The sequence below is a fragment of the Manis pentadactyla genome, chromosome 3 (genome assembly GCF_030020395.1).
Source record: "Manis pentadactyla isolate mManPen7 chromosome 3, mManPen7.hap1, whole genome shotgun sequence".
In the NCBI taxonomy this organism is placed as follows: domain Eukaryota; kingdom Metazoa; phylum Chordata; class Mammalia; order Pholidota; family Manidae; genus Manis; species Manis pentadactyla.
In genome coordinates, this window is record NC_080021.1 from 99,338,300 (window position 1) to 99,399,247 (window position 60,948).

A 60,948-nucleotide genomic window follows, 5' to 3' on the forward strand; every position below is an offset into this window, starting at 1 on the left:
CTTCAAAGGGACGAGAGATCTCCTGGTCCACAAGGTCCAAGCCAGGCACAGAAAAAAACAAGCCCCTGCACACAACAGTCCAAGTGCTATAAATAAAGAAACAGAATGGAGGACGCAGAGATGTCTGGGGGACGCTCAGGAAATCTTCATGAAGGAACCACATTTAAGCTTACTTTCAAGGACAAGCATGACCTTTAACTGGATGTGAGCCACCAGACAAAGCAGGGCGAAGGGACAGTTCAGATCAGGCCACAGAAGAAGTGGGAGGGTTGAGTGAAGAGGAAATCTGGGGACCAGACAGGAATGAAGTGAAGAGGCAAGAGCCGAATCTGGTGAGCCACTGAGCGTCTCTGTGCAGGACTCTCCCGCCAGGAGTATTTATCAGGAAGCAGGAACATCTCACAAATTTGAGCTTCATTCTAATTTGGCTGCTAACTAATAACAAAGGAATTGAGTCATTATTACAATTGCAACAGAGCCTCAGTCTTTGATGCCAAGCCTCTTGGTCCTGTTCCATTCATGAAAACCAAAAAAAAGAAAGAAAGGAGATAATTCAACAGCCTCATAATGAGTAACTGACTTCACAGTCTTAATATGAGCAGGGTCAGAGGTCTTCACTCTCGAGTCTCCCACAAGAAAAGCAAGAATGTGTGCCAAGTACACACACCCGGGGAGAAGGACGAGCCATTTTCCTGTCTGGCCCACCTCTGAAGGTCAGGGGCTGCCCGGACAGTACTGGAGGAGCCTAGAGCTCCCCATCCACCCCTCAGCAGCAGTTCCTTCCCAGTTTGACTTCTTAGAGAACTGGGTCATCACTTCACAATCTTGAACTGGCTGCCAAGAAGGCTCTTTCCCTGGAGGACAGTTTCTCTGCTCCTGGAAGGCAGGCCCTGGTGAAATGGAAGGCCTCTGAGATAGCAAACAGTCTCCGCTTGTCAGGGGATATGATCAGACCCCAGAAGAGTGGTCAGCCCACAGCTGGTGCTGAAATGTCACACTGCCTTGGCACATACGGATCCTCCTGTGTCAGTTACTAGATACTTTTTCACTTACTTAAACACATCCAGCCAATGCCACCTTACAGGTATCTCTTCACTGGGCAAAAAAGGACAAAGGCTATATATTTTTCAAATATACTTAAATATCCTCCCCCTCCACTCAATTCAAAGGCTTTTTTCAATTAATTATCTGAAAACTATTTTCCCCCAAATCACAGTGTGTTATCTATTACTGCCTTGTTTTTATACTACACTGCTATTTAGCAATTCTGTCTGGCAGAGATTCCTGGTTCTCCTGGACACACTCAGTTTCTCCTTCTGAAAGTGGGATATATAATGTCACCTCATTAATGAATTGGTGTCTGAAAAATATTTTGAGATAGAGGTGTGAAAACTACTGGAGGTGCAGAGCTAGGGAGTAGCTCATCTCAATCAATAGTAGAATTCTTGTGTGTAACCTGAATATTCTTACTGCACCAAAGGAGCTCACGACTTAAAGTACATTTTAATGAATGTAGTTATGAAATGAAAAGTATTAAAAAGTATTTGACCCTCTTAGACATGTTTCAAACGTTTGGAATTTAACACAATTTTTTTTTAACACAGTGAAAGTTAGAGCGGCTTGTTCTTGATCACATCATCTCACTTATCAAATAAGATGGCTCTTACTTGGTCAATGTATCCCATTTAGCTCTAGAATCAGACCTTAATTGCTTTAACTATTAAATTTATGAAATCTAACCAAGCCTGGTCCTCTTTGAAACAGGCCTTTTTTCCCAGGAGAGGAAGGGCAAGGGAAAGTCAGTGAAAATTAAATGAATTAATTTTTCTGTTTAGTAAACCTGGGAAACGGACTGATGAAAGACAAAGCTCAGACCTCTTCTGGAGTTGTTTACACACTGGTCCCCCTCACGCGCGGGGATACCTCCCCAGACCCCTACGGGTGCCTGAAAGCAGGGGCAGGGCCGACTTTACAGACCCTATGTGTCTCCCTGCGCGCGCACGCGCACACACACACACACCCCTCTGATAAACGTAAAGTATAAATGAGGCACAGGAAGAAATTCACAACAATAATAAGATAGAACAAGTATAACCTTGCACTGTCATTAAAGTGGTGTGAACGTGGCCTCTCTCCTTCTCTATCAAAATACAGTCCTGTGTTGCACTCACCCTTCTTTCTGCGAAGAGGTAAGAAAACAGAATGCCCGCGTGAGGAGAGGGCGTGAAGTGAGTGACGCCAGCGCTGTGACGTAGCGGTAAACGCCTAGTGACCTTCTGACGCTGCGTCAGGAGGAGGAGCTGCTGCTTGCTACTGCAAAGGACTGTGGGAAACCGAAGCCGAGTGAGGCAGAGAAGGGGAAGGTGGCTGTGTACAGTTAGCCCTGCCATCCTCACACAGCTGCTTGGAGGGAGGCATATTTAAATACCCCGTTGAGGACAGTTCTCTCCCACCATAATACACGTCTCACAAGGACAGTCTCTCGGTCCTTCAGGAGAGTAGGGGGGAATTGAACCCTCCTCCTTGAGCCTCCCCTGCATGGCCTGGATTCCCTTTTTGCTCCCCACCAGTCTTGATAAGTGCTTACAAATAAAACTGAAGGAAAACCAGATGTGCAAAACGACGGACTCTGGAGCACGAATCCTGGGGTCTCATCTCCTTGTAGCTTCCCTGGTTTTGCTCGAATGTAGGGCTTCTGTCTGCGCTGGAAGCAGATGGTGCTTCCCCCAAGAATTACTCGGCTTCCCATTTAGCTGACACAGGAAGCACAGAATCTTTGATAAATATATAATAGTACTTTGTATTTGGCAATTCCTCATGGAATACTTAACCGTAACTGTTTTACTGCTTGATGTAGTTCTCGACCTTTCCCTCGGAAACACAGCTTCTATTTTTTGTCACCCCCGTGACCCTCCGAGTATCTCCTCAGCTGGCTCTACTCAGATGAATATTTATTGAAGTGATATTTCCACATTTCTAATGAGATTTCCACAATTCTGTTGTTTATTACTATTCCTAAAACTCTCACAAAGGTCATATTTTTCCCCATACTAATTTCATAACTTTGGAAATAGTCAACAATAGGAGCACAAACCCCTTAATTGAGAAAATGCGAGCACAAACCCCTTAATTGAGAAAATGCATGAAAAAGTTCTGCTGTACCTGATAAACACAGACTAATGAAAGGCAGCTCCCATGAAAAGCAGAAAGCAGTATCTAGAATGACTACTCTTTCACTTACTACATGAGTGAGTTTGAACAAGTCATTGAACTCTTTTGAGCCTCAGTTTCCTTATCTGTAAAATGGGAAGAATAATACCTTCCAAGACTGTTGTGAGAATTAAATGTGTGTGAGTTTTGTAAACTATGAAATGCTATAAAAATCTATGGCATTGCTATTACTTATGCCCCTGCTTAAGACCCTCTCCAAGCCTTCTAAAGAGCTTGATAAAAAAGGTCAGCAGTCTGAGAGAAGATTAAGAGCCTAAAATGGTAGCACCAAACACTACGTAGTGGTAAACACACATAACTGGTCCCAAGAGTGCTCTTAACATACATGGAGAATAGGCACCTGATGTCACAGGTCCCTATGTTTTTTGTGAATATTGTATAATCCAAGAATCTCCATGGTCACACTTAAGTTCGTTTCACTTAGTATCAAAATAAAATGACTTAGTCCTAGAAGCAGAATTCAGATCACTCTCCCCTATTTCTCTAATACTAGGCAGCACAGGGGTTTGCTTTCTGGTCCACACTGTAATCAATTCCTCTGCTGTCCTCTAACCCTAAACCATTACTCTCAGCTATGCTTATTCCATGCTTTCCTGGAAATCATAGGGTGTGACCCTTTCCATTCCCTCAAAGAGCTGCTGGTGTTACAAGGTTTGGTGGAAGCAGAAGGCATTACCACACGATTTGCAAACACTTCAGGTTGAATATCAGACAACATTGTTTTCTTAAAGTCTTGTCAGTTCCCGTAGAGAACATTTGATATCCTGTCCATCCACGGACCCTGATCTTCTATCACATTTCCAGCTAGCCTTCTTCACCCCCCACCCATCTAGACCCTTCCATTTCCTTCTTCAAGATTCCAGTCTGCTTGAGAGGTCAACAGATTACTCTTCCTGTATCATGAAGAATCATTTAACTTTTTTTTTCTTTTGTCAATACCTCTCCCAACTTAAGCATTTTAAGGAGAGGCTTACCTTTGACAACAAAATACAGAGATGGATGGATGGATGAATTTAATAAATGAGATGTCCAGAGAACACTTTAAAACAAGGTTCCCTATTAGAACCCAAAGTAGGCACTCAGCTTGTTAAATGAAACCTATAAAGCCCAGAGGTGGAGATTTTTCAGGCCATCATCGTAAAAGTAATATTTGCGACCAGGCTGATGAACACCTTTGCCCGAGGAAAGCAGAGTGAACGCTGCTGAAGTATTTTGGGAAAAATACTTATATTTAATGGATGATCCAAACTATCAGAGACTGAAAGCCAGGATGGCAACAAAGGAGCTTCAGACCAGAACCCAGACAACAGGGTTTAGGAAAAGACGAGAGAGAGGAAATGGTAAAGGCAATAAATACATTTAGCCAGCTACCTTCTTGTGTGAATCATTTCCAAAGTTAGTAAGCATTTTAAGCAAAAGCTAAGGGGAAAAGCTCTCTTTTATTTATTTCTTTATTCCTGTAACTGGTTTATTCAGATCCTCATTTGTTGAGGGCATAAGCATGAATCACTTTTATTGCTGTCAGTACCGGCCCCCAGATGTTCTGTGGAATTCCCACTTCCGACAGTAGCAGTAAGTACATCAGGGATCAGATTAGCCAGATTTAATAATTTCCCTAACAGTTCTGGTCATTAGACCAGTCTCATTTTTGTGTTTAAGATTCAGTTTGAATTATTAAAAATAACAACAAACAGAAAATAACAAGTGTTGGGGAGGATGTGGAGAAATTGGAACTCTCATACATTTATTGCTGGAGGAAATGTAAAATGGTGCCACCACTATGCAAAACAGTATGGCAGCTCTTCAAAAAGTTAAACATAGAATCACCATATGATTCAACAATTCTGCTTCTGGGCAAATACCCAAAATCACTGAGAGCAGAGGTTCAGGCATGTGTGTATCCATGCTCATACAGCATGAATCATAATAGCCAAAAGGTGGGAACAACCCAAGTGTCTATGGGCAGATGAATGGCTAAGCACAATGTGGTCTATCTGTACAAAGGAATGTTATTCAGCCTCAAAAAGGAAAGGGTGAACTTGAAAGCACTATGCTAAGTTAAAGGACACAAAAACATTGTATGATTCCATTCATATGCAGTACTTAGAGCAGTCAAATGCAAGGGACAAAAAGCAGAATGGTGGGTGCCAGGCAGGGGAGAGGAATGGAGTTCATGTTTAAAGGGGACAGAGTTTTAGTTCGGGAAGATTAAAATGTTCTGGAGAGGGATGGTAGGGATGGTCGTACAACTTTGAAAACATACTTAATGCTACTAAAGTGTACACTTTAAAACGGTCAATTTCATGTTGTGTATATTTTACCACAAGAGAACAATTTTAAAAATGAAAAAATTCAGTCCTAGGCATTTGACAACTTCCATCTCAAAGGCAACTGCCAGGCCCCTGGGCCCCCTCTGCTGCTGGCTCTGCCCTGCAGTTAACTTCTGTGTTCTTCACCCAGGGCCCCACGAACTAAAAGGCCTCCTTCCCTACGCTTGAAGGACTTGGAGACTGGGGGAGGGAGGCCACCCACTTCCTCCCATGCTCACTATGCTAGCAGTCAGCCCTTCCATCCCCGAAGGGGTGGCCCGCTTCTTTGAAATCACCTGCCCGCGAGCCAGCACAAGTCTCCCAAGTCTATCCCCAAACGTCAGCGGGAAGGAAAAAATTGTACCATGCTCCTTGATACTCACTGTGACCCTCCTGTACCACTCAGGTCCTTGTGGCCCAAGGGTAACTGTGGGTCTGCCCCTTAGCAAGAGTCCATGTCCCTGTCTTGTTGAGCTCCCATCCTTATGAGTGGTTGCCCTGGGACTATCCCCTTCCTCGGGTGTGGGCCCTAAAGGAACCCCTTCTCCTATGCAGTGTGGGAATTCTAAGATGGCTCCAATTCCAGATCCCTGGTGTCGCACCTTTGCATATGAGTGGAACCTGTGAATATGATGGTATGTCACCTCTGTGACTGTGTCACATTTTGTAGCAAAAGGGGTTGTACAGATGTAAAGCCCCTATTCTGTTGTCTTGGAGATAATTAGAAGGGAGATTATCCTGGGTGGCTAGAAAAGTAATATAGCCCTCCTCCTCTCCCCAACAGGGAGGTGAATACTAACTGCTCCTCCACAAAGCTCAGTATCTGCAAGTCTCTTCCTAGTTTGGAAATAGGGGTGGTGGGATAGAGAGTGTAGGGCTAGTTCAGATTTGTCATCTGCCTGTCCATGAGTCCTGAGCAGAGTTTCCAAGCACTTCCTGGTAATGTATTGAATTTGGGATGTAAGAGATGGTAACACCTTTGGTTCTCAATTGGAATTTTAAGACAACAGAAAACAAATCCCACAATATTTTCTTACTCACAGTGAATGGTAGCATCTGCTATGATTTCCCTTTTGTCTTCCTATTGTGATTCTCTGTACGAAGGGCTTTTTAAAATCCTATTTAACAACCTAGAAATTGAAATAAAATATTTTAAACACATCAAAGAATTGCCAGTAAGTTTGCCCCATCCCCGCCTCCACCAGTACTGCAAATTGGAAATACAACTGAGACCCAGTGCCTGAGAGCCCGGTGAAATCCAGGTGCCCTGATGGGAATCGAGCGAGTCATTGGGACTGCTAAGCTGGGGGGCACACCTGGACTTTGCTGCCCCACTAAGTGGTCAGCTATCCTACTTGGTGATTTCTTTGCTCTCACTCTCAAACTGCAACACTAGGTAAAGTGCTCACACCAAATTCAGGGAAGTAGCATGCTCAGTTCAGGGTCAGATCAAACAGGAAGTCATGTATTGGGTCACAACAGAATTGCACAGAAAAATGTCAGCCCTCAAATTTAGGAATCTGGTATACTGAAATATTTTTTTAACTGCATTCACAAGAATTCGACTTGGCAGAAAGGTAACACAAACTACACAGCACGGACTCTGCTCACCTCACCATCCAAACGGGGTACCTGCTATGTCTGTAACACAGCAGGATTGGACCTCCTTGCATTCTGTTTTCACGGACACTCACCTGAGGGCAGTTTCAGCCCATACTCACATCTCCCGAAAATAAAGTTCACTCTAAAAGCATTCAGTAGATAGAGGTGTTGCCCAAGTCTGGTGGGAAGATGGAGAAGGTTAAAAGACACTGGCAACAGACACTTCCTACAATTCTCCTTCCAAAGTCTCTCTCCCAGCAGCCATGTTGTCCCCAGTCTCTCCAGACACTGCAGGCTTCCAAGCTGTTTCCAAACCCTATCGGCTTTGCATAGCCCATTTGCAAACAGAAAGCTAAGCCAGAGATGAGCAGAAGCAAAACAAGGTGTCCTCAGCCAAATTTTAACCACAAATCGCTCCTCAGCCTCATCTCTGCGGGAATGTGGCTCATCGTAGTATGTTTTTATTTCCAGAATCACATATATTTTATCTGGGGATTAATAGACTGTTAGTGATTAACCAGCTTGTCAACTGTTCCTTGTCTATCCCCCAAGCCCTGCTGGACTATAGATGCCATGTTGACAGGGAGCTTATCTCTGCTATGCACAGTCATATCTGCTAGACCTTACCCATAGTAACACTTTCTGCATAAGAGACCGCAGATCATTTTTGGGGTGAAGAACAAATGAGCACCATACATTCTCTTTTGAGGAAAAGACCCATCACTTGGCAGATCATAAAGCTCACACAAGCAGCACTTGTTTACTGGGATCTTTTAGAGATCTTGCTTCTCTTATAGAACTCCTATCATTAAATTTAGATATGACTTATTAATCATTTTCCTCTCTATTTGTTTCCCTTCCATGTTTCTCCTTCAAATATTAACCTGGAATATAGACAAGGTAGCAAGTCATCTACGTGCTTTCAGGAAGTATAAAACCATTCCATTATTGTCTTTTTATCTCACCCCAAATCCTCTAGGACATAATTTCTTCATCTGTAGAAGTAGAATAATTGTGCCTTTTTTTTAAATCAGGAAACTTCGCTAGCAAGTCATCCTTGAAATACATCAATCTCCTTCTCTTCCTTCTTTCTGTCACCTATCAAATATTATTGACTGATATAAGCCAGACTCAGTGCTTTGCACATTGGCATTTGTTGTCCTATATAAAAAGATAATATATCTTAGTTTGTATGGGTTTATAAAAATAATACAGTCACAACAGAAAATTTGAAACATACACAATACTATGAATAAGAATCGACATAACCACATCCAGAAAGATCAACTGTCATCCTTTTGATGTATTGCTTTCTAATTTTTTCATATGTACATGTGTTTTTCATAGCTGAAATAACTTACATACAATTTTTTTTTTAGTATTGTTAATGTACAATTACTTGAACAACATTATGGTTACTAGACCCCCCCATTATCAAGTCCACCCCACATACCCCATTACAGTCACTGTCCATCAGCATAGTAAGATGCTATAGAATCATTACTTGTCTTCTCTGTAGATACTGCCTTTCCCGTGTCCACCCCCCACTACATTATGTGTGCTAATCGTAATGCCCCTTTTCCCCTCTTACCCCTCCCTTCCCACCCATCCTCCCCAGTCCCTTTCCCTTTGGTCACTGTTAGGCCATCCTTGGGTTCTGTGAGTCTGCTGCTGTTTTGTTCCTTCAGTTTTTGCTTTGTTCTTATACTCCACACATGAGTGAAATCATTTGATACGTGTCTTTTTCCGCCTGGCTTATTTCACTGAGCATAATACCCTCTAGCTCCATCCATGTTGTTGCAAATGGTAGGATTTGCTTTCTTCTTAAAGCTGAATAATATTCCATTGAGTATATGTACCATATCTTCTTTATCCATTCATCTACTGATGGACACTTAGGTTGCTTCCATTTCTTGGCTATTGTAAATAGTGCTGCAAGAAACATGGGGGTGCATATCTCTTTTTCAAACTGGGCTCCTGCATTCTTATGGTAAATTCAATTTACATACAATTTTGTAATGTTCTTTTCCCCCGCTCAACAATATATTTAGGTATTTTCTTGTAGTCATGAAAATGTCTGCATTTTTAACAGCTCATATTTAGTAAACTTTAAATAGTTTATTTAAACTTACCCCTAATTTTGGATGTTTTGGTTGTTTCTAAAAAAGAGGGCTGTGTATGTCTTTATGCACACATCTCTGTGCTTTTTTCTGGTTATTTTCACAGAATCCCTAGATATAGGATTATAGGGTCAAAATATATGAACATTTTTAAGTCTCTGGAAATATTTCACAAAATTGCTTTCCTGTGAAGTTGTATCAATTTATGCTTCTACTAATAATGTATAAAATTGTCCATTTCATTGAACTTGTGCCAGTATTGAATATTAGAGTTTAAGAAAATATTTTCCAAGTTAATAGGTATAAATATTACATACTATTTTAAGTTTTTATTTTTTAAATTACTAGGTAATCCAAACACTTTAAAATATAATTATACACACACATAGTTAGAGCTAATCACTAATCATTTATATATTTCTCTTTAAGGAAATTTTCCCATTGACTTAGTTTTCCTTTCAATTCAGTGTACTCTTGCATTGAGAATAAAATTAAATGTCAGGTTTGTTATGCATAGTTTTGCAGGGTTTTTCTTTTCAAATTTTGTTCACAGTATTTGTAGTTGTCAGAACTTAAAATTTTTATGTAATCTAATCTAACAGTCATTTCCTTTACAATTTTTTCATTTGTTTTCTTCCCCATCTTGAATTCATATAAACATTTGCTAAATTTTACCCTACTTTTAAAATTATTTAATGTAGCTGAAATTTACTTTAGCACATAATGAAAGGTAAAAGTTTAACTTGATTATTGTTTCAAATTACTGGTTTTCTCAAGCCCATTTGTTGACAGTCCATCCCTTTTTCATTTATTTTAGGTTATTTTTATCACATATTAAACTCTACACTATATCAACACTATCTTTTTCTGGGACATTGATTCCATTCTATTATCTATACCATTCAACATCTATTATTGTTTCATTATGATACTTTGAATTATTAGAGCCCTACACTATGTCTCAGTAATAAACAGGGAAATTTACCATATTTGTCTTCTTTTTCATGATTTTTCTCTTTTCATTTGTTCATGTAAACATTAAAATAATTTTTTTTAGCCTCACAGGATAGGTGCTAACAGCCTCATTGCACAGATTAGAAACTGAATCTCAAAAAGGATAAACAGCTCAAAGTTACATACCTCCTAAGTGGAAGAGACATAAAGCAAAATAATTTCTTTTGATATCACCCTTCTCAGCTCTAGAATGCTATTAAGTGTTAGTGAAGAAAACATGAAAATTGTTTACTAACCACTTTCACCTTTCCTGTGATCCTCTCTCTAGTGGCCACCATAGATACTTCATTTTATCAAGTCAATTTTGTACAGTAAATTTTTTTGTAAAATAAAAACATGTTTAAACTTTTAAGCTTACTTTAAAAGTTTTAATTTACACAAAGCTCATAATAATAATTGTCTAAAATGTGAGGGCCATGTATTACCAAACATTTTCTTAACAAAGTGCAGCCTCAAGACATTTATTAGGGAGTCAACTATAAAGTAAAATTTTGTAAATTCCATGGGAGTTAAAGTAGTAACAACAGTATGTGCAAAGACCCTCTAGATGTTTGTCTCTTTTCTCCCTTATCATGCTCTAAGTACTTTCATGAATAACTATCCTTAAATTCCCCCTCTAAGCCATTTCTTGTTTTCTTACCTCACTTCTGGTCCTTTCTGTGCCTCTTAACCTCTTTGTGTATGCTCACTTGGCACAAAGGTGCCTAGACAGGTGCGGTGGAAACCAGCCTGGACTCAGGCAGCCATGCTGGGGCCCTGGCTAGGTCTGCAGAAGCTCAGAGGAAGGGGCCCCTGCTTGAAATTCCCACAAAGACCTGGTATATGCTAGCTGGGCTGGCCTTACCTCCCCTACTGCCTCTTGGTTGAAACCTATGTTGTTTTCTTCCCTGTAATTTCCTTCTCCCCCTTTTTTGTCTTTTTCTTTCCCTTCTTCCTTCTTAATCCCACCATCATTCAGTTTCTTCTTTTTTTTTTAAATCTCTTGTTTACTTTTGTAAGAAAAGATACTGTGACTGATCTGGGTGATGGTCACACAAGTGTACACATGTCAAAATTCATTGAGCTGTACACTAAGATTTGTGCGTTTTATTGCATGTATCGCAATTCTGAAAAGGAGAAAAAAGAAAAGATACTGTGTAAAATTAAATTTTTACACAAAAGATAATGTGTAAATTAAAAATTTTAAGTAAACTTTAAAAGTTAAGCTCAACATATGTTCCATACATCATAAAAGCTTAATCAAGCAAAAAGAACTATAATAAAAAGAAAAAGTTCTGAGAAGCACTTAACAAAATGTCCTTTTCTTTATCTGAATTCCTTAAAGACAGAGGGATTCCCTATATTACCTCTCACCAGGGGGTTTTTAGTATTACTTAAGTTTTACCAAGCCAGTTAGTGATAAACGCATTCGTTTATCACTTATTGTTAACACAATAAGGAGCACCATTTAAGAGGAAAATAATATATAAACAGAGCTTAGGCCCATTGTGCATCAAGGATCAGGGATGAACAGAATTGATTCTTCCCCGGATTTGGTTATGAAAGAAAGGGGTTCTAATATTTGCCTAATTAACAAATGTGTTGGGTGGATTAAAGTGCTTTGTAAACACTAATTAAAGATGCAGGGAGTTAGACAAGGCCAAAGTATTATTAGTGAGGTTTTCTTCCCTTTCATCAGGCATCTCTTCCTGGGGAGAGCAAAGAAGTGATGTAAGGACTAAGGAATCGCAGCCCAGCCCTGACAGCTACCAGGGTCTCGGGCATTCTGTGCAACCAACCACTTCCTTCCTCTTCCTTCTGTAAAATGGGGATAATCACAAACAGCATTTTGGAATATTGGTTTTACAAAGTCTGCTGTTTGAATATGTAACAGACTCTATAATAAATAAAAGCCCTTAACTCTTGCTTTCTCCCTCCTTAGAGCTGCCCCACACTATGGAAACACTAGTAACATGAACTCTCACCGACTTACCAGGGCCTTCACAACCATCTGTTAACCTCGGCCGGTATTTCCACAGTGATAAAGAATAAAATAGCGCCAAACCATGGGGTAAAAAAACCCTAGGAGGCGTTACTTTGCCTCTTTGAACCTCAGTTTTCCTTCTCTATAAAATGAGGATTAGCAGTCAGAGGATTGTTCTAAGCATGAAATGAGATAATGTGTTAACTATGATATGATATGTTAAATGCGTCCGAAGGTAGTTAAGTGTCCGACACATGGTAGTTATCAGTACTGTCATTAAATATACAACAATCTCTCTACCCTGACGACGGAAGCGGGGTAAGTGTTTTCTCATTCCGAGCTTCACACGCAGATCCCTACTGCGTTTCCCCGCGCGTGGAAATAGGAGAAGGCGGGGTTGGGTTTCACTGGACTGTCCCCAGTTCAAACCCCAAGCCCGACAGCCTACCCAGCGAGGGAAGCCTGTCCCTTTAAATGCCCGGGCGCGCGGCGTCTGTTCGGCGGGGCGAGGAGCGCGCGGGGCGGGGAGCGCGCGGGGGCGTAGAGCTAGCGCGCGGCCGGGCGGCTTCGGACCTTCGGCTGGACGCGCGCTGCCGGCGGGCGGGCGAGCAGGCGGCTCCCGGGCTCCGCTTCGCTGCCCCAGCCGGCACCTGCGGTCCCCGGAGAGGGGGTCCTGCCAGGTGAGTGCGGATTCTCCCGGCTAGAGCACGGGCGTCGCTGGGGCAGCTGGTCCCCTCGCCTGGCTCGTCGGTGAGGGCGGCGTTTGAGTCTAGAGAGGGAGGCTTGGGCTCGGGGGGTTCAGGTAGATCAGGGTGATCCCTTTTCTTGCGACTTAGCTGTCTGCAGTTCCCACACCTCCAGCCTGTGCGCTGCTCGCCTGCATCCCTCCTTGCGCGCTCCCCTTCTCCTGCCGGCACTCCTGGAAGTTAGGAAAGCCTGGCACAATCCGAAGGACGGGTGCACCCGGGAGCCTCCTGAGCGGGCATCCGGTGCCTTTCGGCTCCGATGTGGTCTTCTTGCGGGTCACGCGGTGGTCCGTGGCAAGGGTTTGGCTTTGGGCGCGAGTGGTCCTGGTGGTCCCCAGCACCGCTCCCCTGTCTCCACCACCCTTCTCCGGGATCGTGCGAGGGTCTTGCCGGGTCCCTGGCTCTCCGGGGAGCTCTGTGCCTTAGGCTGCGGAGAGGGTGGGAGCCTAATGTTGTCAGGAGGTGGCCAAAGCCACCTGTTAAACCTGGGTCCTTTGCAAAGTGACCAGTAGATTTTCGTCCCCACCCCCGACCCGACCCCCAACAGGTAACTGAATCATGTGGGTATGTGTAGGATATGCCTGTGAAGCTGGGAGGAAGGGATTTAAAAAAGGAAAGAAAATTTGGCCGATGTGATGCAATTTAACAAAAGGCAATAAAATAAACTCCAGTATTTCTCCAAGGCTTTGAAATTTTCCCAGTATTGTTTTACGGAGTCTAAATTTAAGCATCTACTTTTTTTTTTTTTTTAAACCGCAGGAATTAACCTCAGAAAACTTTTAACTCTTTGCCAGGACCTAGTTGGTGCCGAGCAGAAAACTTAGAGTGAGTTAAGGAAAATGATTTTTTGTGTGTCATTTTTTTGTCCCTAAAAAGAATGAAATGTTCTTTTACAGGAGCCTATAGGAAGAAAGTTCTCCTGGCTCCAGTTTTAATGGAGAACAATTTTTTAAAATCTATATTTCTGAAAGGTACAGAAACACCAAACTAGGTAGTGTAAACTTTAAGAAAATGCTCACAGGAGAAATGTTATTAAAGGCAGTTTCTTACTTTTTTTTTTAAGCACTGCATACTTACTGCTCCAACATGACTGAAAAGTTTGCCCTCAAAGTTCCAAGTCTGAATGTTACAGATTGTTTTTCTAGGTGGAGGAGGTATTTTCCTTCAGGAGGCCAATGTGGAAATACAAACAAATGCCCTATTTACTTGGGATTGGGTGGGAAGGATGGAAGTTGTCTAAGATCTCTTTTGCCAAACTTGACAGTGTATGTATGGAATCTTGTGTATTTTCTCTCGCAGACCAGTAATAGCCATTTTTAAGTGACTAGATATATTCCGTGGTAACAGCATTTCAAATGAGCTTTTCTTTAAAATTTTGGATGCTGATAATATAAAAGGAACACATTTTCTCCATCACTAGAAACCAGGAAGCTAAAATTAGAGTAATATTGGCTAGTAATAATTTAGAGATAGTTGGAAGGAGGAGAGGTGCATTTTGAAAATTTGAGTGTGTTGGACTCCACAGTGTCCCCCTTAGTGGCAGGGGATTTGCCTGTTCTAATGTAGGCCCACATGTTCATTCATTCATTCAGAGATATTTGTAGACTGTTTCACCACCTACAGTGTGCTGAGCACTGAGCTAGTCTTTGGGCATACAAATAAATCTAGGTAACAGCTCTACCACCCAAACTGATTAAAACCAGATCAAGTAAGCCTTCATCAGGAGCTGAAGCTACACCTGGTCATGGTTCCAAAGTTCTCAGACACCTAAGGAGCCTATGGTTGGCACCCTGTGTTGATTCTAAAGATCATCTCAAATAACTGAAGAGGTGGAGTAGAGTCTTGGAGCCAGAGGGAGAAGTAAATGGCTTGAGTGGAGTAAAGCTGAGAAAAGGGGGTCCCCTGAAGCAAAAAGCTCAAGTGCATCTTATCTCCAAGGCTGTGTGGCATGGAGGCCATTTGGGGTAGGTGCCAGGGAATCCTAGGAGCATCCCAGAACTCGAGCTGTCTGTCTCCTTGCTGGTGAAGGGCAGCATTTCATTTCAGTTTCCATTGCCCTTTCTGCTGGTGGTGCTTGTGGCTGCATAGTTGCCTGTGTGTTCCCAGGAGGATGGCTCTTCAACTCTGCTCTGACACATGGCAGCATACCCCTCTCAATTCTGAGTGAGTTGGCTGTTCCTGTAGAAAAGCCTCTGTTCCCATCTGCACGGTAGGATCAACACAGTGGAGTAACTGGCAATAGCCTCTGTCTGTGGAGAGCCACCGCAAAACCTGCACCTCTCAGTGATGCCGCTTGACCCCCTTCTGAACCAGCAGCATTAATCTTGAAACCTATTTTAAGAACGTAGGTGCTGGATTTGTAATCAGTGCAGTCAGGATTAGTGGTAAAGGTATGTGTCGGCCAGAACGTTCTGCCTCATCAGAGAGGGATGTGATAGCTCTTCAGAGATGAATATCTTCGGGCTGGTTATTTCCAAAGACCCTAGCACTGTGAAGACTTGCTTCTCTTTATTTTTTTTTATTATAGTAAAAAAATATAAAGGAACTGGGGAGGATGGAAGGGACTGGGGAGGATGGGTGGGAAGGGAGAGAGAAGGGGAGGGAGAAGAAAGGGGGCCTTACAATTAGCATATATAATGTGGGGGGGCACGGGGAGGGCTGTGCAACACAGAGAAGACAAGTAGTGATTTTACAGCATCTTTCTATGCTGATGGACAGTGATTAATGGAGTATGTGGGGGGTACTTGGTGAAGGGGGGAGCCTAGTAAACATAATGATCCTCATGTAATTGTAGATTAATGATACCAAAAAAATATATATATATGATTGACACACAACTCTTTCAAGAAAAAAAAAAGAAAAAAATACATATATATATATATATATAATTGGATTTATCATTTTAAAGCATACAAATTAGTGGCATTAAGTACATTCACGTAGTATGTGTTTAAGAAGAATCTTTTTAAATTTTTTTTCTGTAGAGGTCTACAGATATCTATTAAATGAACCTATGACTACATTATTCCTCACTAACTGTCTACTTAACATGTCAGTAATTGAGAGAGATACAGGTGGTCCCTGACTTACAATGTTTCGACTTAACATTTTTCAGTTTTTTGATTATACGATGGTGCAAATGTGATATGCATTCAGTTTCGAATCTGGTTCTGTTCCCAGGCTAGTGGTGTGCAGTCTGGTCCTCTCGTGACACTGGGCAGGACAGCGCAGTGAGCCACAGCTCCCAGGCAGCCGCATGATCACAGGGTCAACAGCTGATACACTGACAACCATCTGTACCCACACAAACATTCTGTTTTTTACTTTCAACACAGTGTTCAGTGAATTATATGAGATATTCAACACTTTGTGTCAAATAGGCTTTGGGTTAGATGATTTTGCCCAAATGTAGGCTCATGTAACTGCTCTGAGCATGTTGAAGGTAGGCGACGCTACGCTATGGTGTGTGTAGGTAAGGTGTATTAAATACATTTGCAGCTTAAGATGTCTTCAACATATGATGGGTTTATCAGGACAAAACCCCATTATAAGTTGAGGAAGATGTGTATATTGAAAGATTCCACTATAATGGGGGATTTGTCAAAATCGGCTTGTATTTTGGGCTAAAAAATACTCTGAGACTATTTATGCATACTTTATATTTTAACATCTACCAGTACTGTAAGTTTATCTTGTTAGACATACAATGTCTGTTTCGCATGTTGTGGTATAACCAGAGTGATCTCTTCGTTGTTGATGTTGTAAATATTTGTTCAGTGTATCTTTCCCCATCCTTTTCATTTTCCTTTAAATATCTTTAGTGAGATATAACTGATTTTCAATAAGCTGCACATATTTAAAGTGTAAAAATGTGCATTCACAATTTTGGGCGACCATCACCTCTGTCTAGTTCCAGAGCTTTTTTGTCCCCAAAAGGAAACTCCAGAAGCAGTCTGCCCTTTGTGCCAACTTCAACCCCAGGCAACCACTAATCTGCTTTCTGTCTCTGTGGATTTCCTGTTCAGGATATGGCATATAAATGGAATCATACAACATGTGGCCTTTAGTGTCTGGCTTCTTTCACTTAAGGATGCTTTCAAGATTCATCCATGTTGTAGCGGGTGTCGGTACTTGATTACTTCCTATGGCTGAAGAAGTTCTCACTGTATGGATGTGCCACAGTGTGTTGATCCATTCTTCAGTTCCTGGACATTTGGGTTGTTTCCACCTTCTGGCTACTGTGAATAGTGCCACTATAAACATTTGTGTACAAGTTATTGTTTTCAGCACTTGTTTTTTGTTCTTTAGGGTATCTAAGAGTAGAAATCCTGAATGATATAGTAATTCTGTGTTTAACCTATTGAAGAATCACCAATCAATTTTCCACAGGAGTGGCACCATTTTACATTCCCACCAACACTGTATGAGGGTTCCAGTTTCTCTGCATCCTCACTGACCCTTGTTATTTTCCGTGTTGTTTTTTTCAACTGCCATCCAGGTGGGCATGAGGTGGTACCTCATTATGGTTTGATTTGCATTCCCCTCATGACTGACTAATAATGTTGAGCATCTTTTCATGTGCTTTTAGCCACTTGTAATTCTTTGAAGAAATGTCTGTTCAGGGACTTGATTAGTGTTTTGTATTAGCTGTTATATCACCATGTAAGTGAGTGTAGTTGTTTTTAAAGGGCTTGACTTGTACATTATGTTCCTTTTCAAACCTTCATTCTGTTGTTTTGGGTTTTGCTTTGTTTTTTGTGTTTCTGTTTTCTCTTTCAGGCTTCTGCAGCTCCTCCTAGGTTTCTAGTTGCCTGACTGGTGCTTTGAAACATTTAATATTCTGTCTCTTTTAGTTATGGATCCAAAGGCCTGGGTGTTGCTCTAGTCATTCAGCAACATTTGTAGACTGTTGGTCACCTACAATGTGCTGAGCACTGAGCCAGCCTTTGGGTCTACAAACATATCCATCCTCTTATGTTTCTCTCTTTGATGTTTGCAGATTACATTTTATTTTTTAATGTTAGTTGATTAATAGAGCCTAGCATTGGGGAAAGGAGCAGGCTCAGTTGGCAGTGAGGTGGTTGACCTCAGATTTCATCTTCAAGTAGCTGAGGTTCACCACCGTGCTGTTCTGGAACTTGACTTACTGGTCGGTAAGATCTAGGGCAGGCCTAAATGACTTGTCAGGCCCTCTCAGACCTTGAAACTGGAGATGATAAATTAATGTCTCTCCACAGCATTCCTTTACAAACCTAATTCTGTGAGTGTGTTTAAAATAGCATATTTTGCACGATTTACTTAAAGAAACTATCTTGTGTGGAAAAAAAGACTCCTACACTCTTAATACTAGACTAAACAGGTGAGTTTGGTTGATTGCTGCCTTCCAAGATGGCACATTTGCTATTTTTCAGTAAAGATGCAGGAGGTTTGAAGAGCTTTAGTGAACATTTGAGTTCCTACTGTCCTGGGCACAACTGGGAACATGGAATGAATAAGGTGTGGTCCCTGCCCTCAGGAAACTTCTGCTCTAGTAATTAAGACAGGATAAGTGTCCAATAGGAGTATATGACAGAGGCCCACAAGTCTTTTGGGGACCAAGGGCAGATACTCTTTCCTTCAGGGGTGTCCACACATCTGCTGAAGAATGTAGCACTGGAACCAGGCCAACAGGAAGGAGAGTGGAAAATTCAAGCCAAGGAATTGGGAATTTGATGGTCACGCCAAAGAGTTTAGCCTTGAGTTTGGGGGTGTTAGCCACTGAAGGTGTATGAGGAGGGTTGCCACAGCAGACCTTGTTTTTTGGCTTTACTATAGATAGACCTGAATACACTGAGAGAGTAACTAGAAGTTAAATGGGATGTTCAGGGCTGACAATGGGAGAATAGAAATACAACAACAGGGATAAGGTGGTATGGACAAGATTTTATGCCCATAGAGATTTGTGCATTACAACTTTCAACTTGGAGCTTTGTAAATTGGAAAAATGTTTTGTGCCTTAGTTGAGATTAAGATCTGGTGCTTAGGAGCTCTAAAGGACACCATCCAATTCATAGAGACACCAAGTAGATGAAAGATTGCCAGAGGCTGGCAGGAAGGAGAGTGGGAGTTAGTGCCTAATATGGCAGAATTTCCATGTAGGATGATGAAAAAGTTTCAAAATAGATATGGTGTTGGTTGCACAATACTGTGAATGTAATTAATGCCACTGAATTGCATGCTTACAAATTGCTAAAGAGGAAATGTTATCGATATTTTAACATACACACCTTCCCAAACAAATTACCACTCATACACAACAGATTGGCAAAAATTAAAGTTGTTCAATACCCTGGAGAAAAAAAACGTCCAAATTGAATAGATGTTTTGGTACAAAATAAGTTTTGAAAAAATGATTCGAGAGTGGAGAACTAAGTACCCCACCAGCTCCTTCTGACTTGCCAAATGGGCTCAGAATCTTTAGTCCTCGGTGTCCTCATATGCTAAAGGCCCTTCACACACTGGTTGACCCATGGGTTCACTTGCTGAGCTGCCAGTGCACACAGCTGCACTCTATGAAGCAGATGTCTTAAAAAAGTATGTGAGGTAATTATACAACGTATTATATATATACAATATGAAAATAGTAGACTTTTTTTCCTATTCATTCCTACTGTGATTTTTAGAGGTATCTTCTGAAGAAAAACATTTTATATGAACATGTAATAAAACAAAAATTTCATTTCTAAGAACATTTTTTTACAATGTCAATTATCAACTCAATTCCAAATACATTAGATTAACCATATAAAATTAGGGATATTCAACTATTTTGAGCTACATAAATTGCAACTTCATATGATTCAATCTAACAGTTGTTGGGCTGGTTGTTAGACCCTTCCTTTAAAGCCATTGTAAGAATGTAGTCAGTGAACTTGGAAATTCACATTTTAAAAAGTGCATTTAATTATTGTATTTCTTAGCCAATTCTCATTTCATCAGGAGAACTAACACCAGGAGGTGTCTAGAAGAGTCTGCAGAGAAGGGAGCCTCTCTATAGACATCACTGGTTAAATGTTCTTATTCCCTTCCCTAAACAGTCCTAGCAAAGAGATTTTGGAAGTTAGGGTTAAAAGTTCGATGCAGTGGATCGACCCCGGCAAGAGGTCTTGTGTGAGCTTTGCTCCCTCCTGGCTTGGATTTAAATCTGTTCGACTTGAGATAAAATATGTAAATCAGACTTCTGCTTCCTTCTAACCAGGTATTACAAATACCAATGCTAGATGAGCGTGCCCTAAGTTTTATTTTTGTTGTGAGAGTGAATGAAAAATTCAGCTAAGAATTTTGAGCATCTCAGGGGAAAAAAAATAGAATAATAAGGTATAATCATTACTTCCAAGAAGCACTGTATTATAGCACATAGGTGATCTGGTAATGTTTGCTGAATAAAGGAAGAGAAAGGACAGGAACTTGTTAAAGAAAAGACTGACTTAAACTGGGATTTTTTTTCATCCTTTTCTTACTTGGCTGAAGAATCCAGAAATGCCATAGGCATATAGAATGTCCATATTTTTTAATGAGCTAAGAATAAAACTTTGAAGTGCTATCTCTACAAACATTTCATGAGGCTTTGCTCTTGTTGATGCTCTTTTGTTTGCTTCCTCATGGGTCATTACTTTTTGTTACTAGGATCTAATCTGAACTCTCGTCAAGGTTGTTTTCAGGTGACGTTTTACCTGAAACTGTAGGAAAGTCTAATTTCCCTGTTCTGTTCCGTGTCTGCTCAGCTGCGTCCTCCCTCAGGGCCTGTTAGCCTGCCTAGGTGAGGCCCCCACAGCAAACTTGTTTGGTCAAGGGTAGGCAAATCACTTTCATGTGGTGTATGGCCCTGAGCAAATGACTGTCTCCTCTTAATAGTTGCAATTGTTCACAATGGAGACCAGCTGAAATCAGTCTTGTTTTTCTACATTGTTCAGAAAGAGCTTTTTTAAAATAAAAAAAAATCTAAATGAAAGTACGGTAATTGTTCTGGAAAAGTACAATTATTAGCCTTTAAAATGTTTAGTTGTATTTAATCCCTTAAGTGCCAGTTAGAGTTTAAGGTTCTAAATTCCTACAGAAGACAATTCGGAAGTAAGGAAAAAACCCAATTCAGAGAAAAAGCCAAATTACATGAAAAGGATACTAAACCATTGACCACATCAACATTTGAAACTCCATAACAAAACTAAGTCTCCACTCCCAGGACCAATCAGCTTCTACCTGAGGATTCTCCTTTGACCGTATTGGCTGGAATTCAGTCCTAGTTTGCTTAGTGAATCTTTTCTGGAAGCATTCTTTTCTTTTCCTAGGTGTTTGTTTTCTTGACGTTTGAGAAAGAACCCAACCTAAAGAATAGTTACTACATATTTATTTTACTAAAGCTGTTTATTTGTGTAGAGGCCCAGTTTTGAGTTAATTACACCTGTAGATATACACATGTATTCATATTGATATCTATTACATGTTAATACTGGGGAGCATTACTGGTTTAGTGTGTCTGATGTATTTATTGGCATCAACTTTTTAACAGATCATTATTTGTGAAGCTAAGTGAAGCATCTCCTCTATGGCTGTATTTAAATTTTCTCCCCTTATGCTCATTTGCCCTTGGTTGAACCCTATAGGTTGAATGAGAGTGATTTCTTCTAAATTTTGAAGGCATTGGTCTATAAACATGAGAGAGGGATAAAGAATGGTTACCACAAGAAAGCTAACATGTTTGAAATGACTCCTGAAAGTAGTTAAGCTCTTCTTTAAGATCAAAGATCTGTTTTAGGGTTACTCTTTAAAAAAAAAAAAAAAGGTTGTTTTAGAGTTTTAGAATATAGATCTTGGTTAAGTAAAGAATATTAAATCTATGTTGTGTGACAAATGTTTTCCAATATCCTGTGGCTATATTAAAAAAACAGAAAAAAAGGGGTTTTGCCTACCAGGACCTTATGGTCTAACTGAGTTAAAGAATTGCCTGCACAATGAAGGCTGACGTGATGAGCTGTATCAGAGGGACAAAATGGCTTTATACAGTTTACAAGTAGGAATAGAAACAGCGCGCCCTGAGGAGCCAGGTGGGGAGGGCAGGGATGAGTAGCCCCGGAAAGGAAGGTCCAGCAAGGGCTGGTACAGTTCTCAAGCCAGCCTTTGGAGACTAGGAGAGGAACAGGGGAGGCAGTCACAGTGCAGCTCATAGTTGAGCAGAACGTAAGGATACCAGGCTGGATGAAAGGGTTTGCACTGTGAAAAATGAGGTTGAAGAAATAAAGCAAGGCCAAATTCTAGAGACACTTTAGCGCTATGTTCTTACAGTCAGGCTCCTTGGCAGTATATATTAGGAAAATGAAAACTGCGCCATTTGAGGCAGGCGCATGGCACCGAGTATTCCAGGATTTTAGAGAGTGTGCTGGTGGGTGTTGTACTATTTGTTTTATTTTTAACGAAGTTTTTGAGAACAAAACTTGGAAAGAAATGAACTCCAAGACTAGCAGCGCCTTTTCCCTTTGCCAGGTCAGGTCCCTAAGTTGGCATATGTGCATTTGGTACGGTAGGGGACAGGGGTCAGAGACTTCACTGTATGTGTAAAACTAGAGCAAGAAGTAAGAATGTGCTCAGAAATCTCAGGTGTGTTGTGGTAACTAGAGTAAAATTATTGTTACAGTGTTAGACTATAAATGATTTTGGGGGCAGAAAATAAATGGCTCATTTAGTCTAAAAATTTTGTTAATTTTGTTAAAAATTCAGCTGAGTAATAGAAAAGAAAGAATACTGCTGCTCAGTTTCCTTTTAACTTACAGACTGAGTACTGAGTTAATAAAACCATATAAGATCTTGGCATCATGCATAGCTTTATCTTCTAGTTAGTTTCTTGTTATAAAACTTATTTTTGTTAGCACACATTATTTACACAAAAAAGGCATGAGCACAGAACCAGTTAGAAACTATAAGGTGGGACTCCCATCTTTGCTTGAGTAAGTCGAAGAGCCCACATCTAAACGTGTTCAGATGAATGTTGGTCAAGAGCTCCCAGCATTGAGGCCAACAATGGCTATTTTGTGTTTACTGATTGTTTCATCTAAGAGTGCGTACATTCCATTAAAAATGGCTGTTCTTTTTACTGCCACCCACTGCTTACCATATGAAAAAGCCCATTCATGATAATGAGCTTTGGTGACTCAGAAATTTCCCCTAGGAAACTCCTTCATTTTTAATGTTCTTGAAGGTCAAGAAAAACATATCTGTTTTAAAGTGGCTTGGCTATTCAGTCTTCATATTGGGATTTCTCAGAATATAGCTTTAAAGATAATTTCTTTCCTAGGATTGTTTTTCTAGCTTTTGGAACACATCTTACTACATTCCTGTGCAGGGAAGTGGGAGAGAAGGAGGTGATCAAAGAGCAGGACTTAGGTGGGGCAGTAACCCTGCCCTGATTATTTATAGGTGTGCGGATTGATCCTGCCTGGTATGGAGAAGCTTACTGCCAGCCTTTTCCCAACTGAACTGAGCTGCTGCTGACTGTCTAAGCCCTGCTGGGTAATAGTGGCATCTAGACTTTACTGCGGCCATGAGCTGAAGCAGTTCTCTTTTTGAAGAGTAACACGGATATGCTAGCAAAATTAGTTCTACATCACTTGGTTAAGGGGGATAACTTTTCCACTCCTGTTCAGAACTACCAAAGACAACAATCACCCTTGTGACTTTGTTTAGCCTGTCTGTAGGGAACCTGAGTCTTGTAAGATATGGTTCCCCACCCCCCCCCCAAGTAGGCACAAAGCCTAATAGCTGAATGTGAAGGAACTTAACATACTTGTTCCAGCTTAGAGTCCACAGTAATTGGATCAGGCCAACCTTACCCTGGCTCATTTCCAGCTAAACTGGGATCCAAGGAAAGTGTCCCTTCAGGGTTTCTCCTTCCTGCCAACCCATGCTGTCTTCAGCCCTTCTCTCCTAAACTCACCCAGCCTTTCTAGATTATTCACATCTGCTCTTCCCTCACCAAGTCAGAGCTCATCTGACTTGTACCATCTCCTTAGGTACTGGATCTTTCAAAGTTTCCTAGGTGATACAATGATGGGATAAGGCATTATTTTTCAAACTCCAGGATATCTTCCTTCTCTGTTTTTCCAGCAGTACAAGTTAGGGGTGTGAAGGAAACAAGCAGGCATCCTTCAGTGAGGGAAGACGGCCAGGTGAGTACTGGGGACAGTCAAGCTGTGCCCAGCTGCTCACTCACCCATTCCCGCCACAGACATATGGATGTAAAGGAGAGTGCTTGTGTGTGCTTTAAATTTATGTAAGTGGAATTGTGCTAAGAATCTAATTACAACTTCTCATTCAATATGTAAGATCTCTCCATGCTTGTGTCTAGCTGATTGCTCCTGACTGATGCAGAGTGTTCCATATTAAATCATTCCCCAGGTGTTTACTTGTTCTTGGAGTTCATAGGGGGGGATGAACCCAGACTAACCACCAGTCCACTGCAGGCAATACCACGATAACCATCCTTGTAAATTCCTAGGAGGGAATTCCTCTGGAGTAGACAGTGGGATTTTTGGATCATAGGACACTTAGTCTCACTAATTCAGGGCTACCAGCTTGCTCTCCAGAGAGGCTGTGCTAATGTAACACTCCCAACAGAGGTACTGAAGGCTCCTGTTTCCTCACAGTCTTACTAATTGTGTTATTTTTTAATTATCTCATTTTTGCCAACCCGGTAGGTATAAAATAATGTCTATGATAGGCTTAACTTGTACTTCTTTTGTTTGCTAGTACAGTTGAACATCTCTCATATGCTTCTTAGTCACTTGGGTTTCCTCTCTGGAGAACTGCTTAATCATATTCCCTGTTAACTTCTTTTTACTGATGAGTTTCCTGTCTTGTTCCTGTTGATTTACAAGAGCTTTTCATGTCTTCTAGCTATCAACTCCTTTTATTAGGCATAGTAAACATCTTCTACCAGCTGCCACTTTTCTGTTAGCCTTGTCTATGGTGTCTTTAATTTTTATGTAAATAGGTTCATTGAAATTTTCATCTTACGATTGGTATTTTTTAAGTCCTAATGAGCAGAAAGATCAATGAAGCAGAATGGCAAATTTAGAAATAAAATCTAATACCTATAAACAGTTAGTATAAAGTAACATTGAGTATTTCAAAACAGTGGAAAAGATTAATTTTTCAATACCTGGCAGTTGAGTAATTGGGTAGCCTACTTGGCTTGGGAATGGGAAATAGTTCTCTACTTCACACTAATATAAATTAAAGTTGGATCAGCTGTCTAAAAATGAAACATGAAACCCCAAAAATGCTAAGTAGAATATATAGTAGGTATTTTATTTATATTCTTAGAATAGGAAAGGCCTTTCTAACTTTGCAAATCCCATAGGGCGTATATAATAAGATCGATGAATTCAACTATATATAAAAAAAAATTCTTCAAGTGAAAGTACAGATTAGGAAAAAAGTATTTTCAATTTCTATCAAACAATTTCTGGACTTTCTAGTCTGCCCCATTGGTCTGTTTGTTTACCTTGCATCTTAATTACTGTTACTTTATAATGACTCCAGAAACTTGATAAGGCCAGTCCCCCTACCTTTTTAGGAGTTTTCTGGTTGTTCTTTGTTCTTCATAGTGCATTTTTTCTCCCTTTTTTTAACCCCTAATTTAAAAGCCAACCTGTTGGATTTCTCTAAGAACAACTCTTGTGATTTTGATAGCTGCGCTGTCCACTAGAACTTCTAAAATAATGGAAATTTTCAATTAATTAATCAACTAATGCTTAAAATGTGGTAAGCAAGGAATTGAATCTTTTAAGTTAATGCTAATTCATTTAACTTTAAATAACCATATGTAGCTAGAGTCTGTTGGACAGCCCACATCAAGAGCTTCAGTGCAATTCAATTTTGGGGAATAGCTGTCTCTATGATATTGAATGTTACAGTCTTGAATATGGTATCTCTTTATTAGTTAGATTTTTATTGACTTTCAGTAATACTTATTGCCTTTTTCATAAGAATTTGCACATCTTTTGTTAAATCTGAGTAATGCAATATATACATATATGCATATATATCTTATACTATTTTTAAGGATATCTCTTTTAGCTATTGTTTGTGGCTAGTATATAGAAATTGATTGTTTTATATATTGATTTATAGCCAGGAACTTTGTTAAACTCTTGTTGATTTTAATAATTTATGAGATTCTTGGAGTTTTCTACAAGATCATAATTATCTATGAATAATAACATTTTTGTTTGTTCTTTTTCAATCCTTATACATTTTTTTCTCTTGCCTTATATGTGAGTTAGGGCTTAAAATACAGGATGGAATAGAGGATGAGGTGGTGATAATGGGAATGGTTTTAATGTTTTGCCATGAGGTATGATGTTTGCTATAATTTTTTATGGATATCTTCTATTGGGCTTAAGTTCTCCCTTCATGATTTGTGAAGTTTATAAAAAATTATGCATAATATTAAATTCATCCAATGCTTTTTTTGTCATCTATTGAGATGATTTTATGATTTATCGAGTTATTCCAGTAGTTAACATAAAAGATGCTAGGAACCTGAAAACCGCTATGGCTGTAAGGCTGGACGAGGAATGACAGGAGAGATTAAAGAGAAAGAACCTGTGACATTTTTGTGACTGACTAGTCATCAGGGCAAGAGAGTGTTTCAAGAGTGAAAGAGAGGTTAACAGTGGCCACAAAAAGGTGAGACAGAATAAGGACAATTCCATGCCAGTAAATTTGAAAATACAGATGAAATGGACAAATTCCTAAAAGAGTAGATCTCACTAAAGCTTATTCAGGAATTTAAAAAAACCCCACAAAAACCTGAATATAACCCTTAAAGAAAATGAATCAGTTGGTAAAAATCTTCCAACATATATATAGCTATATAACCCTTAAAGAAAATGAATCAGTTGGTAAAAATCTTCCAACAGCAGATCCAGAAAGTTTTGCTGGAGAGTTCCATCAATCAAGGAACAAATAACTCCAAGCTTATACAAACTTCTACAGAGAAGAGAAGGAGAAACAAATTCATCTCATTCTGAGGCTATTAAAACCTGGATGCCAAAACGCAAAGGATGTATGAGAAAGAAAAAAGGACATATCAGTTTCATGCACAAAGACAGATGTAGAAAGTCCTAAATAAAGTTATTAGTAAGCTGGTTCTAGGACACAAATAATGACCATGGTGAGTTAATCCCAAGAATGTAAGGTCGGCATAACATTAACTTTCCTATATAATGCACCCCATTCATGGATGATGGGGGCAATCCTAAAACCTCTTGCTGTCTCCCTCCACTGCTCCCAACCAGGATTTCCAGCCCGTCTCTGTCCAGAGTTCTTTACGAGATCACCTTAGTTGATGAATTCCCTGGATAGGTTTTAGTTTTCACTGTGCTTCACCTTTTTGGGGCCACTGCTAACCTCTCTTTCATTCTTGAAACACTCTCTTGCCCTGACGACTGGTCACTCACTGCAACATCACAGTCCTTTCTCTTTAATCTCCCCTGTTGTTCTCCCTCTAACTTCATAGCCACAGCGTTTTTTAAGTCTTTAGCACCTCTTATGTGAACTGTTGAAATAACTTCTTTTTATTAACTTTTAAATATTTATTGGGGAGTAAATATGTGCAGCATTCAGAAGATATAAAGGGTCATTTCCTAAAGGACCACCTCCCAAGCCAGCTATCCGTCCTGCCTCCGCAGATGCAGCCATTGTTCACACATCTCTTGTGTATCCTGCCAGAGAAATACACTGCATACAGGCATACACACACACCCTTTCCTTGTTTATTTCCTGTGCACATGGAGGTGTACCACACACTGTTCTTTCCCTTGCTCTTTCCACTCACAGAATGTGCTTGGAGATCATGGAGCTGCTTTGTTCCTCCTTAAACCAGGCAGTGTACTCAGTTATCCTAATTGCTCTTAAGTTCCTCCCCTGGTTCTCTCTACCCTTCAAACTGTCTGCAGACTAATCTTTCTAAACTTCCAAGTGCTCGTTGTCACAGAATAGGGATTGAGCTTTCCTTGGCTCCCACGCAACTGTGGGCGAAGTTCACAGTTCACAGCCTCTTTCGCTCCGTCTGCTTGGCCATGTCCCTCTGTTTGCCTGTCTCTCACCCCTTTCCAGCTCGTCCTGGATTGCGCTGTATCTGGATTCCATGCTTTACCCCAGCCCCTCTCCACTTCCACACTGGCCTGGGCCCTTGCACTTCTTCTCTGTGAGGATGCCCACCACAGTTCATTCAGCCAGCAGTCCCCTTAAATCCTAAACATGTCTTAGGGCTCAGCTTGGTTGTCACCTGTCTGTGAAGTGTCTGATCCCTACCAGGAAGTGTTGGCATGGCTTCCTCTGGGCTCCCATGTTGCCCACGATAATATCGAATATAGTTTACATGTCCTTCTCCCACTAGAGTTGGTGCTATAGGGCAGAATTACTTGTGGGGCTTTAGAAAATCTCACATGGCTGGACTTCATCCCCGTGGATGTGCCCAGTGGGTGTGGACCTGACACGGTGCTGGATTATGAAGCAGTGCAGAGATCAAGCTCCTCTGTTGGAGAGAGGACTTCTGCTCCCCTGACCTCTCCAGTGCCTCAAATCAGCTCAGTGTGAGGCAGGAAGGTACTGACCATCGAAGGAACATGCTCAGGCTAGGAGCAAGTGGAAGCAAGTATTGATTGATAGCGTGAAACTTTGGTTTTGAAGCTGGTAGGCACTGAGGTAAAAGTTGATTGCTTTTAGGAGAGTGGTGTTTCAAGGTTAATCCAGCAGAAGGAGAAGGAAGACTGGAAAAGCAAGAACAGTCAGGTGGCTACTGAGGAATGCAGGCCTGTGCTAAAATGGTCCTGAACTCTGGAGGGGGACTGGAGGGGCAGTGGGCCGAAATGACACAGCAAGAGGAGGCAGCAGAGTGTCTGGGATGAAGGTAGAGTCACAGATGTCTGAAAGCTTTGTATGACAAAGCCTGGGGGTGGGTCTTTGACCAGCATAATTCAGCTTTGGGGTTTGGCAAAAACAGAGCTTTTGGATGAATACTGGGGAGACTTCATTTCTTGGTCTGCTCTGCAGTCTGGCCATTTAGAACCTAGATGGCATGGGTGATGGTGGAAGGAGGGCTTTATGCATATCACCCAGGTGTTCCTGGGCCTTTCTGGCTTGTTCATAATTAACAAGGTGCCACCTCCCTCTCCTGGCTCCCATGCACTCACTTCAGGGACTTCACCGGCCTGTCTACTACCACCCCCCCCAGATCCACCAGGACTATCAACTGGGACAGCTGCTGTCCCCCTGGCAGGTGCATATTCACTAAGACTTCAGAGCAGTTGTGACCTCCTTGTTCTCTTTGCCCAACTGATAATCCAGACCTTAACAGAAAAGGATGCTACTAGTAAATAATGGGAAATAAACACAAGAAGTAGAAGAGAATAAACAGAAAATGAGCACATGTGGCTCATATTTCTGCTCCCGTGGGACCAGGCTTTTCATGACTTCTTAGTGACACTGTTCTGTTCCTTAGCAGAAGTCAGTTTCTTCATTAATGGGCTAAGTGAGTCTGATCTTAGACTCATTTTTTTATAAAGTGCACCATTTGCAAACCCAGAAAGTAATCCCTTGATTGGACAAGGAGACCTAAGTATTTTCCTGGTAAATAATCTTCAGAGACTCACAGCTGGGGTCCCTGCTGTGAAGTCTGTTTGCTTCTCATTGTGGGTACCTCCCAAGGAACCCCATATTTTTAGTTCCTGGGGAACTAGGGCTAGGAAGCCCCCAGTTCTCGATTCCCTAAGAGATCACAGAAGATTGACACCTTGAGCCTGAGAAGGATGTTGAGCCAAGGTTTTCACTTTCTCCCCCACAACCTCTGCCTTCTTGAGAATTCTGGTTAACTTCCTCATTCTTTCAAGAGAATAATTTATAAAAGCCTAAATGTTTATAGTTTTACAGCAACAGAATAGCTTTTAAAATTATAGCAACATAAAAAAAAGGTATACTCTTGAATGGTGTGGTAAATGACCACCCTCCCATCACACTGCAAGGGAACCTGTTCTTACCGCCAGACCTATAGCAAAACTCAAATACTTTCCCACGACAGGGCAGTTGCCCTGGGTTCCCTCATTGTGTGGGGTGAATCAGTATTTCACGTTCCCGTCTTTCTTCTCACCATAGTGTGCAGGGGGAGACGAATGCCCCGCGCATCCCCCTCCTTTCCTGGGAGCAGTGCAAGGAATGAATTAAAACTGAGTCACTGGGTAGGAATCTGCAGATCAAAAGAATCTAAGGTTTAGCCTCTGTATTTCCTGTCTACCTTGCCCGAGGCCAGCTCCTCAAGGTCCTGAGATATGGCTGCACATCTGCCTTTGCCTTGCTTTGTCACCAGTCAGTGTCATCAGCACATTTAGTGTATCTGTGTGTGTCTCTGTGTGTGCTAGAGTTGTGTTAGGCATTTCATTTACAGACTGACTTCTGTGGGGAGTTTCACTGTGCAGATCTGAACTTCTGGGTTGCTTAGTATTGGCTATGTAGACAATCTAAAATCTGTATATTGTTTAGGCTTTCTTTTTATAAACAAATGTTAAAACATTTTAACAGATTCGTAAGTCTTTTTTTACCATTTGGAATAATGGCAACTTACAAAAAGTATATATGCCCAGAATCTCTGGTTCCCTAACCTTGCCCTTCAATTGCCATTTTACTTGTGCTGATTCACTGGAAAAATTAAGCGAAATGGTGTGAGGAATAGTTTCTTTTTTAATCTGTTCTGATGGCTTCAGGATTTTTCTGAGACGATTTCAACAGTAATTTTTGAAGTCTTAAATGACTCCCTAAAGGTGTTCAATACTGATTGAACTTTCTCTACAAATAATCATGTCTCTATTAAAAATTAATATATGGAGTGTGGATTAAAGATGGCAGCCCAAGAGAGTGTATATCAATGATACCTTAAAAAAAATATATGAACAAGCTTGCACAACACATGCATGCACACACACACCCCAGACTGTACTGTGGTCCTTTGGGCTCCCAGCCCCTCAGTATTACAGGGGCTCATTAGGCAATGGCAGTATTTTTGGTAAGAACACGCTGAGCATCCATCTCTTCGCTTGCCAGAACATCAGGTCCTATGTAATCAGTATGCATATGTAATCAGATTATGTGATTAGTCTTCTTTGGTCTTCTAGAAAGTTTTGTTAAACTCAGTTGTCTGTTATTCAGGGACTGAGCTGAATTTCCTGCTAAGAGAGTCAGGACTGCATGAAACTAAAGGGCTGAGAGGGGACATTTTCGATGGCTTGGTTCCTGAAAGTATTAACTTAGTGCACCTTCGTGCTATATGAAGAAGTCAAATGTGTCCCAAACTTATGCTCGTCATCTGTTAGCCCTTGTCACTTCACTCAGCGCTTAACTGCAGTGAGGCTGGAAAAGGAACGTAATTTTGCGGTGTCTGAGGCAGAAAAGACTCCAAGTAACGAGCAGCACAGGGAAAACCCTAGTCTGAGTGTGAAAGAGCCCTCGGTGCGAAGGAAAGTGCCAGAGCATTATTTGTCAAATTTCCAGCACCAGGGTGATGTCTGGTACACCCGTCTTTCCTTAAAAACAGTTCCGGCATTTCCACAGTGGAGAAGGATATAAAGGAGAAATGGAAGTGAGCGTCACAGACAGGCCGACCTGGGGGTGCTTGCTATCCTCGCCCCGGTGGCGGCGGCTGCGGCTGCGGATGAGTTTAACCGAGCCTCGCGTCTGGGGACTGTCTAGGCTCACTCGCCCTGTCCCTATGTGCTTGCCCGCTCCTCAGGTGATCTGCTCGGGGATGGGGTGCCGGCCCCTTCCCAGCTTCCCGTGATCAAGCCTGCGGGCCGTTTCAGTGGGGATGCCTGCGCAGCAGCAGAACTCAGACTCTTCCGAGATGGCCTCTGACCTGTCGCCAGACTGCGGGCTCAGTGACCTGGGCAGAGGGGACAGTCTGGAGAGAAGCAGCAGCGGCTCCCACTCCAGGAGCTTCACCCTGGTGAGTGACGGGTGTCTTTCCTGCTTGGACGCTCACGCCGCACTTGGCCGACTTTGACCCCACTCCCTCCCTTCTGAGGAAGATCCTGTTAAGTCCTTTTGCTGTTTGGGAATACTTGATTTATGAAGTGGCATTTTATTTTTAGTCATCTTAAAGTTTGCACAAATACAGAGCGTTACCCACAGCAGGAAAGTGGATCTCTTGCTGTGCGGGTAAGGGGACTGCAGAGACCCCCAGAGGACCCTGCCCTAGGCAGCAACCGGGAAGGGCCCTGCAGCCTTGCGGTTCAAAGACTGACGTAGAGAAACACCATACAGTGTAGAAACAAATTCACTTTAAAACAGATGGTCACTCCTTTGCAAATATAGGTGCTTTGGGGCCCTTTTGCTCAGAATCCACAACCTGACATAGGATCCACAAGCTTTGAGAATTTGTACAAAATGAGTCTTTAGTCTTAAAAAAGTTAAGAGATGACCTTTCTGCATGCCCATCCCTCAGGATATTCATCTTTCAGGAGAGAGACTCTCATGTTCATAGCAAGAAGGCCGGGACAGAGTGACCTTGGGCCTTACTAGTAACAGCCTATTATTGTTCATCACAGTGCTTCTAACAGTGGCAGCACCAATTTCCTTCAGATACACTGAACCTTAAAATTAAACCCCAATATGCCGAAAAAAGCAAGATATATATGGAATAGAGGGCAGTTAGTAGTAATGACAGAATTTTATAGACTCCCACTTGCATATGTTTTTGGTAAACTATCATGGTAATATGTAATAAATATTGATTTGCCAAAAGAAAAGTATACTATAGATTATCCTCTGAATATCTGAAAACCTACAAATCCTTAAGACTGGAGAATTTGGGACTCTTTTTAAGATTTAAATACATCTGAAGAAAATATGTAGAAAAGATAGATTAATATGCCAGTTAATTAGTGGAGTATGTTCTAAACACAGTGAGGAAGCAGTCCTGTGCTGATAAAGAAGGTGTTTCTAAAACAGCTTAGGTATGACAGTGATGTGGTAAGGGAGGAACACTGAGTGTCCATCAGACGGCTGGGGTATGTAAGAAGACAGGTGTGGTGCACTAGGAGTTGGCCTATTTGAATTATTTTCTTGGCCTCCACGTTTGTTTTCTTGTTGAACTTGAGGCAGATCTCTTAATATCCTTTGTACTATGGCCTCCCTGGATAAGAACTGAAATAATGCCTGCTCTCCACCTCCTCCTGGGAGGGATTGTGATCCCAAGTATGTCAAATGCTTTGCCTTTGGGAAGGAAACTTGCTACTTTTGTGTCTCCATTCTAGTCCCTAGTCTATGAAGGGTCCATTCTTCACAGTAATAACCAGTTAATGCCTGCTTTCACCACATCTTCTGTGTGTCCCCAACTCCTAAGCAGCACAGACAAATAGGACCTGACTGATCTCTATGAACACGTCCCATGAGGACTGCGCTACACTGCCTCTCGTCCCTTGTGTGTGGGATTTGTACATTTGCTCACATACTCTAGTCCAGTTCCAGGAGTTAAGGGCACAGCAGTGGAGTGTCCCTTCCAGGGACTATGATCCATTATGGCGCAATAGTCTGTGGCAGCTTCACTTCCTAGGCGGCAGGTTCTGAGAGGAGGTCAGGAGGCTAGAGTGCAGGTGGCTGTTTAGGAGCTGGATGCACCTCTGGAAGGAAGGGTGCAGGGCTGGGCACAGAGAAGAAGAGTGTGATCAGATGCAGCAAAGGCCTTGACCGCTCCTCAGGAAGCTTGGGGGCTGGCATGGCCCCACAGCTGTCTCACGGTCAGTGAAGCATGGAGCCTTTGCACCCACTCAGTGACCAGCCAAGCTTGGAGAGTATGTCGATCTACAGAGGAGACTGTATCTCCAGACACCAAGGCTCTTGTTTCAAAGGAGATCTCTTAGTTTCAGCTGCAAACTCACAAAGTCATTATGAAACCTACCATGAACATATTTTGTAATATATTAGAAATATCATTAGAGTCAAAGAAAGCAAAGACTATAAATCTCTTACATTTATAAATATCAGGAAGTGAAGGTGAATGAGAACAGCATTATATACTCTTAGCTGTCTGTGGGGAAGGCTTTTTGGAGCCTGCATAGGATTTACAATGGGGCTGGTATCAAAAGGTCATTCCCCAAGATACTTATAACTTCTCTTAAATTAAAAAAAAAAATTCATATGCATTTTTAAAGTTGCTTTCTTCTTTGCTAACCAATAACTATCCTGACAATCAGCTCAGGATAGTAATAAATACAGGGTATTGGAGACAAGCCTGAATTCAGATTCAAATGTGCCTCCCCTTGTAGCCTGGGAAAAGTTATATAATCACTTCCTTTTTTAAATTTTGGTATCATTAATGTACAATTACATTAGCAACATTATGGTTACTAGATTCCCTCCGTTATCAAGTCCCCACCACATACCCCATTACAGTCACTGTCCATCAGTGTAGTAAGATGCTATAGAATCACTACTTGTCTTCTCTGTGTTGTACAGCCCTCCCGTGATCACCACCCAACATTATTACTGCTAATAGTAATGCCCCCCCTTTTTTTCCCCTTATCCCTCCCTTCCGACCCATCCTCCCCAGTCCCTTTCCCTTTGGTAACTGTTACTCCATTCTTGGGTTCTGTGATTGTGCTGCTGTTTTGTTTCTTCAGTTTTTTTCTTCTTATACTCCACAGATGAGTGAAATCATTTGGTACTTGTCTCTCTCCACCTGGCTTATTTCACTGAGCATAATACCTTCTAGCTCCATCCACGTTGTTGCAAATGGTAGGATTTGTTTTCTTCTTATGGCTGAATAATATTCCATTGTGTATATGTACCACATCTTCTTTATCCATTCATCTACTGATGGACATTTAGATTACTTCCAGGTCTTGGCTATTGTATATAGTGCTGTGATAAACATAAGGGTACATATGTCTTTTTCAAACTGGACTCCTGCATTCTTAGGGTAAATTTCTAGGAGTGGAATTCCTGGGTCAAATGGTATTTCTATTTTGAGTTTTTTGAGGAACCTCCTTACTGCTTTCAACAATGGTTGAACTAGTTTACAGTCCCACCAGCAGTGTAAGAGGATTCCCCTTTCTCCACATCCTCGCCATTTGTTGTTGTTGTTTGTCTTCTGGATGTTGGCCATCCTAACTGGTGTGAGGTGATATCTCATTGTGGTTTTAATTTGCATTTCTCTGATGATTAGCGATGTGGAGCATCTTTTCATGTGCCTGTTGGCCATCTGAATTTCTTCTTTGGAGAAGTGTCCGTTCAGATGCTCTGCCCATTTTTTAATTGGCTTATTTGCTTTTAGTTTGTTGAAGCACATGAGCTCTTTATATATTTTGGATGTCAACCCTTTATCGGATATATCATTTATGAATATATTCTCCATACTGTAGGATGCCTTTTTGTTCTACTGATGGTGTCCTTTGCTGTACAGAAGCTTTTCAGCTTGATATAGTCCCACTTGTTCATTTTTGCTTCTGTTTCCCTTGCCCAGGGAGATATGTTCATGAAGAAGTTGCCCATGTTCATGTCCAAGAGATTTTTGCCTAAGCTTTTTCTAAGAGTTTTATGGTTTCATGACTTAACATTCAGATCTTTGATCCATTTTGAGTTTACTTTTGTGTATGGAGTTAGACAGTAATTCAGTTTCATTCTCTTACATGTAGCTGTCCAGTTTTGCCAACACCAGCTGTTGAAGAGGCTGTCATTTCCCCATTGTATATCCATGCCTCCTTTATCTTATATTAATTGACCATATATGTTGGGTTAATATCTGGACTTTCTATTCTGTTCCACTGGTCTGTGGCTCTGTTCTTGTGCTAGTACCAAATTGTCTTGATTACTATGGCTTTGTAGTAGAGCTTGAAGTTGGGAAGTGAGATACCCCCCTGCTTTATTCTTCCTTCTCAGGAATGCTTTGGCTATTCAGGGTCTTTTGTGGTTCCATGAGAATTTTAGATCTATTTGTTCCAGTTTGTTGAAGAATGCTGTTGGTACCAGTTCGTTGGTATTTTGATAGGGATTGCATTGAATCTGTAAATTGCTTTAAGCAGCATGGCCATTTTGACAATATGAATTCTTCCTAGCCAAGGGCATGGGATGAGTTTCCATTTGTTAGTGTCCTCTTTAATTTCTCTTAAGAGTGTCTTGTAGTTTTCAGGGTATAGGTCTTACACTACCTTGGTGAGGTTTATTTCTAGGTATTTTATTCTTTTTGATGCAATTGTGAATGGAATAGTTTTCCTGATTTCTCTCTCTGCTAGTTCATCATTAGTGTATAGGAATACAACAGATTTCTGTGTATTAATTTTGTATTCTGCAACTTTGCTGAATTCATATATTAGTTCTAGTAGTTTTGGACTGGATTCTTTAGTGTTTTTTATGTACAATATCATGTCATCTGCAAATAGTGACAGTTTGACTTCTTCCTTACCAATCTGGATGCCTTTTATTTCTTTGTTTTGTCTGATTTCTGTGGCTAGGACCTCCAGTACTATGTTGAATAAAGCACGGAGAGTGGGTTTCCCTGTCTTGTTCCCGATTTTAGGTGAAAAGCTTTCAGCTTCTCGCTGTTAAGTATTATGTTGGCTGTGGGTTTGTCATATATGGCCTTTATTATGTTGAGGTACTTGCCCTCTATACCCATTTTGTTGAGAGTTTTTACCATGAATGGGTATTGAATTTTGTTGAATGCTTTTTCAGCATCTATGGAGATGATCATGTGGTTTTTGTCCTTTTTGTGTATGTGCTGGATGATGTTGATGGATTTTCGAATGTTGTAACATCCTTGCATCCCTGAGATGAATCCCACTTGATCATGGTGTATGATCCTCTTGGTGTATTTTTGATTTCGGTTTGCTAATATTTTGTTGAGTATTTTTGCATCTATGTTCATCAGGGATATTTGTCTGTAATTTCCTTTTTTTGTGGTGTCTTTGCCTGGTTTTGGTATTAGAGTGATGCTGTCTTCATAGAATGAGTTTGGAAGTATTTCCTCCTCTTCTTGGAATGCTTTAAAGAGAACGGGTACTATGTCTTCTCTAAATGTCTGATAAAATTCAGCAGTGAATCCATCTCACCCTGGACTTTTGTTCTTGGGTAGTTTTTTTGATTACCGATTCAATTTTGTTGCTGGTAATTGGTCTGTTTAGATTTTCTGTTTCTTCCTTGGTCAGTCTTGGAAGGTTGTATTTTTCTAGAAAGTTGTCGATTTCTTTTAAGTTATCCAGCATAACTGGATTTATTTAGCATATAGATTTTCATAGTATTCTCTAATAATTCTTTATATTTCTGTGGTGTCCATTATGATTTTTTCCTTTCTCATTTCTGATTCTGTTTATTTGTTTAGATTCTCTTTTTCTCTTAATAAGTCTGGCTAGGGGTTTAACTTTTACTTCATTTTCTCAAAGAAGCAGCTCTTGGTTTCATTGATTTCTTTTCTATTGTTTTATTCTTCTCAATTTTATTTATTTCTTCTCTGATCTTTATTATGTCCCTCCTTCTGCTGACTTTGGGTCTCATTTGTTCTTCTTTTTCCAGTTTCAATAATTATGACTTTAGGCTATTCATTTGAGATTGTTTTTCCTGCTTTAAATAGGCCTGGATTGCTATATACTTTCTTTTTAGAACTGCCTTTGCTGTGTCCCACAGAAGTTGGGGCGTTTTGCTGTTGTTTTCATTTGTCTCTATATATTGCTTGATCTCTGTTTTTTTTTTTTTTTTTAAATAATTATTTTTTATTGAAGGGTAGTTGACGCACAGTATTACATTACATTAGTTTCAAGTGTACAACACAGTGGTAAAACATTTATATACATAATTCTAGGTTCCAGCTATCACCCTACCAAGCTGTTACAATATATTGACTATATTCCTTAGGCTATACATTACATCCCGGTTACTTATTTATTTTACCATTGGAAGTCTGTCCTTTTTTTTTTTTTTTTTTGTGAGGGCATCTCTCATATTTATTGATCAAATGGTTGTTAAAGATGATCTCTGTTTTAATTTGGTCATTGATCCATTGATTATTTAGGAGCATGTTGTTAAGCCTCCATGTGTTTGTGAGCCTTTTTGCTTTCTTTGTACAATTTATTTCTAGTTTTAGACCTTTGTGGTCTGAGAAGTTGGTTGGTAGAATTTCAATATTTTTCAATTTACTGAGGCTCTTTTTGTGGCTTAGTATGTGTTCTATTCTGGAAAATGTTCCAAGTGCACTTGAGAAGAATGTGTATCCTGCTGCTTTTGGGAGTAGAGTTCTGTAGATGTCTATTAGGTCCATCTGTTCTAGTGTGTTCAGTGCCTCTGTGTCCTTACTTATTTTCTGTCTGATTGATCTGTCCTTTGGAGTGAGTGGTGTGTTGAAATATCCTAGAACAAATGCATTGCATTCAGTTTCCTCCTTTAATTCTGTTAGTGTTTGCTTCACATATGTCGGTGCTCCTGTGTTGGGTACACAGATATTTATAATAGTTATGTCCTATTGTTGGACTGACCCCTTTATCATTATGTAATGTCCTTCTTTATCTCTTGTTACTTTCCTTGTTTTGAAGTCTATTTTGTCTGATACAAGTACTGCAACACCTGCTTTTTTCTCCATATTGTTTGCATGAAATATCTTTTTCCATCCCTTCACTTTTAGTCTGTGTATGTCTTTGGCTTTGAGTTGAGTCTGTTGTAAGCAGCATATAGATGGGTCTTGCTTTTTTATCCATTCTATTCCTCTGTCTTTTGAATTGTCCATTCAGTCCATCTACATTTAAGGTGATTATCAATAGTTATGTACTTATTGCCTTTGCAGGCTTTAGATTAGTGGTTACCAAAGGTTCAAGGGTAGCTTCTTTACTGTCTGTCCAACTTTAACTCACTTATTATGCTATTATAAACACAGTCTGATGATTATTTATTTCTCTCCCTTCTTTTTCTTCCTACTCCACACTTTATATGTTAGGTGTTTTGTTCTGTACTCTTTTGTGTTTCCCTTGACTGCTTTTGTGGATAGCTGATTTTATTTTTTGCCTTTTGTTAGTATTTGGTTCGTCTGCTTTCTTTGGTGTGATTTTATTTTCTCTGGTGATATCTATTGAGACTTAGGGGTGCTTCCATCTTGAGCTGTCCCTTTAAAATACCCTGTAGAGGTGGTTTGTGGGAGGTAAATTCCCTCAACTTTTGCTTATCTGGGAATTGTTTCATCCCTCCTTCAAATTTAAATGATAATCTTGCTGAATACAGTATTCTTGGTTCAAGGCCCTTCTCTTTCATTGCATTAAAGATATCTTGCCATTCTATTCTGTCCTGTAAGGTTTCTGCTGAGAAATCTGAAGATAGCCTGATGGGTTTTCCTTTGTAGGTGATCTTTTTTCTCTCTCTGGCTGCTTTTAATACCCCGTCCTTGTCTTTGATCTTTGCCATTTTAGTTATTATATGTTTTGGTGTTGTTCTCCTTGGGTCCCTTGGGTTGGCAGATCTGTGGGCTTCTATGGTCTGAGAGACTATTTCCTTTCCCATATTGGGAAGGTTTCAGCAATTATTTCTTCAAAGATACTTTCTATCCCTTTTTTCTCTCTCTTCTTCTTCTGGTACCCCTATTATGCGAATATTCTGTTTGGATTGGCCACACAGTTCTCTTAACACTCTTTCATTCCTAGAGAGCCTTTTATCTCTCTCTCCCTCAGCTTCTCTGTATTTCTGTTCTCTGATTTCTATTCCATTAACAATCCCTTGTACCTCATCCAGTCTACTTTTAAGTCCTTCCATTGTTTGTTTCATTTCTGTTATCTCCCTCCAAACTTCATCCCTTAGCTCTTACATATATCTCTGTAGCTCTATCAACATGGTTATGACTTTTATTTTGAATTCTTTCTCAGGGAGATTGGTTATATCAATCGCACCAGGCCCTGTCTCTGGCATTTGAGTGATTTTGGACTGGACCAGGTTCTTCTGCCTTTTCATGGTGATAGAAGTGATCACCTGCGAGTGGCATGTGTGTCAGCTGGGCGAACAAAAATCCCTTCCTGCTTTTTGGTTGCCTTGCCCTTCTCTGCTGCCTGTGCCATTTAGCCACACACAGGGAGCAGTCTCTGGGTTAATCCCCTGAGCTGCTGTGTGTGGGGGGTGGTCCTTAGGATAGCCTAAGGCACTGGCAGGGGTTGCAGATGAGTGGCATGTGTTCTGCGAGAACGGTGCCCCTTTGTGCCTTCTGGTTTTTGCACCGGCTTCCTCTGCCTGTGCCAGGCAGCTGCGCACAGGGGGCAGCCTCTGAATCTGGCCCGGTTCGCTGCACACTGGGAGAAGACTGTGTGGTTGTTGTAGGTGGGGCTGCTCCCTGACTGGTCCACAGCAATGATGGGTCAGCCAGATTGTTTCCAGTGCTGGCAGGCGGCAATGAACAGCAGGCTGCTTGTTGTGTTGACAGGCTTCAGAGCTGCGTTGTCACCCAGGGGTTTAGGGCTCCTGAAACTCCTTAAGATTCCTAGCCTGCTGGGCTGAGTGTGCTGGGACGATTTTGTCCACCGGTTAAAGCCTTGTCTCTTTAAGACTTTTAAAGCACCTGTTTTTCTTTTGTCCCAGGGGAGGTGGCTGTAGGGACCCACTTACAGTCTCCATCTCAGATTTTACTTTTCCATTTCTCTAATATCCAGTACACCATGCAATGTGTGTCTGTGCTCTGCTCCCAGTGCAGATTACTAGGGCTGGTTATTTAGCAGTCCTGTGCTTCCACTCCCTCCCCACTCTGATTCTTTTCCTCCCGCCAGTGAGCTGGGGTGGGGGGAGTGCTCGGGTCCTGCTGGGTCACGGCTTTGTATCTTACCCTTTTCATGAGATGCTGAGTTCTCGCAGATGTAGATGTAGCCTGGCTGTTGTACTGTATCTTCTGGTCTCTCTTTTAGGAATAGTTGTATTTGCTGTATTTTCAAAATTTATATGGTTTTGGGAGGAGATTTCCACCGCCCTCCTCACGTTGCCATCTTGAGAAATCCCTATAATCACTTTCTTCATTAGTTATTTTCTTCACTGGTTAAAAATAATGGGGTGAATGAGATAATAATTCTTTCAAAGGGTCAAATGCGTAGCATCTAGCCTGTGCTTACTGGTACCAGCTTCTCTTTCCCGGTTCCCTGTCAGCTTCCAAGTGGAGCCTGATTCCACAATGCCTGCACCATCATCTTGTCTACTCACACTTTTCCCTTTTTTTCTTATCAGCAGTCTTCTAAATTTTGTTCTTTCACCACTAAAGATGAGATAGTAAAAGGAAAACACCCTTTCCACCCCTATCTCACACATTTCTTAATTCTGCCAGTCTTACTGTGGGACATCCCTTTTGGTTTAAATGAGAGCATGCCTTTCCTCTCCAGGTCTTTTCTACCCAGTGGGATCATGGAGTAATACCATGGCCTGTGTAATCTGTGCGTCCCCCACAGGCCCATCATTGTATGTAAGAGTGGGCCATCGTGGATATGACAGCCACAAAACATAGAAATTAACGCAGCACAGAATCAAATTATCTTCTTATGATGTGTGTTTGATTTCATGATTCTGCCACACAGCCCAGTTGCCTACCCATTTCTTACCACCTGATGAAGGATGTTCTAGTCTTGTTCTAGTACCTTCTACCTAGACCTGTGACTATTGGCAAGCGTTTTCCTGTATGTGAAATCATTGAGCCACTGTTAGTTGTCATTTGTCATTATTTCACAGTTGTGTATTTTCCTTAGATAGAACTGGTACACTGAGAAAATGTGGCATTTAATTTTAAATGGCAGGTTTCTAAACAATGTGTATAATACTTGACTTTTACAAAGCCTTCTATATTAGCAGCTAAGATTTTTTAACTAGTGAACTTTCTACACCATCACAAAACTTGTGAATTTTTAAAAAAATTGTAAACCTCCTACTTTACTTTTGAGGAGTCTAAATTTGGAGAGGAGCTCCATGTTTTTATTACATCATCAGATGTTTTTATGACTCATCTCTTTAGAATGAGAGTCATCCACAGTAGTTTCTCTGCTTGCTGTCCTTTAATCCCTGGCCTGATAAAGGATTAGTCAGTAACTGTTTTTAGGCCTTGAAATTGTATGGTACTAAATGCACCTTTAGGAAGGCCCTTTAAAAAAAAAAAGATAATCTACTTCTGATTTACAGTATTTCTTTTAAGCAAAGGTTATTTTAAAAAGAAAATAAAACATTCATGCATGAGGTTAAATGAGACTATCCTAACATTTTTGAACACTATTTGAAGTGTTACCTGGATATAAGAGATCTTTGCTATTTAGAAACTTTTCTTCTAAGTACATTATTATTATAGAGGCTGGTTGGGTTTATATCTGTATTTTATTTTTCTTGTTAGAAATTCTTCCTCTGAACATTTTCTAATGAAATGTATCACTATAATGACAGATTGCCCAAATCCTGGAATACTTGACCAAGAGAATACCTTCTGAATGTCTTTTTTCCTCTGAAGTTCAAGGACAGTTTTAATACAAGGCAGCATGACCGTACAAAGTTGCTAGTACAGTTCTGGAACTTAACTACCTTGAGAGGTGATGCAGATTCAAAATAAACATTTCAGGGAGGATTTAGAGCCTTTCCTACATGATAGCTCTTTAAGATGACATAGAAGCTATGGGTGTAAGGTTACCCCTGTCCGTAAGCTCTGAAGGCTAGTCTCTCCCACACACTCACACCTCCTGGAACACCCTGAGTGCCTCTGCCAGGGCAGATGCTGCCACATGCAGTGTTCTTAGGTCCTCATTCTGAATGTGGCCCTGAAGTCTGTTCTACCCTGAAGGCATCCTGGAACTTTCTCTGGAAAAGAACATGATTCCCTGATTGGAAAGAGTGGGAAGCTCTTAGTACTCAAGAGTTCTTGAGGAATTTAGTCATATAAGTGCTTCCTTGAGGGTGAATTGGAAACATCCTGAATCCTCAAGTATAATTTTTACTCATTTTTATCTCTAATTTAGGCAAAAACAGATATCCAAATTCATTACTGAGTTTTGGAGATTTAACATACAATGAACTGTCTTGAATCCTTCCTATGCCCTAAGCTAACAGATGTCACGGACCTGAAGTCACACAATGTCTATGATCAGACAGCAGTCACCAACTCGTGCTTGCCCCCTCCTTCCCCAAAGCCTCTGGTGTCTCTGGCCACACCCTTTAGTCATGGGATAAGACTTGGTAAAGCCAGTGCGCAGAATGCTGCCTCCCTGGCCGGCTGGAGCAGTGTGTGAGGAGTGTCCTGGAAATCTGACACACTCGCTGCTCCATCATTTCCAGGGAAGGAAAAGAATCGGAGGGTGGAAAGGAAAAGCAGGCTGGTCTGCAGTGACCTGTCCTCTTTTCTGTCTGGCTCCTTACACTCATTGAACTAAACACTTACTGGTCATGATGGCCATTTTAAGACAAACCTTTTATAAGAGCTCAACTTAATAGGCATTTAGTAATGTCTACTACCTACAAGAACTGATAGATGGTGGAGTAAGTGTGCAGTTCTCATCTTTTTAGGAACTCATCAGTTTAGTGGCAGGACAGCCACATGAAGCCCTAGGACAGAAGGACCCAAGCCTCTGAGGGGTCTGGGAGCCATATGGTGCCCAGCCCTTGGGACAGTTCCGGCTCAGTCATGAGCTCTTTATGCTCCCGCTAGTTTAAAGAAGTGGAAGGCAGCCAGGAGCCTAACTGTAATCCTTCGAAGCCATTATTCTTCAGATCTGTAATCAAAACTGTACACATATCTCATCTCTCACTGGTTTGTTTCTGTCTCTGTCCGGCCAGAAGTACAGGTTTCAGTTAGCCATCGTGACAAATTACAACAGGGACTAGTTAGAAATAACCATAATTAAACCCTTCTACTGAAACTGTGGGAAACGCATGTACACTTAGGGTTTCTCATGGGCTTGCCAGAGAAGGACAGCTATTAAAGCTCTGGAAGGAACTGCAGAAGGGGTGGTCCTTACTTGCTTCTCTGCCCCTGTTTTGTTTCAGCTGCAGGGGCTTCTCTCAGCAACTTAGATTATTAAATCAATAAAGCCTTGTTCAGTTGTCAATGAGATCATTTTGGAGTCTGTAAAAAGAAAACGTGAGCATCAAATCACACTCTCCCAAACAAATACCCTAGGCTGCCTACTGAGGAGACTGGTGACTCAGGGATTTTGGTTCATCTCAAGAAGTATTTTTAGCCCTCATAATCTTTTCTTTGATTTCTGGTCTAGAATAGACATGAGTTCTGCTGGTTCTGTTTTAATCCCTCTCAAGGAGTTGCCGCAATTCTCTTAGCCTGCAGCTAAATCAAATTTCTTTGTTCAAAAGAACAAACTAAACAAAAAAGCCTAAAAACTTAATTAATTCAGTAGTTTTTTAGGTAGGGGTATTTCAGGTTGAATAGTCTAAGCCTTCTCAACTTTTTTGTTCAACAAAAGGTTTTTTTCCCACTATTTCCACCAAATGAAACTCCGGTCTCAAATCTGAATGCCCACAGGTACCTCTAGGATGGTTGACTGCTGTAACTCTTGGTACCATTCATTATAGAAGTCTGCCATCCAGCTTATCTAGATGTTCTTGTCAGAGCTCCCATGGAACTAGACGGACAATTTCTCTGTTACTTTTGTGCAGGAGTGGATGGATACCAGCCAGACCAGGCCTCTGTCCCCCTCATGAGAGGCGTACACAGTGTGCACTGCAGTTACTTTAATACACTTGGCATGTTGGATTTCCTGGTCAAATATAGTAGAAGTTATTTCTTCACAATCATAATACACATATGAAGATAGAAATGTACGTACTCTCATGGGTTTCACTTGGAGGTTTGTGGACATGACCTGAAATGAGCACGGCGGGGTGCAGGATAGGATGGGTGAGCTACGGTTATCTAGATAGTTCTTTAGTTCTTTCAGCATCAGGAGACTTGTAGTCTTAACAAGCTCCCTTTACTCCACAGCTCACATTGGTACATTCAAAACACAGTTTACAGAAAGGGGATTTTTAAAAAAATTCTGCTGTCAGCCCACTACCTTCCAGATACTAGAGACAGACACGTGTTTTTTGCCTCGTTCCCTTGCAGGAAAGCTGCTCATTTTGTTTATCCTCCTTTCCTGTCTACTTAGTTCTTCAGGAGCTAAGTTAGCAGATGCCACTTCCAAAAGCACCACAGGTCAAGCAGGGCCTCACTGCCCCCAGCTGCATCCTGCTTCCCTTGTGGGCCACCAGGCCGCTGCCTCATGAAGACAGCACTGTGATGAGAGCACGTCACGTGCCACACAGTGCACCTATTTGAAGTATACCACACAATGGTCGTTAGTAAATTCACGGGGTTGTGCAACCATCCCCACTGTCATGGCTGAAACATTTTCAGGCCCTGAAAGAAACCCGGTGCCCCTTAGCAGTCACTCCCCAGCTCCCTCCAGTGTCCTTCAGCCTGGGGCTCCCCTCGCCTCCCTCCTGGCTCTGTATCTGCCTGTTCTCCCTGCGTTGCTCTTTGTGCTGTGCCTCCTCCTGTGGCCCACGGTCTCCTCTCTAACATCCCTGTCTGAGAGAGGCAGCTGCACAACCCCTGGGAACAGGAGAAATAGATCTCTGACAGGGGCTGCTCGTCACACCCTTAATGCCCTGCCCCACCGCCTTGCCACAGCTGTCCCTCTGTGTCTGCATTGTTTCCTCGCTGTGAGCAGAGTCCAGGCTCATGGTGAGGGCAGCTTCTTGTGTGGAGAATTAGGTAACAGACTGAGCCCACAGCTTTTCTGACCCTGCCCCTTCAGCCAGGGCTCCCAGCCAGCCCGATCACAGTGAAGGCCCTGGGGGATACGTTCCAGTTCCCAGCCCATACTCCAGCCTCTGGCCCAGGAGAGAGACCTCAGATACGGTGAGTGTTCCAGGACCAGGGACTCTGCCCACTGACTGGCCTGTTGAAAACTGATTTGTGTGCCATACAAGAACCCTGAAGGAGAACTGGGAGCTCGAGCAGCTCCAGGGTAGGATGCATGAAACCTGTGCCCGAGGCCTGATTGGAAGGGGGGTTAAGTAGAATGAAACAAAAAGCAAGTATAGATCTAGTTCCGGTCTCGGGCCCTCTACAAAACAGACCCTTGGGAAGTCATTTCATTGCCCCTGAACGCAGCTCTCACATCCAGGGATGGAGCTGGACTGACTGACCCATGTTTTCAGCTGTGAAACCTACAACATGTCACGAAACATGAAACAGTTGTGGAGGAGCTTCCCTGTCTGAGCCTATTTTCTGAATGAATCTCATGTTGGGAATTCTTGCTTTGGGGCTGGATTAGACACAGCTTCTATCCTCCATTCTCATTTTTGCCCCTCACTGCATGTGGGAAGTTGTCATGTGACTAAGCTGAAGGTCTGTGATAAGCCAGTTGCCCATTTAATTCTGTCTATACACCCAAGAAAAAGCTGTTATACCCAACCAAAGTAGATTATCTAAGAGAACCTGTGAATAACCCTATCAGAGCACTGAATTGGGAAGGCCAGAGTAGGAGGAAGAGGGTAGAGAGCATTCATTTATTTCCTTAGACTTTTTCTTCAACAAATAGTTGTGGTGAAGACTCCTTTTTGATTATGGTTATTATCATTATCATGCCATCCTAACAACATCCATGGTTGTAGTTATTAACTACAGGGACCCTTGTTATGCTAAGAGCCCAATGGTTTTAGACTTGCAAGTTGTTTTGTGTTGAGTCACTGAACTACACTACCCTGCATAAAGAGAAGAAAAAAATGGAACTATCTTAGGGTGAATGCAGGGGAGCAGCAGTAAGGAGGGCACAGTGTGTGCGGAATCGATGGGGCCAGAGCAGGGTATGCGGAGGAAAGACAGGCAGGAACACTCATGCCACACACTGTGACCCCTTCCACATGACCGCACCAATCTTCACAAAAATACAGACAAATCACAAAATGGATTGTGTCATTGGATGTCTTAGAAAGTTCATGTTCTGGTCTCCAGAGGCCAGAGAAGAAGGGCACAGTGAGGAGGTCCTGACATTTTGGTTACAGTGACTGCCCCTGGATATCACACAGCCTCTCAACTCCGGGGCTAGTTCAGACGTACATCAGACAAGAATCTCTCCATTAGTGTAAAGTCTGGGGGGGTGAAAATCATGGGTGATGAACGACTGTAGTAAAAAACAGAATTTTATGTAAGGAGTCTATTCTACTTTTTAAGTATCTCTCATACACATCCCTTTCTCATCATTCCATCACCATGACTTTTTGATGACCTTTACCTCTTGTCTAAATTGTTTCCCACTACTTCCCTCACTATGGCCAACATGGTCTCTCCAGAATGCACATCTAACTATATCCCATGTCCCTTCTGGTTTGACCCTCACTCACTTCTTCAGATTACTGATGTTTATCATTTCCCCACCAAAGGATTTCCAGATCAAACCTCCTTCCACAAAAGTGTGGATTGATATCCAAGCTATGTTTCCACAACATCCCATAGTCACCTTGCCATCGCCATTTCCACATTCTAATAAAGTAATTACCAATTTCCTTATCTAAGGCCCTCATGAGGTGGTCGACTAGACAGTAAGAACATTATTTATACTGTTGTATTTACATTGCCCGATGGTCAGTAGATGCTCAAATATCTGAATGTTTGATTCAGTCAATGCCATGGGAGTAGGCTGGAGGTGTGGTGATATTTAAATAGGACCATGAAGGATAGGTAAGATGTGGCTATGCAGAGATAGAAACAGGCTTAGGAAATAGAACATGACTTGATTTAATTAGAGTATAGAACAAGAGTTAGTGAACTACAGCCTGTGGACCAAATCTGGCCCCTAACCTGTTTTTGTAAATAAAGTTTTATTGAAACAAAGCAAGGCTTGTTCATTAATATATTGTCTGTAACTTTCACACTACGTTGACAGAGTTGAATAGTTGCTACCATAAAGCCTGCAAAGCCCCAAATATTTACTATCTGGCCCTTTACAGAAAAGTTTGCCACCCCTGTGGTTATAAAAGTAGGTAGAACCAGATCCTGGAATTCTCAGAATAAAATGGAAATTCTTCAGTCATATGTTCTGTAGACTGCTATATTACAGGACTGGGGCTTGTTTTTTCTTAATCCAGTCCTCTTTTCCTTGGTGCAGTGTTAAATAAGGAATACTTTGTGCCCATTTTCCTTTATAGTATCTTGCCACTCTTCTATTTTCCCTCATACTGACACTGTTTTTAGAGAAATACTGAAGTTCTTAGAGGAAATGCAACTGTAGATATGTAAATTGATATAGTTACAGAGATCTTGTTAATATGGAACTGTTGTATTTTCAGCTGAAGAAAGAATATTCTTAAAATCAGTCTGTTCCTTACCCCCCAAAGCCCCCCAGAACTCAAAAGGTGGAACAAAAAGGTACAATATAAACTAAAACATTAGGGCATATTATTTCAAAAGCTGAATTTTAAAAAGAAATTTTAAATTTTAAAAAGAAAAGGTATACAAAACCTGATTATAATGAAAGGGAAATTATAGGCCAGTCTGTTTTATGAATAGATTCTGAAATTTAAACAAAGTATTAGCAAATCAAATTCAGTGATGTATAAAAAAGATATAAACATCACAACCAAGTTGGATTTATTCCAAGAAAGCAAGGTTGGTTTAATATTTGAAAATCAGTCATTGTAATTCAGTTTATTAGCAGAAAAAAGGAGAAAAAGTATATGATCGTATCTCCTAAGCCTGAGCACTGTGGACATTTGGGGCCAGAGAACTCTTCATGTGGTGGGCCATCCTGTGCATTGCAGGATGCATAGCACCACTCCTGGCCTCTGTCCATCAGATGCAAGTAGCACCCACCTAATTATGACAACTAAAACTATCTCCAAACATTGCGAAATGCCCCCTAGAAGGTAAAATCACCCCCACTGAGAACCATAGCAATAAATGAAGAAAAAGCATTGAACAAAACTCAAAAAACACACACACATAGCAAACCTGGAATAGAAGAAAACTTTCTTAATCTGATAAAGATCATTTTTTAAAAACCTACATCAAACATTATACTTAATGGTGAAATAGTGAAAGCTTTCTCCCTGAATTTGGGAACAAGAGAAAGATGCCACTTCTGTTTAGCTGATTGGAAAACCCAGACAGTACAAAAAGGCAGAGTAAAAAATTGAATGAATGGTACAAGGAACAGAAAGGAGGAAATAAAAATCTGTCATTTGCAGACACCACTGTATATGTAGAAGACTGAAAAGAATCTGTAGATAAACTGTTAGTTTATATGCAGTAACAATTTATTGTTAAATAGATAATTTACTTATAGTAAATTATAGTTTTACTATAATCTGAAGTAGTTAAATCTACGTATTACAAGATCAGTGTACTTTGTATTTCTATATAACAGCAACAGTTAGAGAATTTAAAAATAGCACCATTTATAATGGTGTCAAAAAACAACAGATACCTAAGAAAATCTGTACTGAAAACTATAAATCTCACACTGGAAACTACAGAATTCTGTTTACAGAAATTAAAGAACCAAATCAATGCCTGTCAACCTTTAGTTCATGAGTATTATGCAGAGGCTATGTTGAAATGCAGATTGAAGGCTCACCCCTTAAAGTTTCTGAGTCAGTCACTCTGAGACGAGGCTGGAGAATTTGTATTTCTACAAATTCCATGTGCTGCTCTGGTCAAAGGGCCACACTTTGAGAGCCACTAATCTAAATACATAAAAGTGTATACCATACCTGTGGGTTCAAGAAAATATTGTAAACATCAGTTCTCCTCAATTTGAGGAATTTCTGTGCACTCCCAGAGTTCCAGCAGGGGTGTGTGTATATATGTGCGTATATAGAAGCTGACAAGCTGATATAAAACTCATATAAAAAGAGTCAATAAAAGCTAGCACCAACTTAGAAGAGCAAAACTGAAGGGCTTTAAACTACCAGATACCAAGACTTATTATAAAGTTATAATATTTAAAACTTACCGGTATACAAATGAATAGACAAACAGAAAAGAAGTCCAGAAACAGGCTGACATGTGTATTGTCAAACTCACTTAACAACCAAGGAGACCTTCAGTGAAGAAAGGACATTCTTTCTCTTCAAGGAGTGGTACTAGAACAACTGGGTATCAATTTAGAAAACTGAATCTTGACCTCACACCATACACACGTTCCAGAAGAACTACAGCATTAAATTAGAAGGTTAAGAATAGTATTGCTTCTAGAACAAAACATAGGTGAATAGCTTCATGACCATGGAGTAGGTAGTGGTTTCTTAAATAGGACACAAAAAGCTCTACCCATGAAAGAGGAGACTGATAACATGGTACAACATTAAAATAAAGAACTAGTCATCCAAAGACCCACATTCAGAGAGAGAAAAAGCAACCAAGTGAGTAGAAGATAGTTTTCAATAAATATATCCAACAAAAGATTTGTATCTAGTATATCCTATAGATTATCTTTTTAAAGACAACTTGATAGAAAATAGGTGAAAGACTTGAACAGACACCTCATAAGAGGATCTCCAAATGGCTAGTTTAAGTATTATGAAAAAAAAATGCCCAACACTGTTAAGTCACCTTGGGAATGGATTGAAAATCAGGAGACACTGCACGCCCCGTCATACCTAGCCGGAGACCAAGCAACCCTGCTGGTGGGAGTGTAAGTCGGTACAACCACTTTGGAGAACTATTGGCCATATCCACCAAAGCAGACCCTGCCTTATGACTCAGCAGTTGTATATAGGTTTGTAGCCAATGGGCACACAAGGCTTGTTCTCCCTGGCAGCATTCTGTTCCTTCTGCTTGCCTGACCCATGCTCTAGATATCTTTTTGTAGCAATATTCTATACATCTATTTACTGAACCCATGTATAGATAGTGTCCTTCCCCAAGGCATCCTTCCTTCAGATTAAGCTAATATGGCCAGGCTAGTTTGAGAAATTTGCATGCATTCTTGCATTAATCATACCAAAAACAAATGTATACTGTGCCTTAAGCCAAAGAAAGGTCTCGAAAATTGTGGAGACCACATGCTCTGTGATGAGCCTGGGAGGAGATGCTTTGGGGTAGATGGTGTTTCACTACTTCTCAGATCACAGCATGAAAAGCTTTACCTTCACCAGATAGATCAGCTCTTAATCATCCTTGCTTCTACCATTTTGTGTTGTTTCAACAAAAATCATTCTTAGAGAGTCAAACAGTTTTATATAAATGTATGAAAAGCCTTAGTCTTCCATGTACCCCTCCCCTCATTTTTTACTCACTAGAGGCAACTTCTAACTCATGCCTGTTTCTTTGTTCATATCAATTATCTTCATATTGCCCCACTAAGATAACTTTACTATATATCCTTTCAGCACTTTTTTGTATGTGTGTATATATTAAGGAGGCATATATTTAAGTCAAACCAAGACAACCATATTTTTCTGGCTGCATTTTTTTTTACTTAGCATTATATTGTTTTGAAAACACCATTAAAATGTCTGTATAATCCATCTGTGCTGTGCCATTTGTTTAGCCATTTCCTCACTATTGGACATTTTAGGTTGTCTCTTGTTTTGCTTGTTTTCTTGCTACTATAACTAATATAATTAATATATCTGTATGTGTACACACAGAGGTGTGTGTGTCTGTGTGTATATTGCTATAGGTAAACCGATTCATACATGACATGTTTTCTCTCATGACTTTAGTTTTTCTGTGGTTAATAATTGCTTTGGCTTTGCTTGCTTGCTTTGCCCTCTGTGGAGCCGTCTGGCCTGCTCTGAACTAGGCTGGTTGTTCACTGCACACCTGACATCCTGTGGATGTCACCATTATCCCAGGATGCCCTTCAGCTTTCTTTTATTTGCTTCTGTTTCTGGGCTTCAGCAGGTTGATACTAACTCCCCTGTCTGGGGGAATATGTGTACTCCCCCAATACCATGCAGCAGCTTCCTGGGAAGGTGTAGGAGGGGGATCTGTTGTTTAGACCTCACATGTCTATAAAACATCTTTATTCTACCCTAACCTTAATTTGGTTAGGTTGTGCATTCTAGTTCTGAATTCATTCAGAACTTTGAAAGAATCACAGCATTGGCTTCTGGTTTCCAATATTGACGATGAGAAGTCTATTGCTGCTCTGATTCCTGATTTTTTGTTAAATGACCTGCTTCTCACTCTGGGAAACTTTCAGAACCTTGGTCTTCAATATACTGAAATTTCACAGTGATGCATAGGTTGATTTTATTTTCATTCATTTGGTTATTCTGTTGGCCCCTTTCGATGTAGGAACTCAAGTACTTCTGTTTAGGGACATTACCTTGAATTATTTTACTCATTTACTTTGATAATTCCTTTCCCTTTGTGCTGCTTTATCTTTCTGGAACACTCATTATTCATATATTGGCCCTCCCACACTTATCCTCTAATTTTCTTCTCTTTTCCATTAAAAAAATTTTTTTTGGACTTTTTCTACTTTACCTTCTAGGCTTTAGTTCAGTTTTTTATTTCTGCTCTCATTGTTTTAGTTTCTAAGAGCTCTTTTTTGTCTTCAAGTTTTAAAAAATAATATATTCTTATTTAGTGATTCAATATCTCCTCTTATCTCTCTGAGGATATTAATGATAATCTTTTTGAAACTTGAATCATCCCGCATAGTTTGTAAGTTGCTTTCTTTTTGTTTGTTTTGATAAAGGTTTTCTCAACTGCCTGGTGATGATCAGATATATGTACATATATAAGAGCAGGATGTTAGGAAATTGATTTAAAATTCTGTGTAGGGGTTTGTTGACTGTGATCTTCACTTGTAATCTTGCTGTTTCACTGGGGAACCTGTGGTGTCAGCCTCTTGGCCCGTGGACCATTCGTTCAGATTCCCTAGAAAAGACTTCCAATCTTCTGTCCAGAAGGTATCAGTTTGGTTCATTTAACCCCCATTTTCAATATGGCCCCTCATCAACTCTGCTTGTTGTCCCCCTTTCAAATCTCTTTTACCTTCTTCAAGAAAAAAAACATCTAGTTTTCTGCCAAGGTGACTTAATTGCTTCTACAGGAGGCTTTCAACCCATTCTGCTCTTCGCCACACTTCCAGGATTACTCAGCACCCCACTGCCTGAGCCTCAGGGGGCCTCCCGTCTCAGCAGGTTGATACTGACTTGCCCCAACTGCTGACTGAAATTCAACTTCCTTGGATCTTCTGAGATAATGACATCTGTCTTCCTGCTATTTAACTTCCCAAATGTTGTTGCTTTCATCTCTTTTCCTATTACTTTGTCTTAGTGACTTGTGCCTTTAAAAAAATAGTAAGTCCCATTACTGTTTAGTGAGGTTTCTGGACAGAGGAGATGAATATGTGAGTTAACTCCACTCCTCGGCCAGATTCCACCATGCCCCCCGCCCCGTTCCTGTTATGGGAAAACAAGTAAGTCTGAGGGCAGAACGCTGCAAACAGCGTTGCCAAGGCAGCCCTGAGAAAAGCAGCTTTCTGACTCGCTAGGAACCACAGCTAGAGCCAGCGACAGGTTCTCAGATCCTCTATCAAGCTCCACCTTTTTGGCAGCGCGGGTAAAATGCTGAAGCATAAACAGGCACAGTTGGGGGAGGGCCGGATGGGGGGGGGGGCGGGGGGTGGTAGCGAGTGGCAGACTCTCCCTAAGAGGAAACTCCAGAGTGTGTGAACTCTTCCAGGGCTCTGTATGGATCCCGACTTTGTCGTGGTTTTTTTTCTCTTCAGCAAAGCCACCATTTATTTCATTTTTTCCTTTCCTAATCTCCATACCTGTTGTGTAGGATGATGAGAGCCTGAAGTACCTCACACATGAGGAAAAGGATGTCATTATGTTTTTTGAAGAGACAATCGACTCCCTGGAAGATGACTTTGAGGAGCAGATCTTGTGTGACAGTGGGGTACACTGCCACTTTCCTTGGTCTCTGGAAGAGAGCACTTCCAGTCATTCTGAGCCAGAAGATGTCATCGATTTAGTGCAGCCGGGACCTTCAGTGGGGGGCCCCAAGTGCCCTCTGGATGAGACTGAAGCAGCAGGTGAGGTGTAAAACGCATGTCCCAGGCCTCTGACCAAGCTCCCTAGTGTCACATAAGACACACAGGCACTTCCTTCTGTTCCCCTGGTTTTGCCAGTGTGGGCAAACGTGTTTTCTTTTTAAGCAGGGCTGTGTATTACAATTTCATATACTACAGAATATATATATGGAGCTTAGTTAGCAGCCATCTCTTCAAAGAAAACTTACTATGAATTTCCCATTTTATCACTTCTTTGAAGTAGAGTTCCTAAAATAAATTTGGACCAACTGATCCTTTAAAAGTGTCAGATCATTTAAGTGTACCGAGGAAAACATTTTTTGAAAGTTGCCACCTTGCCCATCAATTCTCTAACATGATAATTTCATATCAATTTTAAGTGCCCACTTGGTGGCAGGCATTGGATGGGGTTCTGAGGATTCGAAGATAAGACATGGCTTACAGTTTTGCAGCAGGAGACAGGTATATAAATGTAAGTACAGAAAAGTGCTAGGTGATCTGCAAATGATTATGTGCTAAGGATATAGTAAAGGCTCAAAGACACTTGCATTCAATTCCACCTGGCTGTCAGGAACCACTCCTGACTCGTGGAGGCCAGTGAGAGGACACATCCAGCTAGCTTTCACCTAGAAAGACCTGATGGATTTGTTTGGTAGTGTGCCACAGTACTTTCCCACCTGTTTCCCTTGGTAAAACCCCTGATAAGGTGAGTTACTATCCCCCACTGTTCCACACCTCCTGATGATGGGTCCTTAGAAGCTTGCTTTCCGGTGTTGAGTCCCAGGTACTGACTCACAGCGCTGACTTGTAAGCGTCTCACCATCACTGACTCACTCCTCACCCAGTGCCTATGAGAACCATGCCCTGCCTTCTCTTTGACTAGTCCAAGACACAGGGATAAAGGGTTACAGCTTACAGGAGGTACTGTGGAAATTGGTATTATGTCCCCTTGAGATCCTTTTAAAATCAGAGAAGAGGTAATGTACTGCCTTTATTTTTACATGAGGTGGTAACTTATGAGGATTCTCCCTACTTTTCAGGGGCTGAGTCTGTTGGAAAGGAAGACGTTCCTGTCTCCTTGTGCAGGAAGCAAGGTGCTGAGAGTCCTCTGCTGCCAGAATCCCCGGTTCCACAGACCCTGCCGCTGCCTCCGGCCCCAGCCCACCCCAGGAAAGAGTTGCCCCCTGCTTCTCCTCCCGCAGAGCACCCGAAACTGCCTCGGTCGGTCCCTACCCCACTCGTCATTGCCCAGAAGATATCTGAGAAGTTGGCGGGACGCGAAGCGCTGTTGCCCACGTCGCCCTCTAAGGAGGGCCGGCCTGGGGAATGGAGGACGCTGGCTCCGGGGGATCCCGGGCCGGGAGACCACTCCCTGTGGCACAGACACGTGGCCCCGCCAGTGCCCAAGGTCCACCGCTTCCCGAGCAACATCAGCGTGACCAACAGCGCGGGGAAGGACTTCAACAAGACCATCTCCAAGGCGGCCGTCAACGTGCAGGAGCGCAAAGCCCGCGTCTTGGCCAACATTAACGGGGTCTCTTTCCTCTCCACGAGAGACATGGCAGGCCGCGCCCTGAAGGGCGGCCCCTCGGAGCAGAGGGGCATTGTCGGTGCGGAGCAGGGGCCGCGTGGCCCCAGCGGGCCAGCCCCGGGTCGGGAGGCGGTGCCCGCGCCCGCCGAGGGGCGCAGTGGCGGTCGGCAGTCCCGGGCGGTGCAGACGGAGCAGGCCCTGCCGCTGGCCAACGGCTGCCCGAGCATCCACGACGCCCTGAGGAGCCAGCCCGGGGCCTTCGCCTCCGCCGGGAAAACTGTCGCCTTCCGGCCGGCAGCGGCCCCCGCGGGGAAACTCGCGCGCCAGAACGCCAGCAAGAGCCTGGACGCGCCGCAGCAGCCCGACTGCGGCCAGGACGCGCGCAGGCGGGCGGGCTCGCTCCCCAGGGCGGTGGGCGTGCGGCCCCAGGGCGTCACCGTCCAGTTCGCGGGCCGCGGCGCCACCGAGGAAGCCCGCAGGGAGGCCCTGCGCAAGCTCGGCCTCCTGAAGGAGAACTCGTGACCGAGACACAGCGGGGCCGCGGCCACGGGCGCGTCCTTGCGACCCGCGCCGTGCGCGCAGAGGGCGGCCGCGGCCCGGCGAGGACTGGGCAGGGCGGGCGCGTCCCCGGGGGAGCGGCGGCTGTCAGAGCCCCGCCCCCCCCTTGTCTGGCTTCTCTCAAGGACTCGGGCAGTCACCTTGGGATCACACAGGTTTCTGTGACGTGAACGCCGTGTATTGTCTGGATGTAGGAGATGGGGTCTGATTGTTATTCTTGAGGCTCCAAGCTAGCCCTTTGTCCCGCGTACATTAAGTGAAGGCCAGTTTATATCTATTACACTCAGTTCTCTAAGGGATGTTCCCCTCCTTTAGGAAACAAAAAAGAAATGCTTGTTAAATGTTCACATCTTAAAATACTTCTCTGGGTTTTTGTTTTTGAAGGGTAAATAGCTCTATATACACCTTTGTTTCTTGATATGATTGGGCTTGCCCAGTTTTTTTAAATTGAAAATTGAAGTGAAACTTTTAGAATATGATTTACAATAATTTTGAGTCGAACAGAAAGGTTGACTTTGGGAAAGGTGGTAATTTTAAGAAAGCAAGTCTCATCAGACTACAGGGTCTGTGTTCCTGGGAGATATGTGTATGAACGTGTGTAAACATGGACATCTGTTTATAGAAACGTTAACATATACATATATAGGTATTGTGTGTGTGCGCACACATTTGTTACTGCATATATATAAACTTCTTAAAACCCTACTAAGTAATTAGAGGATGCAGGCGCTTCCTATTCTATTAGTAGATACAGTGGACTGTCTCAGCATTGTGATGGATGACACAGAAATTGTTACTTCCTAATATTTAGAAGCCTTTTAAGGACACATCTCCAAAGTGCTTTTTCCTCAGCAATGTGTTGTTCTGTTCCCAATTAAAGTAATATTCCAAATAAGCTTCCAGATAAACAAGATAGTTCCTTTTCTAGTAAAGAACATTTTAAAGACTTAATGTATCAGCTAATTGTAACCTAATTTTAATTTATCACCGACTTGATTTTGCATGTTCCAAGGTAGGCAGTAAATAGAAGGAAACCAAAGCGTCTTAAGATCCCCTGTTCCGGGAGGAGATCTCAGGATTAAGTTAAAAGGGAAAAAACTAGGTTACCCAGCATGAAAAGAACTGGTTTTCTCCCAGACTCCATCTTACATGCTGAGTTGTAACTACCAGCACTATTATCAAAACCTTTGAAGGCTGGAGTCTTTAAACTTCTAAAAATAAACTTCTTAAAAAACTTACAGGTTTTTAAGATAGCATTTATTTTACTCCCGTTTATATTGAATTTGATTAAAAGATTCTTGAAGGCTGTATTACCTTTTTTCAAAATGAGATGCCATACACAGTGTTTAAAAATAGAGGGTCTTGATAAGGCTAACATTTTAAATATATTTTATATGAGAATTATTTCTTTTTATCTTATCCTATGACTTCATTATGATTAAGGTCAACTTGCCTATATATTAGTATCAGGTTTCAAAATTACATTTTTGAAAAATAAATTTAGAGACTTATCTGAAGTATAAACAACTTCGGTTTTGCATTTTGTACTTACTCTCAATTATTTTAAATGGCTATATCCTTCTATTTATTCATAATTTCTTCTACCTATTTATTCATTATTATACTGATTATTATGCTGGTTATTTCTTGTACCCAAAACCCATATTAAAGCCATATGTTTTGTACATGGTTCATATTATAGCTGCTAATTAACTTGTATGTGTGAGTATCAGCAAAAACATCTAGCTTGCTGAGGGGCATTTGCTTTCTTGCCATAGCTGCATGATAGGGCATTCTGAAAGGGCCATCTTCAAAGGGATTTTAAAGACCATATTTCAAAGCAAAATTGTAATGAAAAGGAAAGATCAATCTTGAGAGCCCAGATTTTTTTTCAAGTGATACTTGTAAATAAGTCTCCATTTTCATGAGACTCTTTATCTTAATATTTAAAAATCAGGATAAAGAAGTTCTCCTTTGATTTTAGGAAGGTATGTACAAAGGGCCAAATTTGAGTCTTTCTCATCTGCAAAAGTTATACTTGACAGTTGCCAGGGAAACAGCCTCTGCCAGTTCCTCCTCTCTGCTCCCAGATTTGGTTCCTGGTATACATACTTATCTTTACAAGACTGATAGAAATTCTGATCTTTATCTCTCCCCAGCTCACACCGTCCTCTTATAAGGCTTGTTGTGGAAAAAAGGCATGAGGTGTGTGTGTGGGAGGGTGTCCCTCCTATGTCTCTGGATCTCACAGCAGAGGGCTCAGCCTAAGCAAATCCCTGCGCCTCTCCACCACACAAGCTGACTTTTGACAACAGAAGTTTCTTCACTCAACTTTCCAGATGGGTGGCTCCCAACATAGGCTCCCCACTGGAAACCCACGTATATGAAGAGCTTAATGGAGGTGACAAGTGAGGCCTAGGGAATCCTTAGAGTTGACCTTTTTATTTGTGAAAAACAGAAATGTCTTCTTTTTATTAAATTCCCACAGCTCTTGCTCTGAGGAATTTGACCTTTCAGAGGACTTAGTGGAGATATTTTTCATACAGGTGATCTAAGAAATTGTTTCATTATGTTTGTTCAAGAGGAATGAAGAGAGAGAAATAAGATAAATATGAAAGCAATTTATTGTTATCAAGAAACCTGTAACCGCTGTGCTGTTTTCCTCATGGAGGTGGCAGAATGAAGCATTGTTACTCTGAGTGTATTTTATCACCCTGACAAGTTAAATAAACTTTTTTCCCCCTAAACTTCTCCCTTGGGTTCTTACATGTTTGTCATCAAATCATCGTGTTCTCTGAAGGTACAGAGCTTGCCTTCTGTTTTTCTTCTTGCCCCCACCTGCGAGCGGATGGCAGAAAGAAGGGGAGGTGTGTGGGGAAGGCTCACCTGTGAAAGGCTTGTGTTTTCATTGAAATGACAAGTCACCAAACAGGTTTTGTTTCTTCTCTTCACAAAAAGCTTTTTCCCTGCTTTAAAGTATGGGGAACAAGTTCCCATATCCTTTTCTAATCTGCTCGCTGGACAAGCTGCTTTCAGATATCTGAGAGAAGAGAGGCAAGGCTCCAAGTTGCCATGTTCTGGGAAAACTGGAACTCAAACTAAATTTAAAGCAGAGGACCATGGGTGCACGGGCCTGCCAGGAACACGTCGACCTGCCGCCTCTTGCTGACCACAGTCCTCCCCACCTCCTGCTTTCCATCCCAGCCAAAATCACCCACTTTTCTAAGAGCAAAAGCAGTGTTGGGGGAAAACCCTTTGCACTAGAGAAAAGACCAGCCACTGGTGGATGACCTAAAGGCACTTCCTGTCCTGCACTTTTTAGCACAAAAATGGTCAGCCTTTCTTTGTGTGACAGCTGCAGTCCTTTAAGATGTCTGTTTTTATTCAAAAAGAGAAAACAAAACTTTCCTACACATTGCAAATTCGTAAGTCTGAGGAAATGCCAGTCACTCTCCCTCCTGGTTACTGTCCTTGTGGGGAGCCACCAAGGACCCCGGAGCCAGAGCGAGCCTGCCCCACGTGGTTCTGGCACGGTACTGACATGCCGGCTTCAACCCTGTCAGCCTGCTTTCTAATCATCTTAACTATATGAACTTTCTATTCAACAGTGAGCTAAAAACGGGAACATGCTGATTTCCAGAAACAACCAAGAAAGCCTAACCAGCAAACACAATATCCTCTAACCTGGGTGGAGAGACCCATAAATCACCCTGATGAGCAGGAGGTGAGAGAAGGGCCCACCCCAACTAGAGAATTGTGCTACCCTGGGACACCCTCCGAGCACTGCTTTTTGCCGCCTGGTCCTTAGCAAGTCCGTAGATCTGTCTGCCACGGGCCCCCTGTACAAGCCCTTCTGCTTTGGGGAAACAAAGATCAAGGGCAGTGCTGAGTCAGGAGGAATCCTGGTTTCCTCACTGGCTGAGTTCCATGTAGGATTTCCTGACCCCCACTGCTTCTGCCAGGTCCTTGAAGCCACCTGTTTCCCCAGCTGACTAAGATTTATGAGACGCAGGGAGCATTTCTGAGGGGAATCCCACCCTAGTTTTGCTGGGTCTGCTCTCTGGATGCTGGAGCAACGAGCTCCGTGCCTTCGTTGGGGAACCTGTGACCACTCCCCCCACGTCTCCGGCTCACCATAAAGATAGTAGCTGTGGCAGTCTGAGCCCGGGGTCATAGGTAAGAATTCACATTTGAAAGCTAAGGCTAATGGAACTTAGTCATTGATCAACAGGTCACACTTCATAAACCACCCTCTGAGTATTTGTGTGTGAATCAGAGCAGCCAAGGGTAGTAACCTAAGTCCTGGAAATACCTTTGAGGGGAGGGGTTGAATGGACAAGGAATCCATGCGCAGGTGCAGAGGCTCCAGATTACTGGGCACTCCGTGCGTGTGTGCTTGCACGTGTGTGCATACTGGCTTCCAGGTGACTGGCTGCTTTCCATCCTTGGCACTCTCTGATTCTTTTTCTGTGGTATACACCCCTGAAGTATGAGACACGCAGCAAGAGCCTTGCCCTTGTTACCGAGTATGTGTTCAGGTCTCTGTGGGCTTTACACAATTACTTAATTCCTCCTCAAATCCACCTCCCTAAGTACTTACCGGGATGACAATGCTACAGGGTTCTTTTATGCTTACAACTAGTTTTCCTATTTTGCAGGTCTCCTGGTCCATGAAATAAGACAAAATATGTCTTTTTATTTGACCATTTGTTCGGTGTTTAAGCATTTTGAATTTGGGGGAAATAACCTCTGCCTTGTGAAGACCAATTTCAAAGAGGAGGACAACTCAGGGAGGGCCTTCCCATGTAGGGCCTGCTATGTGCAGA

General features: G+C 41.7%; 1 protein-coding gene across 3 annotated transcripts; it reads left to right on the forward strand.

Moving 5' to 3' along the window:
* The first annotated feature begins 12,773 nt into the window (after window positions 1-12,773).
* Window positions 12,774-58,864, forward strand: PROSER2 (proline and serine rich 2). Of its 3 annotated transcripts, none has more exons than XM_036908123.2 (4): window positions 12,774-12,919; window positions 31,803-32,015; window positions 53,784-54,036; window positions 55,074-58,864. In XM_036908123.2, exons 2-4 carry the CDS (start codon window positions 31,878-31,880, stop codon window positions 56,084-56,086), a joined length of 1,404 nt encoding a protein of 467 aa, XP_036764018.2. In that variant the 5' UTR covers window positions 12,774-12,919; window positions 31,803-31,877; the 3' UTR covers window positions 56,087-58,864. The 3 variants fall into 3 exon arrangements, with proteins under 3 accessions (XP_036764018.2, XP_057354172.1, XP_036764019.2); XM_057498189.1 differs by having other exon boundaries at window positions 12,782-12,923; XM_036908124.2 differs by lacking the exon at window positions 12,774-12,919 and having other exon boundaries at window positions 31,991-32,102.
* The last annotated feature ends 2,084 nt before the right edge of the window (window positions 58,865-60,948 follow it).

Bases quoted from the DNA above. Each gene is read 5' to 3' on its own strand.
- PROSER2 (XM_036908123.2), top strand. From the start codon at position 31,878: ATGCCTGCGCAGCAGCAGAACTCAGACTCTTCCGAGATGGCCTCTGAC. The intron at 32,016-53,783 runs GTGAGTGACGGG...CCTGTTGTGTAG, and splicing joins ACTCCAGGAGCTTCACCCTG to GATGATGAGAGCCTGAAGTA. The intron at 54,037-55,073 runs GTGAGGTGTAAA...CCTACTTTTCAG, and splicing joins GGATGAGACTGAAGCAGCAG to GGGCTGAGTCTGTTGGAAAG.